Source organism: Astatotilapia calliptera, chromosome 15 (genome assembly GCF_900246225.1).
Source record: "Astatotilapia calliptera chromosome 15, fAstCal1.2, whole genome shotgun sequence".
NCBI lineage: Eukaryota > Metazoa > Chordata > Actinopteri > Cichliformes > Cichlidae > Astatotilapia > Astatotilapia calliptera.
In genome coordinates, this window is record NC_039316.1 from 31,924,988 (window position 1) to 31,985,935 (window position 60,948).

The 60,948-nt window shown below is 40.8% G+C and overlaps 3 protein-coding genes across 6 annotated transcripts; 1 reads left to right on the forward strand and 2 right to left on the reverse strand.

Annotated features, from left to right (window-relative positions):
* Positions 1-14,252: 14,252 nt before the first annotated feature.
* gja1b (gap junction protein alpha 1b) lies at positions 14,253-18,845 on the reverse strand. The gene is made up of 2 exons (XM_026142917.1): positions 18,748-18,845; positions 14,253-17,332 (listed from the first exon to the last, which is right to left on the reverse strand). The coding sequence occupies exon 2, from the start codon at positions 17,314-17,316 to the stop codon at positions 16,150-16,152; it is 1,167 nt and encodes a 388-aa protein (XP_025998702.1). The 5' UTR covers positions 17,317-17,332; positions 18,748-18,845; the 3' UTR covers positions 14,253-16,149.
* Positions 18,846-22,188: 3,343 nt separating this feature from the next.
* Positions 22,189-25,415, forward strand: LOC113007124 (gap junction Cx32.2 protein-like). 2 transcript variants are annotated; one of them, XM_026143548.1, is made up of 3 exons: positions 22,189-22,312; positions 23,125-23,208; positions 23,697-25,415. In XM_026143548.1, exon 3 carries the CDS (start codon positions 23,706-23,708, stop codon positions 24,474-24,476), a length of 771 nt encoding a protein of 256 aa, XP_025999333.1. In that variant the 5' UTR covers positions 22,189-22,312; positions 23,125-23,208; positions 23,697-23,705; the 3' UTR covers positions 24,477-25,415. The 2 variants fall into 2 exon arrangements, with proteins under 2 accessions (XP_025999333.1, XP_025999334.1); XM_026143549.1 differs by having other exon boundaries at positions 22,287-22,312; positions 23,110-23,208.
* A 980-nt stretch (positions 25,416-26,395) lies between these two features.
* Positions 26,396-59,157, reverse strand: mcm9 (minichromosome maintenance 9 homologous recombination repair factor). 3 transcript variants are annotated; one of them, XM_026142779.1, is made up of 15 exons: positions 59,052-59,157; positions 58,159-58,268; positions 55,985-56,150; positions 53,588-53,694; positions 50,506-50,712; positions 50,262-50,343; positions 49,770-49,970; positions 49,557-49,682; positions 48,356-48,475; positions 36,661-36,835; positions 33,433-33,635; positions 33,083-33,286; positions 32,222-32,304; positions 28,726-28,871; positions 26,396-28,286 (listed from the first exon to the last, which is right to left on the reverse strand). In XM_026142779.1, exons 1-15 carry the CDS (start codon positions 59,071-59,073, stop codon positions 26,768-26,770), a joined length of 3,471 nt encoding a protein of 1,156 aa, XP_025998564.1. In that variant the 5' UTR covers positions 59,074-59,157; the 3' UTR covers positions 26,396-26,767. The 3 variants fall into 3 exon arrangements, with proteins under 3 accessions (XP_025998564.1, XP_025998563.1, XP_025998565.1); XM_026142778.1 differs by having other exon boundaries at positions 58,159-58,348; XM_026142780.1 differs by lacking the exons at positions 58,159-58,268; positions 59,052-59,157 and adding an exon at positions 56,628-56,750.
* Positions 59,158-60,948: the final 1,791 nt, after the last annotated feature.

The window sequence follows — 60,948 nt, forward strand, 5'->3', positions numbered from 1 at the left end:
CTCTGTGCCTGTACCCGTCAGTGTTATGTTCACCCCGCCCTGTCTCGTTATGGTTATCTGTGTCACCTGTGTTCCCCGTGTGTTCCCACTCTCCTCGTTAACCCTCTGTGTATTTCTGTCTGCGTCTTCCTCTGTTCGGCGTCGCGTTCTCCCTCATGCCGTGTGTGGTTCTCCCCGTGTCTTCCGGTATATGTTACTTTAGCTTTTCCCAGTTTAGTGTAGTTTTGCATTGCTTTTGTATCATCGTTATTGTTTATCACCTGTCAGCAATAAAGCTGCATTTTGAGTTTATCCCCCGTGTCTGTGAGTTTGCAATTTGGGTCCTCATCCTGCCTGCCACACGGCCGAATCATGACAAGTAGTGTCAAATTTTTGCAAATTTGCCCTCCGCGAATCGCTACCTTATCGTGGTGGAGGGGTTTGTGTGTCCCAGGGATCCCAGGGGCTATGTTGTCTAGGGGCTTTTGCCTCCTGTTAGGGTCTCCCATGGCAAATTGGTCCTGGGTGAGGGACCAGACAAAGAGCAATTCAGAAGACCCCTATGAAAAGACCATCAAGGGAACAGTTCACCCTGCCCGGGATAGGGTTACCAGGGCCCCACCCTGGAGCCAGGCCCAGGGAGGGTGCCTGAGGGTGAGCGTCTGGTGGCTGGGCCTTAGTCCATGGGGCCCGGCCAGGCACAGCCCGAAAAAGGGACATGGGCTCATCTTCCGTAGGGGTCGGATGCAATGTGAGTCGGGCGGCAGCCAGGAGCAGAGGCCCTGGCAGACCAATTCCCGGCTACCAAGAGTGGCAATTGGGACATGGAATGTCACCTCTCTGGTGGGGAAGGAGTCTGAGCTAGTGCGTGAAGTTGAGAGATACTGGCTAGATACAGTCGGGCTCACCTCAACACATGGCCTGGGCTCTGGAACCAGTCTCTTGGAGAGGGGATGGACTCTGTCTTAGTCTGGAGTTGCCCCTGGTGAGAGGCGTCAGGCTGGGGTGGGTATTCTAATATCCCCTCGGCTTGCTGCTGGTATGTTGGGGTTTCTCCCAGTGGACAAGAGGGTTTGTTCCCTTCGCCTTCGGGTCAGGGAACGGGTCCTGACTGTCATTAGTGCTTATGCGCCAAGCGGCAGTTCAGAGTACCCAGCCCCTGAGTGGGGCACTGGAGGGACATGCTATGGGAGTATGGTGTGTCTGGTCTGTTGCTACAGGCCATTCAATCCTTATACAACCATCGCAAGAGCTTAGTCCACACAGCCAGCAATAAATCAGACACATTCCTGATGGACATTGGACTGCCCTTTCTCACTGATTCTGTTCATAATTTTTATGGACAGAGTTTCTAGGTGTAGCCAAGTGGCAGAAAGCCTATACTTGGGTGGTTTCAGAATCTTGTCTCTGCTTTTATTGGATAGTGTGGTTCTGTTGTTTCCATCAGGGAGTGGCTTCCAGCTTGCACTGGAGTGGTTTGCAATCAAGTGTGAAGCGGTGAGAATGAGAATCAGCACCTCCAAGTCTGACGCAGTAGTTCTCAGCCGGTACCCACTCCAGCACAGGGGTGAGTAACTGCCCAAATGGAGGGCAAAATCTCTGGGTCCTCTTCAGGACTGAGGCTAGAGGGGAGAAGACAATCTACAGATGCATTACTGCAGCTGCAGTAATGCGTTCCATGTACCAGTCCATTGTGGAGAGAGCAGAGCTTAGAAGCCAAGCTCTCGATTTACCAGCCAGTCTATGTCCCCACCCTCACCTATGGTCACAAGCTTTGGGTTGTGATCAAAAGAGCAAGCTAATACAAGTGGCGGAAATGAGCTTTCTCCGAAGGGTGGCTGGCCTCTTCCTTAGAGACAGGGTGAAGAGTTCAGCCATCCTCGAGGGACTCAGAGCAGAGCTACTACCCCTCCACATTAAAATGAGCCAGTTGTGGTAGTTTGTGCATCTGTCAAGGATGCCTCCTGGGCACCTCCTGGGTGAAGTGTTCGAGGACTTCCTATTCTACAGGTGCATGTCCCACTGAGAGGAGATCCTGGGGCAGACCAAGAACACACTGGAGAGATTTTATTTCTCTGCTGACATAGGAATGCCTTGGTGTCCCCTTAGACCAGCTTGAGGTGTCAGGGGAAAGCAAGGCTGGGTTTCTCTACTTAGGTTGCTGTCCCTGCAACCCAGCCCCCAGATAAGTCAAAGAAGATGGAAGACAAATACCTATGGAAATCCATAGGTATTTGTTTACTGACAGCTGGGGTTGTCTATAGGCCAATACAAGGCAAATTTGAGAGGGGTTTTCGACCTACACAAATGTGTAACATAACTATAATAATACAATTATATTATTATAATTATGTTTGGAACTGACCCAAACTTAATTTTTTTTCCATTTTCTCCATCTAGGCACTATCAGAGCAGATTCACTTCGATCTCCACCTCTACCTATACAGGGAGTGCAGAATTATTAGGCAAATGAGTATTTTGTCCACATCATCATCTTCATGCATGTTGTCTTACTCCAAGCTGTATTTGCTCGAAAGCCTACTACCAATTAAGCATATTAGGTGATGTGCATCTCTGTAATGAGAAGGGGTGTGGTCTAATGACATCAACACCCTATATCAGGTGTGCATAATTATTAGGCAACGTCCTTTCCTTTGGCAAAATGGGTCAAAAGAAGGACTTGACAGGCTCAGAAAAGTCAAAAATAGTGAGATATCTTGCAGAGGGATGCAGCAGTCTCAAAATTGCAAAGCTTCTGAAGCGTGATCATTGAACAATCAAGCGTTTCATTCAAAATAGTCAACAGGGTCGCAAGAAGCGCGTGGAAAAACCAAGGCGCAAAATAACTGCCCATGAACTGAGAAAAGTCAAGCGTGCAGCTGCCAAGATGCCACTTGCCACCAGTTTGGCCATATTTCAGAGCTGCAACACCACTGGAGTGCCCAAAAGCACAAGGTGTGCAATACTCAGAGACATGGCCAAGGTATGAAAGGCTGAAAGACGACCACCACTGAACAAGACACACAAGCTGAAACGTCAAGACTGGGCCAAGAAATATCTCAAGACTGGTTTTTCTAAGGTTTTATGGACTGATGAAATGAGAGCGAGTCTTGATGGGCCAGATGGATGGGCCCGTGGCTGGATTGGTAAAGGGCAGAGAGCTCCAGTCCGACTCAGACGCCAGCAAGGTGGAGGTGGAGTACTGGTTTGGGCTGGTATCATCAAAGATGAGCTTGTGGGGCCTTTTCGGGTTGAGGATGGAGTCAAGCTCAACTCCCAGTCCTACTGCCAGTTTCTGGAAGACACCTTCTTCAAGCAGTGGTACAGGAAGAAGTCTGCATCCTTCAAGAAAAACATGATTTTCATGCAGGACAATGCTCCATCACACGCGTCCAAGTACTCCACAGCGTGGTTGGCAAGAATATAAAAGAAGAAAAACTAATGACATGGCCTCCTTGTTCACCTGATCTGAACCCCATTGAGAACCTGTGGTCCATCATCAAATGTGAGATTTACAAGGAGGGAAAACAGTACACCTCTCTGAACAGTGTCTGGGAGGCTGTGGTTGCTGCTGCACGCAATGTTGATGGTGAACAGATCAAAACACTGACAGAATCCATGGATGGCAGGCTTTTGAGTGTCCTTGCAAAGAAAGGTGGCTATATTGGCCGCTGATTTGTTTTTGTTTTGTTTTTGAATGTCAGAAATGTATATTTGTGAATGTGGAGATGTTATATTGGTTTCACTGGTAAAAATAAATAATTGAAATGGGTATATATTTGTTTTTTTTTAAGTTGCCTAATAATTATGCACAGTAATAGTCACCTGCACACACAGATATCCCCCTAAAATAGCTAAAACTAAAAACAAACTAAAAACTACTTCCAAAAACATTCAGCTTTGATATTAATGAGTTTTTTGGGTTCATTGAGAACATGGTTGTTGTTCAATAATAAAATTATTCCTCAAAAATACAACTTGCCTAATAATTCTGCACTCCCTGTAGTTTAGCAGTGCTTCCCTGAGCTCACCTCCTCACACCTGAAGGTACTTGTTAATCGTGAGGGTTAGGAGATGGCTGTGGTGATCCAAAATCCATCCTGTTTGTTCACAGAACCCCTCTGTTCCTCAGCACAGCCAATAGTTTCTGCCTGCTCAGCTTGCCTTCTTCCCAGCCGCACTTTGAACAAAATATAAATAGAATACAACAGGAATAAATATCAAACAGGAGACATATATATGGTAAATGGTCTGTATTTGTATAGTGCTTTACTTGGTCCTAAGGACCCCAAAGCGCTTTACACTATACACAATCATCCACCCATTCACACACTGGTGATGACAAGCTACATTGTAGCCACAGCCACCCTGGGGTGCACTGAGAGAGGCGAGGCTGCCGGACACTGGCGCCACCGGGCCCTCTAACCACCACCAATAGGCAACGGGTGAAGTGTCTTGCCCAAGGACACAACGACCGAGATGTATGTATGTATATATATATATATATATATATATATATATATATATATATATATATATATATATATATATATATATATATATATATAAAACACCCAGCACGCCCCTGCGGGCGGTTTATCCTTCAAGCTCGGGTCCTCTACCAGAGGCCTGGGAGCTTGAGGGTCCTGCGCAGTATCTTAGCTGTTCCCAGGACTGTGCTCTTCTGGACAGAGATCTCCGATGTTATTCCCGGGATCTGCTGGAGCCACTCGCCTAGCTTGGGAGTCACCGCACCTAGTGCTCCTATTCATGTAGCCCCTTCCGCCGGGGTTACTTGCGTAGTGGCATTCCAACAACGCCCTGTTTTCGTCTCTTGCCCACCGATGCCTTCTTAGTAAAAGTAAAACAAGAAGGCATATATATATATATATATATATATATATATATATATATATATATATATATATATATATATATATATATATATATATATACATATACACTGTGGGGCAAAAAAGTATTTAGTCAGCCACCGATTGTGCAAGTTCCCCCACCTAAAATGATGACAGAGGTCAGTAATTTGCACCAGAGGTACACTTCAACTGTGAGAGACAGAATGTGAAAAAAAAAATCCATGAATCCACATGGTAGGATTTGTAAAGAATTTATTCGTAAATCAGGGTGGAAAATAAGTATTTGGTCAATAACAAAAATACAACTCAATACTTTGTAACATAACCTTTGTTGGCAATAACAGAGGTCAAATGTTTACTATAGGTCTTTACCAGGTTTGCACACACAGTAGCTGGTATTTTGGCCCATTCCTCCATGCAGATCTTCTCGAGAGCAGTGATGTTTTGGGGCTGTCGCCGAGCAACACGGACTTTCAACTCCCGCCACAGATTTTCTATGGGGTTGAGGTCTGGAGACTGGCTAGGCCACTCCAGGACTTTCAAATGCTTCTTACGGAGCCACTCCTTTGTTGCCCGGGCGGTGTGTTTTGGATCATTGTCATGTTGGAAGACCCAGCCTCGTTTCATCTTCAAAGTTCCCACTGATGGAAGGAGGTTTTGGCTCAAAATCTCACGATACATGGCCCCATTCATTCTGTCCTTAACACGGATCAGTCGTCCTGTCCCCTTGGCAGAAAAACAGCCCCATAGCATGATGTTTCCACCCCCATGCTTCACAGTAGGTATGGTGTTCTTGGGATGCAACTCAGTATTCTTCTTCCTCCAAACACGACGAGTTGAGTTTATACCAAAAAGTTCTACTTTGGTTTCATCTGACCACATGACATTCCCCCAATCCTCTGCTGTATCATCCATGTGCTCTCTGGCAAACTTCAGACGGGCCTGGACATGCACTGGCTTCAGCAGCGGAACACGTCTGGCACTGCGGGATTTGATTCCCTGCCGTTGTAGTGTGTTACTGATGGTGACCTTTGTTACTTTGGTCCCAGCTCTCTGCAGGTCATTCACCAGGTCCCCCCGTGTGGTTCTGGGATCTTTGCTCACCGTTCTCATGATCATTTTGACCCCACGGGATGAGATCTTGCGTGGAGCCCCAGATCGAGGGAGATTATCAGTGGTCTTGTATGTCTTCCATTTTCTGATGATTGCTCCCACAGTTGATTTTTTCACACCAAGCTGCTTGCCTATTGTAGATTCACTCTTCCCAGTCTGGTGCAGGTCTACAATACTTTTCCTGGTGTCCTTCGAAAGCTCTTTGGTCTTGGCCATGGCGGAGTTTGGAGTGTGACTGTTTGAGGCTGTGGACAGGTGTCTTTTATACAGATGATGAGTTCAAACAGGTGCCATTCATACAGGTAACGAGTGGGGGACAGAAAAGCTTCTTACAGAAGACGTTACAGGTCTGTGAGAGCCAGAGATTTTCCTTGTTTGAGGTGACCAAATACTTATTTTCCACCCTAATTTACGAATAAATTCTTTACAAATCCTACCATGTGAATTCATGGATTTTTTTTTCACATTCTGCCTCTCACAGTTGAAGTGTACCTCTGGTGCAAATTACTGACCTCTGTCATCATTTTAAGTGGGGGAACTTGCACAATCGGTGGCTGACTAAATACTTTTTTGCCCCACTGTATATATATATATAAAAACTTGCATCATGATATTGAGTCTGCTTTTTAGGTTCATTTACAATAAAGTTATTACATCCATCTTAGCTTTTCTTCATGCCTCCTTCTTTATGCCTCCCTGTTAACCCTCTCCAGGCAGACGTTGCAGATTTGCAACAGTTAAGACCTAACAACCTGATTACGCCACATACATATTTTATGAGTTTTTTTTTACTCAGAAGTACCACTGCAGGACTTGGTTGTGCATTAGCAACAAAAAACTTAATTCGGGCCTGAGAGGGTTAAAACAAGAATTGAATTTAAAATCCTTCTCCTCACAAGGTCTTAATAATCAGGCCCCATCTTATCTTAAAGAGCTATCATATCATTCCAATAAAGCAGTTTGCTCTCAGACTGCAAGCTTACTTGAGATTCCTAGGGTCTTTAAAAGTAGAAAGGGATGCAGATTCTTTAGCTTTGGTAAACATCTTATACAGCGCTTTTCTACTCTCCCAGAGCAGTCAAAGTGTTTTATACAACATGGCACATTTGCTCATTCACACAATTACTACGCTTTATGTTTGCTTACTTAACATGCAGACTGGGGGAGCCAGGGATCAAACTACTAACCTTCCAATCAGTAGATGACCTGCTCTACCTCCTGAGCAACAGCCACCCTTCTAAGCTTTTAAGCCCCACTTCTATGGAACTAGGCCACAGTTCGGATATCAAAATAAGATCAGAATACTTTACTAATCCCATAGGAAATTATGTGGTCACAGTTGCTCCAAGACATTAAGAACAGTAACTAACTAAACTAAATTACTAAACTAAACTAAACTAAATATCCCAGTATAGGGCAAAATGAAAAGCAATTTGGTTTCGAAAGATTTGCCTGGTACCTTTTATCAGCTTGCTTCTATTTGTGTGAGACTTAATGAACACCACCAAGAACCTCAGCATTTCCCAAGCCTGTCAGTCGAAGTAGGGACCCTGGGGGGGTAAACTCAAGAATGAATCTTCCCTACCTCAGCTAATGAGTCCTGCAACTCAGGAATTGAAAATTACTCTATTCTTCTATGTGCTTTTAATGATTCTGGGGCAAAACAAAACTTTTTGCATATAAATCTGCCTTAAGAGCTTAACATCCCTCTTACATCTTTTTCCTAAGATCTTGCTACAACCAACCATAATACAAAACAAGTCTTGCTTCTGCTCTTGGGTAACCATTGTGAGTACTTAACTCTGTTCATTTTTGATGCCCCCCACACCTGTTGTCCTTGCACACCCCTTGCTTCAAAAACATAATCACTGATTGGTCCAACAATAAATGTCTGGCAGAAGCCCCCATCTGCAAGATCTTCAACCCCCACTTTTGACAGAGCTTTGACAGCATTCTGAGGGAGACTGAGAACATTGAGCCTGAATGGTCTTAACATCCCTCTTACATCTTTTTCCTAAGATCTTGCTACAACCAACCATAATACAAACCCCATCTTGCTTCTGCTCTTGGGTAACTATACCCATCACCATTTTATATAACTATAAAATCACCAATACACGTTCACGCTGCCATATATTGAACACACCTTGATTATCCCCAGATCGTGGCACCTAGTTTTGAACCTTCCCCATCTATCATGATCTTGCTGAAGTTTTTGTAAGAATCTGACTTTCTCTCTCCCTCCACATGAACTGTGACTGTGCAAGAGACCTTCTCCCTGGCACCCCACAACCCAAAACCTGAAAGAGAAGCCATGGAGCTTCTCTTTCAGAAGCACGTTGTGTAGCTCATAAAGCTTCTCTTCATGAGCCATGGCTCATAAATCCATGATTCATAAGCCATGGCTCTTGTGTCCTAACTCAGTTGAAAATAAGGGCTGATCACAAGTGAAGGAATGTGCAGAGCTATTTCAGCTCCACAAACAGCCAATCTGCAGTTTGTGGCAATACCGCAGACCTTGTCAAACGCAAACAAAAGTAAATCATGACACATAATATGATGAGTTTATGATGAGGTGAGCTGAAAAGGAGGAGAGTACAGAAAGAGAAAATATGGAACTGTTGGCAACATGTAGCACTGTTCTTGAATTTTAGAACGTGACTTAATGTCTAGGCAAGGTGTGCGTGTGGTGATGTCTAACCAACGGGAATTCCCCACATCCCCAAAACTACAGAATCCCTTTAGTTCAAATGTACATTTTAAATAAGTTATGAAATAAATACATGCTGGAATAAATAGTTGCATGTGTTTAGCTTGGAGTAATATGTGTGTCACAATGTGTGTCACAAATGTGAGGGTAACCTAACCTGCTGGCTCACTGAGCAAGGGGCCAGGTGTCAGCTGGGATGTGCAACAGAGGTCACTTCTGACTGCTACTTTGGCATTTTTGGTATTGAGTCCTGGTTCATTAGAAAGGGATTAAATGGGCTTAACCCTGCTGGAAATGCCAAATCTGTGCAAAATAACCGGACACTTCCAGGCAAGGTGTATGTCCAATATAAAGAAAAGCACACATGAGCGGGGTGGCTATCCGACTGTCATGGTGACTATGTTGGACTTGGACTGCACACAGACCCTGGTCCACCAAACCCTTGTTCGGGCAGGGGCATTGTTGGAGGCAGAGTGGGTGGAGGTCAGGTGTGTGCCTTGGGTCATACACAAATGTCCCATAGTGTCGCTATAAAATATAAATAAAATATAAGGGTAGAATATATAGAGTCAAGGCAGCAGTTAGCTCGCACCTGACACATTAATTCTGGGGACAGACTGGCTGGGATTTCATAACCTGTTGGGGTAATATGTGGGGATGTTTTTGTGACCAATTGTGCAGTGTAGTGTCTGTGTTGCACTCAGTGGGGAGACGAGGTTGTCCAACCTTGACTCTGTGGAGGAGACAGCAGGGCCTTCTTGCGAGGCCCTGCCACCTCTAGCAATTTACTCTAAAGGAAATTTCCCACTAGAGCAATTTTGTGATGAAAAAGAGATACTGATTTGACCAGGGGACATTGTTCAGGTTTCACACACTAAAAGAAATGTACAAATTACTGGGCATTAAATCTTTTTAGACCAGTGACTACCACCCTCAGACTGAAGGGTTGCTGGAGCAGCTGAATAAGACTTTAAAATTCATAATTCGTACGTTAATTAACACAGACGAACGCAATTGGAACTGCTAATTAGATCCTACGTTGTTTGCAGTGTGGGAGGTTCCTCAGGCCACCATGGGATTTTCGCCCACCGAGTGACCGTTCAGCCGGAAGTCACAGGGGATGTTGGACCTAATTAAAGGAAACTGGAAGAAAGCTCCAAGCCCAGCTAAAAATGAAATTCAGTGCCTCCTGGACCTGAGAGCAAACCTGCACATGTTGGAGAGGTTGTCACAAGAGAATGTGCTCCAGGCCGAGGAACATCTGAACATCTGCACTGTGGTGCGGCCACAAGGTGGTTGGTGCCTGTCGTGGTGGTAACCCCCGAAACAAATGGTGGACACTAGAGGTGAAGGAAGCCAGTAGGCTGAAGAATGACAGGTACTGACAGGCCAAGTGGAATGCGGATCGGACAGTGGCTAAGGCCAAAACTTGAGAGTGAGAGGAGTTTAGAGAGGCCAAGGAAAAAGACTTTCAGACTGCCTCAAAGACATTTTGGCAAACCGTCGGGCAACTTGGGAGGGGGAAGTGGCGTTCTACCTGTACTGTGTATAGTGCAGGTGGAGCGCTGCTGACTTCAACTGAGGACCTCCTTAATCCCACTGGCACGTCTTCCGTGGTGGAAGCAGGGTCTGGGGACAAGGGGGATGACTCACCTAACTCTCGGGGTGAGGTCACTGAGGCAATTGGATGGATGTTGTAGGAATGTCTTGGTTGACACAACTCTACAATGTTGTGTTGAGATCAGAGGCAGTGCCTCTGGATTGGCAGACCGGGGTGGTGGCTCCTATCTTAAAGGGGGACTTGGGGGTGTGTTCCAACTATGGGGGAACACACTCCTCAGTCTCCCTGGGAAGGTCTATAGCAGAGTGCTGGAAAGGAGAGTGCATCTGTGAGTCGAACCTCGGATACAGGAGGAACAATGCAGTTTTCGTCCTGGTCATGGAACACTGGATCAGCTCTTTATCCTTTCAAGGCTACTTGAAGGTGCATAGGAGTTTGCCAAACCAGTCGACATGTGTTTTGGACATGTATAAGGCATGTGACCGTGTGCCTCAGAGTGTCCTGTGAGAGGTGCTTCAGGAGTATAGGGTGTCTGGGCCCTTGCTACGGGCAATTCAAACCATATACAACCTTTGCAAGACCTTGGTCCGCATACCCTGCAATTAGTCAGATTCATTTTCAGTGGGTGATGAACTAGGTCAAGGCTGCCATTTGTTCCCGATTTTGTTTAGAATTTTTATGGACGGAATTTAGGAGTAGCCAAGTGGTGGAAGGCTTTCACTTGGGTGGTCTCAGAATCTCAACTCTGCTTTTTGTAGATGATGTGGTTCTATTGGCTTCATCTAGTGATGGCCTCCAGCTCACACTGGAACAGTTTGCAGCCAAGTGTGAAGTGGTCGGAATGAGAATCAGCACCTCCATCGTCCTCAGCCGCAAACGGATGGAGTGCCCATTCCAGGTCAAGGACGAGTTCCTGCTTTAAATGGAGGAGATTAATTATCTCGGGTTCTTGTGACTAGTGACGGGAGAAGGGAGCAGAAGATCAATAGATCAATAGATGGATTGGGGCTGTGGCCACAGTGATGCAGACGCTGCACCGGTCCGTCGTGGTGAAGAGAGAGCTGAGTGTGAGAGCTCTTCATTTTCCAGTCAATTTACATCCCCACCCTCACCTGTGGTCACAAGGTGTGGGCCGTGACTGAAAGAACAAGATCGCAGATACAAGCGGCGGAAATGAGCCTCCTCCAAAGGGTGGCTGGCCTCTCCCTTAGAAACAAGGTGAGGAGTCCAGTCACCCAGGAGGGGCTCAGAGCAGAGTTGCTGCTCCTCCACATCGAAAGGAGCCAGTTGAGGTGGTTTGGGCATCTGTCAAGGATGTCTCCTGGGCGCCTCCTGGGTGAGGTGAGGAGGAGGACTCAGGGCAGACCCAGGACATGCTGTAAGGACTATATCTCTCTGCTGGCATGGGAACACATGGGAACTGGTGTTTCCACGGACAAGCTGAAGGAGGTCATCATCGGTGTCTGTAATAAAGCAACAACACATGTACCAAGCTGAGTATCTAATAAAGTGGCAACATGAGTATCTGAACAGATATGATTACGATTAAGTGCACTGCATTCTCTGTTGTGGCTATGGGTTGTTTATAACTCCTGAAGGTCTGTCTAATAATTTGACAATAAATTTTAAGTATGCTGGTATTAGATTTGTTGAAACTGACTGTGTGATTTGCTGTTATTTGCTAATTTCTGAGGCAGGATTGACGGACTGGTGATAGAGAAAGTGATTTTTTTAGAGCATAATATATTATTTCGGGGATTCCCTTCTATTACATAATGAACCTTATAGAATAATGTTGTTGTATTATGGAAGTTGGGCGTTTGCCATTTGTAGTGAGACTAGTTCTTAAACAGCACTTTTCTACTTTACCTAAGCACTTACATGCCTCATTCACACAAGCACTTTTTCCAAAGCGTTCCAGCAAACATTCTCTCTGATGTTAAAACTGAGAGTGGACCACTATTATTCCATTAGTCTTTTTGTTAACTTTGATGTGTGTGTGTTTTTTTAAGGTGTAACATACAGACAAGACTGTGAGAAATTTTGTGGAGGCACCCAGTGAAAAGTTTTTAGATAAGTATACTCAAGACTATCTGTTAAACAACTGCTCAGAATTATAAAATAGGTTTTGAGAATAAAGTCTTAAAAGAATGTGTGAAAGTACATTGTAAAAGTATTTTAATAATAATTAAATGTGTTGTGTGAGGCTTTAGATATTGCTTCTTCCTCAAGGACACTGAGGACTTACCATCGTTAAGCCCTGGAGTTTTGTTTTGTGACTTTTTTTGAAGAAACTGGAATTGGAAAAAATAAAAGAAGCTTTGGAAAAGGAAAATCTAAAACCAGTAAAAACCAGAGGTGGAGTTTAGTTAAAGAAGGCATGCTGAATGATGGTGTTGTGCACATGGGCGTTGGGCATTAAGTGTCTGGTATCTGATTTTCTGCATAACTTGTAGTTGTTCCCTAAATTTAATAAGAGCGATTCAGAGAGGTTTTTTTCAGTGTTTGAATGTTTGGCTGTGGCTCTGTTGCACTGGAGTTTTTACCAGCAATACACAAGGAGGTTATTCTTCTTTGAGCAACACAGACTGTTTTAATCTGCTGTTCTGAAGTAGTACTAGATGAAAGTAGCCATGTGACAGATTTTCAGGTGAGACAGAATTGGCTGTAGCAGAGGAATGCTCAGATTTTGCTCAGTTCAGGTAAAAATTTGTACATTTTGTCAAAAGTGAAGAAAAATGGTTCTGGCTCAGAAGGCTAAAGGAAAGAATAAAAAGTTCAGCATACCACTGACCCCATCACAAGACACACACACACACACACACACTTACACTTCTTTGCCTTTTTAACTTGAGTCACATGTGGTCTTCAAGCTGCACCTTAGCTCTCTGCACACATGTGGTTTGATTTAGTGCTGTGGAAAGATTAAATGGGAAAGTTGGAAATGTGAAAAAGAGCCATGTCCTTCCTATTATGAAATTTAACTCAATTTGTCAGAAACCAAAGGTACCCTTTAAGAATAACTACCTCTGGAGCCAAACAACTCTCATGGATCTGGATTATGACTTGGTTTAAGAGGTGATCAGAAAGTGTTGAAAGCATTAAGTGTAGACTATTCTACAAATGCCATCACAGTGACGTTATAAAACATCTAATCTTAAAATTGAAAATGTATGTCTGTTTATATTTGGTAGCGCAAGTCACATGTCACATTCTTTGTAATCTTGCCTCTGTACACCACAAAAGTGGATTTTAAATGAAACAATCAAGATGTATGTGAAGTGAAGATTTTGATCTATAATTAAAGGAGTTAAATTTTTATGCATAGTAATACATTTTAGCAATATATAATTCACCAAACAAGTGAAACAAACTACAAAAAACATAAGCATATATCCATCCATCCATTCGCTTCCGCTTATCCTTTTCAGGGTCGCGGGGGGCGCTGGAGCCTATCTCAGCTGTCAGCTGAGGCGGGGCACATTTTTTTATTCAAAAATAATAATTCAAGAACTTTAGCTAAGGAAAAAATATTAATTTTACTTGGCAAACCTTTTGACAGCTCTAGCAATAAGAGCTGTCAAAAATATAAATTAGTCACACTGTCTGACAATTGACCTGCTCATCTCCAGCTACATGCAGGACTTGCAATTGGCAAGTGTTATTTCTCTTTAAGCTTGTAAAACAAAAAATAAAGATAGAAAAAACTGAAACCTAACTTACCATAAAAGTAAACTGTAATGACATGTTGTACAATAAAGGGCTATTCTATACATGTCTAAATATGTCTGTTCTAAAAATGTTAAAGATGAAAAATATTTTTTGTAGAATAAACCTTGACTAACATAACATTAATCAACACCAAAAATTTTATGTGAGGTAAATAAGTATTTTTGAAAACATCTTAACATAGATGACATAATGTACTTTAACAGTTCTTTATTGGCAGGTGTTTAGTTCTAACAACAGCAATGGCTAATAATGGCCACATATTAAAAAAAAAATCAATCACTGCTTAAGAAAGAAAAATGTTTATTGGTTAAAGAAGTATTTAAAAACGTTTTATTTTACCGTCATATACTCACACTTTACAGCAGTGGACCCCACACATGAGCATTGTCTGAATACTTGCAAGCAGTAATGATTGCTTCTCTTCTGTCATTGAACAACATTACTGTACCTCACCGAGATATTTGGTGATTAAAAGTCTGATGTTATTGATTATAATAATGTCTGTGTTATAAAATAAATTAGTAACATGTTCATCATGTCATCAGAAAACCACATACTATGTGTATCATAATGCTTCTCAGTCTCCCATGTCTCAGTGCAACTCCTATTGTAGCCAAAATATCAGTTACATATGCAAATACTCCAAAACAATGACCAACTGGCAATTGAAGCAAAATCGCAGTAAAAGACATTCAAATTGAGATTTATCTTAGTGTTTGGTAGTTGTGGAGCTACACTGGCATATCTTTATTAGAAATGACTAAATATTAGTCCGCATCTATAAGCAGTCTTCTACAAACTCACATTTTGATTGCGACACAGTTAGCTTGATTTACATTCCTAAATATCTACTTCTCAAGCAGCAAATTAAATTGAGCTACACTAAGTTTGAAAAACAAAAAAAAATCGAATATGTAAAATGCAGAAAATCATTCGAGTGTCTTTGTTTCTCACAATAGGTTAAAAAAAAGGAACACATTTCAGCAAATGACTGACAGTAATAAAGCCTTTCTTAATAGAACAAACATATTTTGCTGAGTGACAGCAGCTTGCTACCATCATCCCTGCCACCCCTGTGCACACTTCAAAACATGATAAAAGCACTAAAACCTTACACTACACAAATTCAAAGTTTATCAGATAATAAACAATATTATCTGACATATTACCTGATAATAAACGGCAATAAACAGTTTGTGGGGGACTTGTTTGCTTTACTGAGTAGTAGTCAATTTTCTGTCTTAGTGGTAGTTCTCCTAAAGATCCTGGCAATAAATATTAATTTACAAAACATATAAACCCTTTACTGTTAGTCACTGTCAAAGAATTAACCAAGTTATTTATACAACAGCATTGAGCAATAACTTTGTGTTGTGACTAGGGCAACTGACAAATTAGAAGAAATCAACACATCTTTGGGTGAATGAAAATGAGAATGAAAGTAAAGAAACTGAACCAAACTGCACTGATTGGTTGTGGTACCACACTTCATAACTGCACTACAAAACTCAATTTTAAACAGTGTGTTTTTGTTATCCCAAATTCTCTATTGCATGACATTTATATCATTTGACAACATTAGGAAATTTAGATGCACAGGTATGAAGATTTGTGGCTCGCTGTCGTTTATCAGACAAATACAGTGTTCACTGATCTCGACTAAACATAAATGAAACTGAGTGTGTAGTAGCCACTTTACAAAACATTAATGCTGCAAAGCTACTAATGCTTCATACTATCGTATTTCATGAAAAAGGACATCATCAACTGGAAAAACATGAGGAACATTGAAAGAAACAAAAACAGTAAATCTTTTATGTAATATCAGTAAATTGAAACCAAAGCTGTCAACTTATGGGGCTGTGTTCTTGAACAGATTATTAATGTTGGTTGTGTTATACTCTTTCAAATCCCAATTCGTGTGGCTACAATATTCTCTTGAGGCTGGGTTAAAAGCACTAAAAAGTAAAACTCAGTCAGAAAATACTTGTACCTTTGATATTATTACATAATGGTTTTAATGTTTCTTGAACTGACTAAAAGTCTCTATATTGAAGACGGTGATTGAGATTAGTCACACCTCTCAAATAAACCTATGTGATAAAGTGTTTCCTGATGTTTCTGGCTTCAACCAGAAATTCTGTCAGCCAGAGAGAGGTGGAAAGAGACGAAACCGTGTTTTAAACATCCAGGTCATCTGGCCTGGCTCGGCTGCTCATTCTGCTGCTGGCCCTGCTACAAGGCCTGGCATCCATCAACCCTATCGGCTGCAGCTCGTGTCCTGCTGAGGAAGACAGTTTCTTATGCTCGTGGGTATCATCTGGGAAATCAAAGGCTTGTGCGTGGGAGTTTGAAATAGTGCTTCCTCCACCAGTCTGTCCAAGACGGTTCTGTTCTGTAGAGTAGTTAGCCCAGTTCTGCTCGTTGGCCTGCTTATTATAATTACGGCACGAGCCAGTTCCCCGCTCCCCTGTGGCAAGCTTGTAGCCAGGGGGGGACATTGGTGAGAGTGGGGCAGTTGGGGATGAGCAGCCATTATAGTAGGCATACTTCGTAGTAGAGAGTTCTTTAGGGGTAGGGCTTAAGGTGCCTCCGCTGGGGTAGAGTGTGGGTTGTTGTTTGCCTTTTACACGATCTTTGATCCTCTTAAAGAACACATAGAAAAGTTCAATGACATTGAGCAGCAATGACACCAGTGAGACCACCAACATGAAAATAATGAATACGGTCTTCTCTGTGGGACGAGACAAGAAACAGTCCACTCGGTGTGGACATGGGTTCCTCTCACAGGTGTAGACTGCACTCAGACTGAACCCATATATGTACCACTGAATAACCAGGAAGCCCACTTCAAACATAGACTTGAAAAAAATGCTCACTATATAGGTTCTAAGGAGGGCTCCTTTCATCTTGACTTTGCCATGTTCCTCAATACCATACTTTAGCTTTTTCATCTCAATTTTCTTTAAAGGTATGTCGACGTCACCTCCGTCATTTTGCACAGCTTTGAGATCCTCTTCTTTCCTGTTGAGTTTCTGCTCTTTCCTGTTCAGATAGAAGACATGAGCCAGGTATAGAAGTGTAGGTGTCGACACAAAAATAATCTGGAGAACCCAGAAGCGAACGTGGGAAATGGGGAAGGATTTATCGTAACAGACATTTTCACACCCAGGCTGCTGGGTGTTACACTTGAAGGCTGACTGCTCATCTCCCCAGGCCGATTCGACTGCAGTACCGAGCACCAGGATCCTGAATATGAAGAGCACCGACAGCCAGACCTTCCCACCAGCAGTAGAGTAAGCCTGAACTTTGTCCAGCAGACGACCCAGAGCACTCCAGTCACCCATGTTCAGGGAGTATTAGCTAGTGGGAAAAAAGAACAATGTTGAAGTGGTTGCAGTGTACAAACTGTGTTACACAAACAGTTATCAAAGTTAGGAGCAGGAACCCTGTTTTTAGGAAAGATCCCTAAGATTCTTGCCATTAGCTTTATTTTGGGTTATTTTTTCCACAACTATCCAAAAAACTAAATTGCGCTGAATAATACAAAGTCTGATGTCTCATCAGTACTCAAAATAATTTGGTATATTCAGTTTAATGTCGCCTTTGAAAGAGGTCATACTATTTTAAGACGTCACGGAATCGTTTTCAGCAGGCACACCAAAAAGTAGACTGTACTGTTAATTATACTACCAAATGATAAATCACATGCTTGTAACACATAATACACACACATTAAGACATGTTACTTCAGAGAGCAATGGCAGCGTTGGATATATGTTTGTAAGGCAACTTTTGCGGGGAAGTGTGAAACAGCAGCCTAATCCCCATGGTGCCTGTAGTAAGTAAGTAACTGCATGTGATCTCACTTATACATGTAAATGGTAAATGCACTGGTGCTTTCTATCTAATATTACACACATTCACACTCCAGTGGACATGTCTCACGCAGACTAGTGCAGCCAGGAGTTGAACCACCAGTCTTCAAATTAGTAGATGACCTGTTCTGTCTCCTTAGCTGACAAGTTATACACAATGCAATGTATTTCTGTGAACATTAATTGGAAATGTGAAAATTAACTTTAGTTTGGGAGTGTTTGGCCTTTATATTTAAATATAAGAAGTGCAAAATTTGAGCTACTAAGAATTTAAGGTAAATTAAGCTTTCATTGGTATTAGATAGGGAACACATCCCGCCACTTTCCACATGAATGAGTTTGTTTGAGTGAAATGATCAAGACAAAGCAGAACAATGGACTCCAACACAATGACCTACTCAGCAAACCACTCAAAAGTACTAAGAGTACTATGGTTTTCATTGAAAAGAAACAATGTTCAAGGGAAAAGAGAGTGAGCCCTAACTCTGAGTTTCCTGACTTCAGTGGCTTTTAAGCAAAGCAATAAATGCTACAAGAGAGGCAGAGAATTTGAAATATAAAAAGAACTTTCATTAAATTAAAATCGAAAAGAGGTCATTGGCCCACTACATAAATAAAAAAATCGAGATAGTAAAAACACACAAATAAATAAATAAATCTGGCTTTTATCAGCCATTGCTCCTTGTAGATGTAAACCAGGTTGTAGGTTTGATTTCTACAAAAACGAAAAAAGCTGACAAAGCATTCACCTTGGAGAAAGGGATACTCAAAGTTTCTAAGACAAGACGCATGTGGTCTAGAGCGCACCGGAGTTTATCCGAATATTTCTAAGAGCAACAGGCGGACAGCGTTTTCCTTCGGACGCGTTTTTTTTTTAAAGCCAAACTTTCTTTTACTTACCTGGAAAGTTACAGAGACAAAAAAGGTGGCCCGTTCCCCGCCACTTGGCAAAGTTAAAATCCAAGTTTGGCATCAGTAGGAAAACTGAGTCGAACTTGTCAAACTTCCCTTATAACGGTGCCGTCAGAGAAGTTACAGTCACCTGATCTCTACGTCAAGACCGAAGCCCCTGCTGCTGGGAGGGCAAAGAAAAAAAGACTCCTACAGAAACAGCCAATGTGTGGTGTTTCGGGCTTTATTGCTTCATAAGCACATGAGAACACGTACCATCACGTGGAACTAATGTTAAAACGCAGGGTTACAAATACAAAATACCTCGACCCAACAGATATACCTCCTGTGTGCAAACTACTTTGACATGTATTTGCGTCAGTACATCAGTAGGAGAATGTAACTATGTAGCTACAATTCTTCTTCACATTTCTCTGGCAGCTGGGAATACTTGCTACTGTGCAGATGATAGTTAAAAAAAAAGGTAAAGGGGTCCATGTGAAAAAGACAATAGGTAACGTACACACCTGCCTATCAGTTCAAAAAAAACACAAACACTTTAAAATAGGACCTTCTACTACTTATATACTCATATATACTTGGGCGGTTTCTGTTTCACTGTGTATAATATAGTGCTCATATTGCCAATAAAGCCCGTTTTTTAGGCCTTACACAGGGTCCTGGTTATGCTTCACCGAGCACTCAAACTGAAATTCCTCATTTAATTTTTAGTAACTTTCCATTAAACCATTCTGGGCTCCCATAACACACTTGATTGGTACACAGCACCATCTAGTGATGAAAATAAAATAATGCAGGTGTTGTATCAAATAGAATAGTGTGTGGTGCTCCACACCAATTGTGCAGGAACAAAATATAAATAGAATACAACAGGAATATATATATATATATACATACATATATACATATATATACATACATATATATATACATACATACATATACATATACATACATATATACATATACATATATATATATATATATATATGTATATATATATATATATATATATACATATATATATATACATATATATATATATATATATATGGGTGACTGGAGTGCTCAGAGATCTCTACTCATCTCTGTGAGATGTTAGACGGATCAGCTGCTAACTGAGATTTCTTTGCTTATTTTTGCCATGTTAGATTCAAGAGGATTTGGATTTCTGTTGTCTTCCTGCTGAATTACAACTTCCAAAGAATTCTACTGTTTTTCTATGGATTATAACTTTGAGAAGATTTCCACTGTATTCTTGCTCGATTGAATCCACTGGACTATTATTATCAACATGAACCAGAGATAAGTGCATCTTCAGGCCTGGATAGATTGTTCTCTCCTCAACCTCTCTCATCTCAAGGACCACAACAAATGAGAATGGAGAATTCAAGTGCTTTGATTATTTTATTATTTTTGATTTGGCTTTTGCTTTTCTCCTACTAAATGGTCTAATAAAACAATACTGCATTCAACAAGTCTAAATTGTGGACATTCCTATTTTAATCTCTTGTGAAGGAGTAACAGTAAAAACCTGCATATTATAAGATCACTCAAAGGGATTCTTACAGGTTACAAGATCCTTGGGGTCTCCCATTAATTTAGTGTCCAGGCTACCAAGTTAAACCCAGTTAGTTACCAAGTACACATATTTAGAGGAGAGCTGCTGATAACAGGTGTGGCTAAAGATTTTCTACACCAGTCTTTGACTGGGTTATGTTGTTGAACCAAAGGAAAGTGTGGGGAATCAAAAATAAATAGTGATGTACTCACAGTGGTTTCCTGAGAGATGAAGTGAGATGGGTTTGATGTGAAGTATGATGTTGGTGAGATCTTGGCCGTTCAGAGTCTCGGGGAGAGAAACCAAGGGTGTGCCTAATTGCTTAGCTAGATTAGAATCCAAAAAAAACGTTGCTCTACCCTGGAGTTGACTAATGCCTGGAGTTAATATTTTACAATGGATCGTAACAGGAATCAATAATCAAGGTAGGGATGAGTTCATTTATAACAATCACCCTATTTCCAGCCACTATCCTCCTGCTCTGCTCCTCAAGTGTCAAATGAAACACTTTAAAGAGCAGCACTGCTCAACACTTCATTTGAAACAGTTATTCATTCCAGTGAGAGATATCTCATTGGAATTAATAAATGCCTGTGCCCACTGCAGCGCTCTGCCTCTCATGCAAAATCAGAGGCACAAGTTTTGCAAAGCCATTCAAAGATCATCATACACAAAGTTATAAAACCCAGTTTGTTTTCTCCACCTCACCAGAGAAAGTTTCGAGTTAAAGTCAGAACTTTCTCAGTGGGCTCTGGCAGAGAAAGCTGAGGTGGAGAAGTAGTTGAATTAGACAGAGCTGACTCCACCGCCAGTCACAGGAGCTTTGATTGGCAGGTGCAGTCTTCTGTGAATTGCAGAGAGAGTAGGAACGCTGAGAGGAGGTCCACCATTTACTTTCTAAAAGCAAAGAGTGACTGTTTCAAACTGACAGCTGGACTAACCAGCTGGCATTTTTTTTCCCAGTAAGTGAAATCTGTGTTTTCAAGGCTAATGTATGTCCTTAGCTAGGTAGCTAAAATGAGCCATTGGCTGTTGGAAAAAGTTCGTGATATGAATATGAATGAAGCTGCCCTTACTAAAGAAATCACTCCATTGTCCTTAAATGTTAATAAAGTCATGGGTTAGATATTAAAGCAGCAAGAAGTTTAGAGACCTGCAGCAGGCAGCTGAAGATGAGGCAGAAACAGAAAAGTCACTGGAACTGCTAAGTGTCCAACTAACTTTACTGTAATAGTAATAATTATTTAGCTGAACTTTACTTCAGCCTTCTGCGTAGAGCTGATCATTACATATGTGCAAACAGAAGCGTGTTTCTGTCTCTCTCCACACAAGCATTAACACCAACACTAACATTTATAAAATGGTGCACTACGATCTCCTGTTAACGGCCGATGTAATGCAGCTTTAATGGAAAATGAATTACTGAATGGACTGAAAATGTTCTCACTGTATTCTTCACTCAAAAACTGCCCATAGTATCAGATCCAGTTTACTAAAATCTCAGTTTGCTGATAACTCACAAAAAGAAACAGGATTCATGAAAAAATATTGCAAAAACTAATATTTATGTGCTGTAACCAAATGGTGACATTTGACATGATAAAGCAAAAGTTATGTTTAAGTTTTCCAGTTTGTTTCAATTATTCAGGCTAAAAACCAGGTTAAATTATTCTTAATGAGGTATTGTTAAAATATACTGCACAGCTTACATCCTTTTAGCGAAATAATATGAATATGATACATTACCATGTCGTTAATAATTATAATTGCTGTTGGTTAGCCACTCCAAACTGGATGAAAATGGTGAAGCTGTCCCTGTCATTATAATTGGGTGACAGTAGTGACATCAGTAAAGAGTGTGGGTGGGACAGTCAGGCAGAGCAGGGAGGAATCTGATGATTTAGCAAGATTAGCCTGAATTATAACAAGGAAGTGAGAATAATCTGAGTTACAACCCAAGAACTGACTGGACTAGAGAGGACTCTTAGCGAGGTAGGAAAGTTTTCAAAACAAGAAGAGTCAATTTTGTATAAATAAAACTTAATCTTTGTTTGTATTATGAAAACAGAATTTAATTCTCTGATTATATTTGACAGTGTTCAGGAATTTAATTTTAACCGGATTTCACACATACACACAATCGGATACTGTCGATGTAATTCAGAATCGAAAACCTTTATAACATCCTTCTTTACTCCTTTACATTAGTTTGGTTACTATCAGCAAAGAAATATCTGCGGCAGTAAATTAAATTTCACTGTCTCTTGGTGGAACAGGAGAAAGCATATGATTGGGTGCCAAAAGAGGAACATGACATGAGGAAGTCAGGAGTAGCAGAGAAGCATGTGATAGTGATACAGGATATGTATGAAGAGTGGGGTTGGATTACATCTGGGATCGGCTCTAAGCCCTTTTTTTCTGCAGTGATAAAGGACAGATTAACTGATGAGGTGTGGTAGGAGTCTCTGTGAACTATACAGGTAACAGACATCATTATGAGGGTAGGGAGCAGGTGGAAAAGAGCCTGGAGGAGTGGTGGTATGCTCTGGGAGAGAGGACGAATAAAATTCAGTAGAAACAAGACAGAATATATGTATGTAAATGAGAGGACGACAGAAAGGTGAACATGTAAGGAGGAGAAATAGTGTGGGTAGCTGAATTTACATGCCTGGGTTCAGCCGTCCAAAACAACAGACAGTGAGCAAGAGAGGAAGCCAGGCAGGCTAGAGTGGGTCGAGTCTTCTCCATTCTGCCTATTTGCCAGTTTCAAAATTTGTAATTTGTTTCAGCTTTTGTGATTACAGGTGGAGATAGCTTCCAACAGGAGGACTTTGGCTTCAGGACAACCTTGAAGGCAGCATATTCTTTTCATTTGAATTGCACAAAAAGTAATCATTTATTTAAAAATTATGTTCTAAGTAGTACTTAAAAATAATTATACATTTAATTACGTTTTACAAATTATGTATGTGTATATACAGAGACACATGTATATATAAATATTGTATTATATATGTAATATTATATGTTTAAAGTGTGCCAATTACTCCCTTGTTCAAGTTTTAGCTAATGAGAATTGAGAAGCCTAAATTCAGAAAAATATACGTGGTAATGTAGAAGTCATGGGTTGTATTATAAAGTGGAGGTTGAATGATCAATAAGCAGTATTCATAATTGTATTACTATAATAATACATGTAACTCCTGAATGATCCATCATTGTTCAGCATACATTTGATTGAAATTTGTATGAATATATCACCTTAAATAATCCACCCAGTTTCAAATATGACTATATATTGCTCGTCTTTTTCTCGAGATGGACTTTTGTCACACAACTGCATATTCATTGTTGTGTTTTGTTTTCTCTCTTAAAGGCTGCTATTATGGGGGAGTGGTCCTTTCTGTCTGATTTGTTAGACAAGGTGCAGTTTCACTCCACCTTCTTGGGAAAGGTCTGGATGAGTGTTCTTTTTCTCTTCAGGATCTTCATTCTGGCAGCTGGTGTCGATAAAATATGGGGAGACGAACAATCAAACATGAAGTGTAATATCCTAACGCCTGGATGCAAGAATTCTTGCTATGATCACACCTTTCCTTTGTCTCATACACGCTTCTGGGTGCTCCAGATTCTCACTGTCTCCACGCCAACGCTTATCTATCTGGGCCACGTCTTACTAGTGATTCGTAAAGAGAACAAACGGAGAAGACGCCTGGAGGAAAAAAGGAAAAAGCAGGAGATGATTAAAGCCCCCAAGTATTCAAATGAACATGGCAAAGTGCACCTCAAAGGCGCCTTGCTGGTCAGCTACACGTTTCAATTGCTGTTCAAGATTTTGCTTGAAGTAGCATTCATTGTAGGACAGTACTACCTCTATGGCTTCATACTTATGCCAAATAAGGTTTCTTGTTTCAAGGACCCATGTAAGACAGAGGTACACTGCTTCATTAGTCGCTCCACAGAGAAAAGCGTCTTTATTATCTTCATGTTAGCAATGGCTGGGTTTTCTGTCATTTTAAACATTGTGGAGATATTTTACCTGATGATCTCAAAGATAAAGGAGAGGAAAAGAAGGACCAGCAGCTCCATTCCACCAGAGGGATTCAATCTCAACAACCCAAATCCCAATTCAACTGAGAGAGTTACATGGTGTTGAAAGACAGTGAGCTGACGTAAACATTGACATAGGTCACTATCGTTAGTTACAACATCACTCAACATCTTCATTTGAATTTTACATCTTATTTCAGGTTTAAAATAAATCACCCACATCGGTTAAATTGTACATAGACAGCCAACGAGGTTAAATGCAGAAACTACTGAAAATGAGATGTGCTCGTATTCAAAGTTATAAACTGCCGGTATTAAACGCTCACATACTGATCCATCTATCTTTAAAAGTACTAGTAGTTACTAGTAGTTAGGGGTTATCATGGCTAAGCAAGCACACACCTGACATGTACACTACATTCCCATGTTGCGCATCAATTTTCAACCGGAAAACCAGAAACGTAACCTTCTCTTGAACATGATCTACAAATGTCATTTGCAAAAATGTTGGGATTCTAATATCTGTTATTTGGTCATTTACTTCAACTTTCATCTAACAGCGAAAAACAAAATAAAGTGTCCAAGAGCACCTCAATCATGAACAAAATTAAACAGGTTCTAGATTATAATTCTCTCTGGATTTTGTGTTGTTCTCTAATTCTCCCGTATTTAACTTGTTGTGTAGAGGTACGGGGAAATAACTATAAAAATACACTAAATTCGCTTTTCATATTACAAAAAAAGGACAATTGGTATTACACATAAAGTTCAATATCCTCTTCATACAAACTTATTTTTACAGTCGAAATTATTAAAAGTTCATGACAGGGATGAGAGGGGTCATTAAATGACAAGAGGTGTTTTCAATGTGACAAGTCATCACTGTTATATATTGTTGTTAATGTGTATTACATATACTCAGGAAGAAGCTACATAACTACATGACTGAGCTATAAATATGTGAAGGGAGTGGGAGTAAATGCTCCATTTTGTATATATGTATTCATGTACTCTAAATAAACCATCAATCAATCAAACACTGAAATGCTATGTGTCCAGTTGGTCCTGGTATTGGAAATGGTGCACATTTTAAAAATACAAGTCAGCAAAGTTCAGGAGCAGCATACTGTTAGCCAGTTCTGAATCTTGGCTCCCGTGTATGAGCACTGACCCATGTAGTAAGCCTTAATTATACAGTGTTGATGGGATAGCTAAAGGGCGCAATGGCAGAGTAGTCATTCCTCTTATATTTCTTTGAAGTATGCTTGATGATCGGTGTCTGGGTCGCTTACACAGTTTGTCCTTTGTAATATAACGTCTCGGTGAACCAGTCTGCGTAGTCACATAAACTCCATGCTCATTGTGTGATGATAAATTTTTTGCAGACGTGAACCCAAGTTGATCCTAGCTAACTTGCAGAAAGTATAATCAAGGCCTTATCTCTTGTTGCAGGTGCCTAGTTAAACATTACCAAATATTCTCTGAATAACATTTTTTTTTTAAATTGATTGCAGTTTACATTATATGTTTGAAAATATGTGTTCCAGAACACATATTTTCACATAATAGGCTAAAACAATGCTAACAAAAAGCTGAAAAAATATATACATAATTTTTTAGGTTTTAGGCGATCGTGGCTAAAGAGTTGGGAGTTCGCCTTGTAATCGGAAGGTTGCCGGTTCGAGCCCCGGCTTGGACAGTCTCGGTCGTTGTGTCCTTGGGCAAGACACTTCACCCGTTGCCTACTGGTGGTGGTCAGAGGGCCCGGTGGCGCCAGTGTCCGGCAGCCTCGCCTCTGTCAGTGTGCCCCAGGGTGGCTGTGGCTACAATGTAGCTTGCCATCACCAGTGTGTGAATGTGTGCGTGAATGGGTGGATGACTGGATATGTAAAGCGCTTTGGGGTCCTTAGGGACTAGTAAAGCGCTATATAAATACAGGCCATTTACCATTTACCATTTACTTAAAACTGAATATAAATAAAGGCCTTTAAGAAAAATATTAACAAAACACATGGATGTGTCTCACATTATGTTTATTTTATTTGCTGTACATAAAGATCTCGGTGAGCAACTCACTTTTAACAGGTGTTAAATGTGTTACACGTAGGTGTAATACAGAACAAGCAACTAACAAAAAAAAAAGTTGTATTGAGCACATGTAAGGAAGGATATCTTACTATTATGAACACAGTACTTTTTCATTGTACAGGAGTAGAAAAAAAAAATAAAAAAATCACACTGCAGCTAGCTGGTGAAAACTGTGTGACTAGACACTATGCTAAAGAGCTAAACTCAAGTTTATATCCCAGGAAACTTTTCTGTCAAACTTATTCATTTCCTACAACCAGATTATGTTTTCTTCAGGAAAAAAGTTCTTTATCCACAAATGTTGTGATTTCAGACTTTGGCTTTTTTCAAAACCTCTTGGTCCCAGTCAGTGTCAAGAACATCATTATTTAACTCGGCAGACTCAAACAGAGACAATCCTGAGAATAGGCCTTTGGAACCACTACTATTACTATCCTGAGGACTCGTAAAACACTTTCTCTTTAGACTGGCAGTCCTTTGACAGTTAACTGAATCCCTAGTTACCATTTTTACAGTGTTGTTTTCAGTATGACTGAATTTGGTCTGTTTTACTTTGCACTCGGACATTGTTGTACTCGTTGACTTCATCCCTAGTTCACATTTCTTTGCTGGTGTGTAATCTGTTGCTGGGGGTATGGTTTGGCACTTCTTGCCTATGTGGTTGGCGATGTTTAGAATTTTGTGGACTTTTGAATTAGCTCTCAAACAATCAGCATCACCTTTTCTAAGCGTACTCTTTTCCATTTTTGTTTGAGCTGTTGTGGGTTCACTTGTCCAGATAGATGAGAATCCTGAGAGTTTAATTTCTGAGCTTGAGGAAGTTATACTGGTCTTCATCTGTTCTGATTGTAATGTAGTTTGATTAGTGATGCAAGCACTTGATTTTGAAAGTGGGGTGGAAGTAAATACATCTCTGTCATCACCAGTGCTGACTCTGGTTCTCTGACACAGGTGTGCGTCATTATGACTAATTGGTTTCTTTGTGTTAACGCTCACTGTCATTTGCTTTTCTGGACTGGCATTATTGTTATGGTTGTCAACTGAAGTTCTCATCTTACTTGGTTTGAACATGAATCTTGACAACTTTCCACGCAAGTCTATGTGTGTTTCAGCTTCGACTGCCATTTTCTCCCTTGGAACAGCGCTGCTCTTCCTACTTTCAGTCAGGTGCAATTTGTCCTCCTTTACATAGCTGTCTTTGTCAGTGGACAGGTTTGTCTCTAGTACATTTTCACTTTCATCCCCAAACACCAGCCTTTCTCTGTGTCCTTTTCCAACCTCTTTGTGAAATCGCTGATGTTTCAGGTCCAGTTGCCCAATGCCTTTATCTCCCATATTCTTAGAGTCCATTGTGCTTCTAGAAACCTTTTGAAAATGATATCCCAATGGCTCTGGATGTGCTTCATGCTTCTTTCTCTCATATTTCAGTATCTCCTCTTGGCTTTTAGAGATTTCTTCTGTAACGCTTTCATTTTTCTTACCTTGTATGTTTTGTTCTGAAACAGAGGTAATATTTCCAAAAACAACTGGAGCAACGGTCCTTCTCGAAGTCAACTTTTCAGATCGACAGCTTGATTGTATGGTTACTTTACACACGTCTGTTCCACTTGAAATAGTTTTTGTATTTTCTTGAGGTGTAGTTATGGGTGAGGTCCTATCATTTGGGGACAGTGACAGAGAGGTGTGGAACCAGTTCGAGTCACTCCTCACTGTATTACCACTTTCCAAATTGCTAGTGTGTGTTTTGGAGTTTGCGTCACTGAGTAGATGCTTCAGTTTAGTAGTTGATGAATCACATTCAGGAGACTCTGATGTCTGGCTTTTTGACCTTAAGAGAAAAACAGCCTGCAGTTAAAATGATGATAGCTCCAAACACTCATGTGCACAAAGTTGAATCCATAAATAAACATTTCAAATCTGCTCCCAATTTGAACTCCACTGGCTACATTCATCACAAAGAATCATGTCATTAAGTGTCAAAGAATAATTATCTTATGTGTTTTTGTATACGTTTTATACAAGTAAAGACAGAAAATGGGGCCTAAAAGACTATAGATTATCAGTGGACGTCAAATCATTAGGTCATGATTTTGATGTCATGGGGGATTTCTTTGCAGAAAAGAGACAGTTACTAGCAGCACTGCTTATGCATTCAAATGTTGTGTAGCAGGAGGTAATAATCTAACATTGGGATTATCTTTGAAAGTTAACAAATTAAAAAAAAAACAACAACAACAAAAAACAAAACAAAACACCAATTTACTCACCTGGATAGTCTGTCTCGCTCCTTCTTAAGGAACAGTGGGAGGTTCAGTCCTTCGAGCAGTATCTGACACTGAGTTTGATACTGCTCAACAGGGTCAGCAGGAAATGAGGTGAATAAAGTATTCACATTTCCCTGCAGAGCGCCACCCTAAAAGAAGAACGTAATATGCAGTTACAGACTGACACAGCAGCGTGATGACAACACACCACAAAGTGAATGATATCAACCAGCTGGAAAACAAAGGAGACTAGAAGTGAGAATGTCATCTGTAAACTCATTTTACATTGTGGTCCACATACAGCCCACTTTACTTTTAAGTGGGCCAGAATGCTGAAAATTAGTATATCAAAAAGAAGTGTGACTTCATCACTCATTTACAACAAGTGAATGCTGCTGTAACTTATGAAAGCTCTGTCAGCACTCACTCTTAGATAGTGATAACTTTTCACTCGTTTAATTGTTTATCCATTTCTTGATTACTTTGGTGTAGTATGAATAGCTGTGAGAGTCTTTATAAGCACTTCACCAAAATTTATGGAAATACAATTCAAAGTTTATGTCCTCCTCTACATTTTCAGAGATGTCCAGTGGGCCAGATTGGAGTCTTGCCAGACCAATGCTGCAATTAAAGTGGGAGCTTCAACACAATATACAACGAACAGATTGCTTGCAGTATTGTATACAACTTTAGGCTAAAGCATCAAGTCTAAGCTTCAATGTGAGTAGATTTGCAGCAAGTAAAACTGTTTTAGACACGGTTATGTTAGGATTCTGTTTCAGTAAAGGCAATGAAAACCAAAAAATTAGGCAAGAAATGATCAGATGTGGAATTTATTTTTTCAAACTTAACAGCTGGTTTCATTCAAAAAAATTGCACAGACTTTAGTATCCTACCTTTAGTAAACACCGCTGCTAATTATTTTAGTATAATGATCATAGTACATACAAGTGGTGTGAAAACGTGTTTGCCCTGACTGAGCATAAATGCCAGGATCAGTACTACAGTCAACCGATAACAACAATTTTTTCTGGCAAAACTTCTCCTGTTTCTCCTAAGAAGTATAAAAGAGGGCTATGGTATCCGACCCTAGAAAACCACCAAGTCATTGGTCCAGGTATGTGGATGACACCTGGGTGAAAATCAAATTTCAGGATGTGCAACAATTCACGGATCACATTAACTCGCTGGAAAACCACATCAAATTCACCAGGGAGGATATGAAAAGTTGCTGGTTAGCCTTCTTAGACTGTGAGATCGCCATCAGTAATGGGGGACATTTAAAAGTTGATGTGTACTGTAAACATACGCATACGGATAGGGCTGTGCGATATGACCAAAATCTCATATCCCAATATAAGACATCTACCGTCCGATAACGATATAAATCACAAAAATTTTACATTTTCTGTAAATTATGTGAATCTCGGGCAGCTCGACTTGCGTGAAGTGTTTCCAGCTGGGCGTCGTGTACCTGGACTCGAGTGTTTAACCGATGCATGAAACGATACATTTTTAGACATAAGTTGTAATGGCCGCCGTTTTCCTTGTGAGTATTTATTACACGACGTGCTGCCGGGAAAAGCCTGTTCTAACGTTTGAGTCTAAGGTTTATTTTTTAGCACCTGACGGCTCTTTTTTGCTTCTCATCCGTAAATAATCTGCTCTTTCGCGTGATTCAGTTTATTTTGAAAAGTCTCAATAGGATCTTGAGCTTTATTGTGAAAGGTTTATGTGGAAAATAAACAAGTGGACACGCGATGGTGTTACCGTCGTTGTTGCTAACGACAATGCATAAAAACAGGCGCTTGTCCGTCTGTAGTGTGGTTATATTAAATATAAGAGAAAGAGAGAACTTTAAGAAATTAATATAGCCACTACAGTGACCATCAAAACGATGAAAAAATATTGCCATAAACGGTTTATTTTGCGACACCACAAAACAAATGATTGCGTAAAATGAAACGATAGACATTTTTATATCGTCATCCGATATATATCGTTATATCGAACAGCCCTACATACAGATTAGTATTTAAGGTTTGACTCTCATCTTCCACTGGAGCATAAACTTGGAGTCATCAGGACACTACAACACAGAGCGAACGCCAACCCCACTGACACAATGGCCAGGGAAGCAGAAGAACATCACATCAAAAAGGCCCTGAGTAAATGTGGTTATCCTACACAGCAAATTCAAAAGTGTTAAATGTTTGGTGTTAATAGTCTTCTTGCAAAAGTAGAGTTAATTTTACTCTAAGTAGAGTCACATTCTTTTAATGTAACTCTGAGGTGTAAAATGATAGTAGTTAAAATCGAGTGTTAAAAATGAGTGTTTCTCTGTCAAATCTGGAGGTGTTACAATGGAAACATTAACTCTTGACCTCTTAACTCTGAACTCCTAGAGGGGCTATGACACCAACAGAGTAAATTCACAGACTCCGCCCCCAGCACCATAGGCTCCAATCGAAGCTGAAGTGAAGCCGTTTCAGAACATTTTGCTCTACATATTTGAGTTGTTTGCCATACTTGGTAAGTCATTTTTTCAAAGATTGTTTCAATTAATATTATGAGCTTTTACTTCTGTAGCTCTTTGGAGTTGAGACAAAGCTGTGTGAAAGGCATTAGCCATGTTGCTCGGTGATAGCATAATATTCTGTTTTAGCTAGCTGAAAGGTATTGTTTGCGGGCAAATACCACAGCCTTGAAAAAAAGCTTGCATGTGAATTTTCAGTCAAACTTTTGGTCAAATACACCTAAAACAATGTCTAGAATGTGAAACGTTGGTATAATGGTGCTACTTGAAGCCTGAAAACGATCGCCCATAAAAAAAAAACGAGCAAACAGCAGTAGCAGACGTCCTGACTGGATTCTACGTTAGCATTTAGATCCCTCCAGAGTTTTGTGCACACGGTTTAGGTAAAAATGAAAAAGGTTGAGGTTTTACATTTAGTTCAGTATTACCTGTTGTCTGTGTCCTTGTCTTTTGGGAAAATACTTTACACAAGTAATGGCTCAAAGAGGATTCCTTTTTTTTTTACTGTGCTGCAATTGTTTACTGGATTATTTGTGCCATTAATTAGTGTCAACTAATTTTTATTCAATCTCCACATAGGATATGCTTGTGAAGATGTCCCTCTCCACTTCTGTTTTTCTTTTCCTTCCTCTTTCTTTCTCTCTTTCCTATCCCTCACTCATGTCTGTCCCGTCTGTAACAACTGAAAATAAAATAAAATAAATAATAAAAACAAAGGTCGATCAAATGGACCAATACAGCAATGCCACGATGATCCATTTGGCAAAATAAATCCATTGGGTATCCTTGTTGGTCTTCAGACAACAATTCTGACGGCTAAAGAACCAAATGGGACAGGCAAAAAAAAAAAAAAAACCTTTTGGGATTTCCTGCTAAAATAAATACAATGAATACAAAACCCTTTAAATTGAAAGAGCCTCATAGACAGGTTTTAATTTTCAAAGTAACAAATAAAAGCCTTACCTGCATAGAGCACTCCATAACAGAAACAGCAATGACAGCGTCTTCTATGGTAACTGTCTCTCTGTACATGAGCTTGGCATGGGCTGTAAAATTAACAAAAAAAGTTTTCTGCCACTGCTGCCGTTCCACTTTTTTCAGATTTGTATATGCAACAAGCTTTATTGTTATTACATATCATCAGCAACTTCATAGTTAACAAAACTTTAGTTTAAAATCATTTTGCTTTTAAATCATCATATGATGAATGTTTAGTAACTAATTACAATATTTGATTAAACAAAAAAAAAAAAAATCTCCACTTGCTCCTGTGAATGGTCTTTAACCTTCAAGATCTAGTCCTCTAACTGAATCGAATTGATTTTAGAAATCAGTGACAATACCCAGCCCTAAGGCAAAGCATGCTGTGCAAAGACACCCCTGAGACAATCAAGCACATAACAGCAGGGTGCAAGATTCTAGCAAACAGGGCATACGTGGAACGCCATAACAAAGAACATGAACACCTGAGCAGAGTTTGAGAAGTCAGAAGGCCAAAATGTGATGCAGTTCCTAGGGTGGTTGAGAAAGGCTAAGCTAAGTCATGTGGACTTCCACATACAAATGGACGGCTACAAACCAAACATACTAGTGATGGACAAGCAGAGGAAGGAGGCTACAGGGATAGATATAGTTATACTAAAGTGGCAGCAACAACAGGAAGAAAGAACACAAAAACAAAAAACATCTTGTATGCCTTTCGGTGCTGCAAGAGCAGCGTGTAAAATATTATCAGAAGACTCGTTTTAGACCTGACCACAATCAATGACTTGACTTATGAATAAATATGACCAAACTAGTCTGAAGTCAAACTTCTCATCTTACCTTCAGCCAGCCTGCTCAGACTCTCCAATGTGCGTATAGTTGTGCGGGCAGCACTGCTGCTATCACGCCGTCTTTGTAGCTGGTAGTAGCGTGTCAGTATACAGTTGGCTTCTTCTGACATCACTGGTTTTAAATGCTTAATCAGGCTGAAATAAGCTTTCATTTTCTCCATAGACCACAGACTCGAACACTGATCAGGTAGTCCTTAAGAAAAAAAGAGAAGGGGCATTTTTACCACGTTCTCCCCATTGAAGGGTATGTGAGAGAACAATAATAATCAATTATTTATAACAACAGACTTTATTGTTTTAGTCATATTTCACTTCCAAACTCAAAAACATGTCTTCTACCTCTGTCCTCCATAATGAAAGAGGAGATGATGTGGTCCCACTCTGCATTTCTGGTATCCAGCAGAACTAAAACCAGGTCAAAACGACTTAGCAAAGGACTGGCCAGAGCTACGTTCACAGACAGTGGCTCGTTGGGATCATACTGGCCTTTAGGGTTGGTAGCTGCCAGAATGGTAGTTCTGGTATTCAGTTTACACACCATGCTGCAGAAAGAGAGAGCAGTGGATCACATAGAAAAAAAAACGAGAAAAAAAAACAGATGAGTAAACACTTTTTTTTTTAAAATTAAAATGATCCATTTAAATAATCCAGTATGTGGATTAGGAGATTTATTAGTTTATCAAGGTTCATTTTGTATTAGATTCCCCTTGTGTTTTCTACCCCTGTGTTAAGTTTCCCTCGTCCTTTATGCGTTTCATGTCTGCATGTCTTTTGTCGTGAAATTCATGTTGTCATGTCTGCGTTTCATTATGTTTCCTGTTTTATTTTGAAGAGGTCCTATGTTCTACGTTCAATGGGTTTAGTTTTACTCCTCCCCTGTGACGTCATTATGTTCATGTGTGTCAGCTGTTTCCCCATGTGTTCCCACTTCCCTCATAGCTGTGTGTTATTCTCCCTGTCTTCCATGAGTTTGTTGTTGTTAGTTTCCCAGTTTAGTTTTGTTCTTTGTTTCACCTCCACGCTTGCAATAAAGCTGTGTTTTTGAGTTCACGTTTGCCTCGGTAAGGTTTGCGTTTGGGTCATTTTCCTGCCTGCACACAGCCGTTTTGTGACAATGTATAAAAAAAAAAAAAAGCTGTATAATATTACTGTCAGAGTTTGAGTACAGTATTGTCGTGTGAAATAAGTGTAAATAAAAAAGGAGGGGAAAGGAAAGAGTTGTTAAGATCTCAGTGCTACTTAGGAGATGTTTACAAACTTACAAGGTGAGTAAATGTTTAAACAATAGGAAGGAGAGGAATGTAGAAGACTGTAAATGAGACCCATGAGCTGAGCTGTTGTTTGGGAAAGTGGAGTGAGTTGGTCCTGAGGCCCCGTTGACGAGAACCAGAAAAAACAAACCAAACAAAAAAACTGTCGGCTGGATTAAATGATGTTCTATCCAAACTGGCAGCTCACATGTAGCTCTTCAGCAAAATGAGCCAATAGGATAAAGAAAAGAGAAGATTCTGTTGAATACCAATGAGCATGCCTTTAGTAGACTAGGTCATAAACAAGGTCTTAACAAAATGAGCCACTTGGCACAAGTAGAACAAGAAAAAAAGGAAACCCTGCTAAACACCCATGAGTGGACGAGGTCATAAACACAAAACGAGCCACTGATAACCGTGACTAGATGCCAGAACCTTATGAACATACTTAAAAGTGGACATTGTTAAAGGAGAGTTTGCATAGATATTATAATGACTAAAATTACTTCAGTAGGAGAATTAATTAATGCCCAATGCAGATTATATTTGGTAGTAGTGTAGAATATTTGAGAACAGAAAAATGAGGTCATTTTTTATAAATCGTTAAAATAAACAATACTAAACAAAAAAAAGTTTCAACAATAGCAAAATCAAGACAATAAGACTCCAATGATAATAAACGACATTATCAAAAGTAAGTAAATATTAATAAGGCAAAGGTCTACAACTGAAACGTCATATTTGGTCAGTCTTAACCTGCTGGTCAGCAATTTTGAATTTAGAGTGTATTCCCCCAAAACCTGCATCTCCTTAGAGACTGTGTCTGCCCCAAAACCAACAAAAAACACTTTGAGAGTCTTTTGCTGATATACGGCATTGAAAAAAGAAAAAAAAAAAAAAGTCATTTTAAGAGTATTCCCTGAAACCCCTCTCAGCTGACACTTTGAGTAATCTTTGAGTTGTTTTTGACCAGGATATAGCCTTCAATGTGCATATTAAATGATTTCATCTACTTTCACAATATCTCTAAATGAGAAACATCCTATCTCAAAGTGATGCTGAAAAACTAGTTCATGCATTTATTATTTTTAGGTAGGACTAATGCATTTTGTTATTAAGAAGATGTCCTAAAACTCTACAACTAAAAACCATCAGTTGATCCAAAATTCAATTTATTTTAATTCAATTCAATGTTATTTATATAGCCCCAAATCACAACTCAAGGCATTTTAAATTGTAAGGTATATCCTATAATAAGAATGCTGCAGTAAGAGTACTGACAGGGACTAGAAAGAGAGAGAAGATTTCTCCTATATTGGCTTCCCTTCGTTGGCTCCCTGTTAAATCCAGAATTGAATTTGAAATCCTGCTCCTCACATACAAGGACTTAAATAATCAGGCCTCATCTTATCTCAATGACCTGATAGTACCATATCACCCCATTAGAGCACTTTGCTCTCACACTGCAGGCTTACTTCTTGTTCCTAGAGTATTTAAAAGTAGAATGGGAGGCAGAGCCTTCAGTTTTCAGGCCCCTCTTCTATGAAACCAGCTCCCAGTTTGGATTCAGCTAGGGTTAGGGAGAACCTAAACAGGTTCTCTTCCTCCACACACTCCTCATTCATAAAGTGCTTTACAAAACCAAACATTACAGCTAACAGGTGCACTGTTTGAGTGCAGCTAGCCAAACAGCGTAGAGCCACTTGCTGCTAAAGAGACAAAGAATGAAAGTGGACACTCTATCCTTGGTTTCTTAGAATAAAACTCATTGTTGCTGTCAAGGGCAGTACTGGAGTGAGCCCTTTAATCTGATTTTTAGTTTTAGTGTCCTTATTTTCCTCTGACTTGTAATTTCTGTCAGTAGTTAACTAACATAAACTAATGTGTGTCAATTAGCCTCAACCAACCAACCACATGTTCGGTACTGACAGAAGCTGGCGCTAAACATGTTTTTAAAACCTTAAGCACTTATTTCCTAAATCAAGCTTAACAGACAGTGCTATATTTCCATTATGTAAATTAGTTTTTCATGTTCTCTTTAATTCATGATTTGACAGTTATTTTTCCCCACAGGGCCAGGCAGGTTTCCTGTGATAAATGAAATCATTATTTAAGTTATGTTTGTCTAGTATTAAAATTTGTTTGCTGATTGGAAACATTCAAGTGTGACAAAGATGAAAAAACAAAAACAAAGAAAGAAAACCAGGAGGGGGACAAAGAGTTTCCCACAGCACTGTATACGATCGTGGTCATTCTGTGTTTGAAATTCCTAACTTCTGGTGATGTGAATTTATATGTAAATGCATGAGAGTCCTACCCAGCTTTAGCAACACTAATAGATTGTTGCTCCATAGCTTCATGGATGCTGATGCGATCCTGCTCCTTGATGCTGTTGAATTCATCAATGCAGCACAAACCACCATCTGCCAAGACCAGGGCTCCTGCTTCCAGGTGCCAGTCACCTCCATCCTTCACAGCTGCTACTGTCAGTCCTTTGGAAACACATTCACTTTATGAAGTAATACATTGGTATTATATGTAAAAATTAGGGGTGCAACGATATTCGTATCGATATTGAACCGTTCGATACAGTGCTTTCGGTTCGGTACGCATATGTATCGAACAATACAACATTTGTAATTTATTTTATCAACTTTCCTTCTGACGATGCTGTCTGTGTTGAGCGCTCAGTGAATCTGCGTTCGACTACTCCGCCTAGGCTGCACTGTCAAGCGCAGATCCACTGAGCGCTCAACACAGACAGCATAGTCAGGAGGAAGAGCGCAGGGCAAGCTAGCGAGACAGAAGTTAAGCTCTCCTTGCAAGATGGACCTCCCCCACCCTCATTCAGATCTGGCGTTTGGAATTATTTTGGTTTTCATGTGACGTATGACCCTGAAGGTAAGCGAGTCATGGACTAAAGTAAAACAGTATGTTGGATGTGCCATGCAATGCTTAATTACATTGATGTGAACTAGTGTGTTAGCGCAGTTAGCTCGTTAACGTGTTGGCCGTCTAGCCCCATGCACGGGGCGATCGGCGGTAGCTCGTTAACGGAGATTTGCCGTGTTGTGGCATTAAGGTCATTTCAACGAGATTAACCTGAAAGCACTAGTGGGAACACAACGAATATGACTGCACATTTACGCCGACATCATCCTAGTGCAAAGACAAAAACAACAAGCATGCTACTAACTTTAGCCAAGTCATTTAGACAGCTGCTAGTACGTGATTCTCCTTATGCTGCTGAGAATATAGCCCAGAAGAAGCGGATAGTATAGCTTTTATTTTGGAAAGAGACATTTCTCTGTAATAAACTCTCTTTTCCAAAGATGAGTGATTCCTCAATCAGATACAGGGCTTGCAAAATCGCTAGCCCGACGTCCCGGAGCTAGCGATCTTTCCAGTCGGGCTACAAAAATCTCTCTGCCCTGCCCGTCGGGCTATTGTAGGAAAAATATATGTCAATGCTTTTGCATTCTTTCAGAAATGTAGCTGGGTAATTATGTCATTGGCATCGGTGAGCCACTGTCAATATGTGACATATTGAAATCGCGTTTGAATTTGCGCTTGTTTTTTTGCTTTCACTTTGCAATGACAGCACTGATCTGTGAGTGATGATAATTTGTGCACCAATTCCTCTGACATCGTCTTATTAATCGTTAGCTTACTATGCAAACATGACAAGTGAAATCTCCCGCTGCAAGCTTAAACATGTGAGAGGTTGATCGCGCAGAGAATCGCTGAACTTATGTGAGTCCATGTGTAAAAGCAGCAGGATATATATTTTAGTTCTGCTGAGCCAAATAAGACAGGTCGGGGTGAAGAAGTAACAGCCAAAGAAAAGCTTACCACAAAACGGAGAAGTTATGACAAATGAGACTATAAGGCAAAAAGAAAGTGCAGCTTTATGGTTTCATGGACAAAAGAATTTCTGTGGCTGCGATATGATGAGCTAAATAACCAGGGGTGCACATAAGTGGTCCGCAGGTGCGCATTCGCTGTCAAAATAAAAAACGCGCACAAGGGTTAGGGTTAAATTTAAAAACTGTACTTTTGAGTTAAAATATATATTTATAATTTTAATAAATGACAAATTAAAAAGGCATGAACATTTTTTTGTATCGAAAAAATATCGAACCGTGACACCAAAGTATCAAACCGAACCGTGAATTTTGTGTATCGTTGCACCCCTAGTAAAAATATATAGTTAATCACATGTCCGAGTCACCCTTCATTTCTTGACATTGCTTCCAACAAGGCAGATTTTATTGTATTTTTTTTTTTTTTTAAATCATCATGAGCGATACTTCTCGGGCCTTTCAAAGTTTTGGGGTAAATTGGATGTGTTTTAGCTCATTTTCAGTCCAGTCCATGTATCAGAGGAATATTTTATTGTTTGTTAAGCCACTTAACACAAAAACATGTAAAGTAATGAATCACTGTTGTGTCTACTCAAAGAAACAACACAGTTTGAAAAGCAAAAAGTAGTATTTTTGCATCAACAAGGTGATTCCAAAAGAGCTGTTAGCCCAAAACCTGGTATATTTTGTATACTTTATTAATCCCCTGTTGGGATATTACTCTCTGCATTTAACCCTCAGTGAAGCCGTGAACAGCCAATCAAGCGCCCAGGGAGCGGTGTGTAGGGACGGTACCTTGCTCAGGGGCACCTCAGGGTAGCCGTTCGGTGGATTTGAACCCCCGACCTTCCGATCATGGAGCGAACTCTACGTACTGAGCTATCTCCACCCCAATATTTCGAAAAGGTTTCAATGTGTCTTAAACAATGTGAGAAAGGGGACAAGTAGAGGACAAAAGTGGCAGACCTAAAAAACTGCTTACAACAGATGAACAGCATCTGAAAGTTGTTACAAACACACATGACAAAGAAGTCAAGCTATACATGACCATAAATTAAGTTATGTGTAATAATGGGCCCCATCTATGAACTCGGGTTAGGGTTAGCTCATAAAACTACTTTTTACACCTCTGTCTGAAATCTTGCAGGGGAGTATCTGGTCATGGCGATATTTTGTTTTTTCACCTTCTGAGAAGTGGAATCTTGCAAATACAACACCTTTGTATAGGCCATCAGTTGAGACAGAGCCAGATAATATTAACTCACAAGTGTTAAGTGACAGGATTGTTTTCTAATCTGACAGATTTTAGCTGGTGCCATGTCTTCCCATTCCTTTTTGCACCTATTTTTCTTCATATGCTCAATACTTTTCCCTACCTTTCATTTTTCGTTAATACACATTGGTTATGTGCCCAATAATTTTATATAACTGTAATTGGAATAGGTTTCAGTAAACAAAAAAAAAAAAAAAAAAACCTGTCTCAGTGTCCAAATATATATGGACCTAACTAATCATAACAAGGATATGAATACACATGGGTGTATTCATATCCTTATGGGGACATCTCATTGACATAGTGCTTTCCCTAGCCGCTTAACCTAACCCTAACCATCAAAACACTAAAGGTCAAAGAAAAGACACACACAGTGTGTCAAAGAAAAGTGAGACACAGTGTGAAATCCCAGTAACTCTAGGCTCCCTCCACAGAATTGCATGGCAGCATTTGTTTGAACAAACAGATTTAAATACTAACAATATGTTGTCATATTGTGATTTATTAACCACATGAGTGTGGAAATTATGTTTTTTATTATGAAAAAGAAAAACCAAAATGATAAAACTTTATCTTTGGAGGCTGAATCTCCTCCAGAGGGTGTTGGGAGACCTAAAGGGCGTACTTTACCATACTTTGACGGAGATCACAGTGTTTCGAGAGGATTAAAGAAATGGCGGTGATGGACAAGGTTAACAATACATGAGAAGGTATGCACAGGGGGATGGCGACAGAAAGAAGAGGAACCAAAGGGAAACAGGATGGTGCAGCCGATCCCTAGGACCGTGCACCGAAGTTTCAAAGAAAAACAAACTAAGCCAGAACTTCTAAATACCCTAACCAGCTGTGCCAGGGGTCTGTGTCTGACATACTCCCTGAAATGAACTGAAAAGACATTTTTAATAAAAAGAATTGTTTCCTTCAAGGTCATATTGTGCCCCTCCCCAGGTTACACAAACTGTTTGGGTGATATCAAATGAATAGATTGAAACCATTGCTTTCTTTTTTAATAGTGGTTAGGATGAGAGAATTGCAGGAAATTATGACCCGACCCAGAGAATATAACCCGAATTTTAAACTTTTTTGGGAGGGCTGGGAACGGACCATGGGGGAACCTCAAGGAGGAAGTCCCATTCTGGGACGTATAAAGACCTACACCTAACCTCTTTGTTTAAAAGAACCCTCAGAGTCTGTGAGATTTTTAGAAGATAACCCTACTCAGGCTGTATGACCCTAAGCCTAACCTTTTTGGGGACCTGATAAAGTTTATGACAAACCCTGAGGAGAAATAAGCCTGCTCTGGGATGTTTAAAATCTAAAATTTAACATCTTTATTTAGTCAACCCTCAGGCTTTAAAAGACATTTGTGAGACCCCTAGAGGAAGTAACCCTTATTGGGCCACATTAAAACTCTAGGAGATATTGTATTCCTCTAATTCGGTGGGACAGAGAAGAAAAGGAGAAGCTTAGGGATCATAAAGCCTAGTTAAATAAGAGAAACTATAAATGGCACATAAGCAATCTGCTTTCCTTGTTTTTGGGCCTTCCGCTGACCGACAGGGCCAGACTCCTGGTTTTATTAGGGTGAGTGCCTTCCCCCAAACATTTCCTTGTGATTGAGATCGCTGTCAATATGGTGTGCATTCATATTGTAAAGCTAGACAGGTGAAGAGAAGTGGTATTGTTTTTTCCGAGGGTGCTTGAATGCATCACAGTGATATCTCCTGGGGGGGGGGGGGTCCCTTTCTACTTGGTTTTTATATTGATTACTTATTTATCATAATTTTAGTGATTTTTTTTGTCATATGGATTTTTATTTAGTTATTAATGTTCTCTATTTAGGTATAAATAAGTGAATCTTGGTTTCAGTTCAGACCTCGGGTTGTCCCCCTTGGTCGGCAACAGTCCTAAGACTCCCTCACGGACCCCACTCCCCTAACCAGTGACTAATTAGTGTCTCGGTTTTAGTTTTAGTTCTTTTTTATCCCCCCCCCCCCTTATTTTCCTTTTTTCAGATTTATTTTGATATTTTGATTAGTTTTGTTACTGAACAGTCTCATTTTATTCACACAGATGAGATATCTAAGTAACACCCCGAGTAGAATGCATGACAAGGTAGGAGTGACACCACACAGTTTTAGGATTTTTGTTTTTGGTACCTGAGAGGAGCATGTTGCATGGGAGCACAATAGGCGTTCCCATGTGACTTAATGGTAACCTATCCTGGGAGAGGCCCACAGGATTGGGCGTCTCTCAGGAAATGATTTAATCCCTCGTTCTCTCCTGGCCCCAGTAGCATGTATCCCTCTGAGGAAGCAGGAGATCCGCAAAATGTCAGAAACGCGAGACCAGACCAGTGGGAGAAATTTTGGGTGGATTAGATCGAATGTAGCGGTGGATTTAGATGTGGATAATGATATTCTGCCTGCTTCTCTGTGTTCTCCCTCTGCATGCTCTGTGGGTGCCGCGGGTTGTGACCCCCCCCCGGGCCGCTCCTGCTGCGATGCTCCTTCAGGCCCTTTTTCGTCTCCTCCCATAGGCGAGCGAATGAACATGGAAGCTCCACCCGTGGAGGACGCGTCCGCAGCGAATCAGCAAAAATGGTTAAAAATCAAAACTATTACTCAAACAGGTGAAGAGGAAGTCGGTGAAATGATAATCGAGGTCTCGCAACAACATGACCAGGCGGCCAATATGAGCAGTGACTCGCTGGACCGCACAGATCCCGACCATTTGAAATGAAATGTAAATTTCCACCTGAGTGAGGACGGCAGGGAAGGTGACGGGTCTGCTGACGATTTTAAAGCCTTAAGGCCAAAAAATGCAAGCGATGGAGCACCTCCAGGTAGATTTGACACGGGACGAGGAGATGACCGGGCGAGGTGTCGGAGCGGGGAATGGCGGGGTCGCGTGGCACACACCTACATACCATCGGGCGCGAGCAAGCCTCAAGTTACAGGATTGGAAAATTAAAGCAAACAAGCCTATGGTGTTTGGGGAGAAACTCCACTCCCCCACCAGATTTAACTTGGTCTTCCTCTTCTAATATTTTAAATTTATCAAGACTCTTTACTCCGTCTGCAGCACAAATAAGCTTATTAGAAAAGGGCCTGACTTTCATTCCAGCGCCATAAAAATTTTCACGTGAGGAGTTTCGCCGGGACCTACATTGGTACCATAGAAGACCGAAACTACAAGACTTTTTTGAAACCGACAACTTCCACAGGGATCCCTTCGTCCTACCATCTGTGTGGGAACTGGAGTGGGGGGCGTTGAGCGAGTCGCTCAAAGAGCTAATAAAAAAAGATATTCGGTTGTTCCACTCGTTAAGGCCGCAGGTGGGGAGGGAGGGTAGTCTTATGGTGGAGGAAGAACGGGCGCTTAGAGAATTAAAAGTTAATCAGAACATCGTGATTAAACCGGCGGATAAAGGCTCAAAAATTGTAATTATGGACAAGCAGCAGTACAGACTGGAAGCCCAGAGACAACTGGGAAATGAGAAATATTACAAATGCATTTCAAATTCAATCCAGCCCGAGGTGCAGCAGCAAATTAGGAGGATTGTCCACTCACTACATCACAAGAGTTATTTCCACAAAACAGCGCGACTATTTCTTAGGTCCTGATGATCCCCACCCACGCTTATCCTATTCTGAGATCCCACCTGGAAGACCTATAGTCTCCGATTGCAGTGGTGCAATACATAACATCTCTCAGTACACTGAGAGCCCTCTCTAATAAACATCCAAGTTATCTTAAGGACACCTATCTTTTTTTTTTAAATTCACAATAGATATAGACAGTCTGTACACTAATATCAATACATAGACAGGACAGAGTCGTAAGTAACATCTTTCAGCGGTACCCGGATGCTGTGCGCCCTGACGCGGCAATTCTCTGGCTTTTGGAGATTTGTCTTGTCAATAATGATTTCCAATTCGACAATAGGTTTCATTTGCAGATGGAAGGAACGGCTATGGGCCAGAGATATGCACCGTCCTACACAAACATATATATGAGCGAGTGGGAGACAGAAAGGCGCTGGCCAAGTGCTCATTACAACCGGTGTTTTATTTGTACTTTATAGATGACATCATAGGCGCATGGGGTCACAGGGAGGATACGTTCCAACAGTTCGTACACATCTTGAACACACATCACCCGTCTATAAAACTTAAGCAGGAGCACAGCGACTCTGAAATCAATTTCTTGGACACCACGGTCTTTTTTGAGGATGAGAAGGATGGCAAGAGGTTGCATGCAAAAGTTTATTTAAAACCCACCGACACGCATGCGCTCCTCCATAAATTATCACCCGCCACACACATTTCGAGAAATAGTGAAATCTCAAATATTGAGATTTTACAGAATAAGCAGTAAGGAGGTGGATTTTCGCAATGCTACTTCCACATTGTTTAGGAGTTTGAGGAAGAGGGGGGACTCACGCTCTTTTTTTTGAGGAAGATACACAGGGAGACGCTCTCGGGACTTCGTACGCCTAACGCATGGACACGGGGTGATTTTCGGGAGGGGCGGGGTGGCGCAGGAGAGCGAGTTGATGCTCGGCGGATGGATACTGAACTTGGGACTCCTTTTAATTAAAACACCATCGAGGACATAACGGGAGGGGAGAGACTTTTGCCCTTTGTTAGTACTTTCCACAAGAAGTACACGCCATTTCTCAGCAGTATCCACCAAAATCTTTGTGAAATGCGGACCTGGGGGTATGCATTCGAAGCGCGGATGATCAGAGGCTTAAGGAAAAACCAAAGCTTGGGTGACCTTTTGGTTAGAGCTAAATTGGAGGGGAGGGTAAACGAACCACCTGACACATTGTTGCAGTTTTTGGTACAGAAGCACATCATAAGTAATCTGTACAGTGGAGCCTCTTAGGCGATTAGAGGGAAATTCTCTCTAGAGATACAAAAAATGTAATTTATGCCATTCAATGTAACAGGTGTGGGACGATATATGTGGGAGAAACTGCGGTTCATTTGAGAGCGCGGCTGCAACAACATCTATATGCCATTCATGCAGCGGAGTCGCGTACTTTAGTGGCCACCCACTTTAAAGAGCATGCAGTGGGGGCTCTGATTATCATGGGCTTGCAGGCAAATCCGCGATGGTCAGTCGGTCAGCGGAGAAGAATGGAGAGGGGTTGGATAGACAGATTCAACACTTATGCTCCATTGGGCCTGAATGTACAGTGGGGCAAAAAAGTATTTAGTCAGCCACCGATTGTGCAAGTTCCCCCACCTAAAATGATGACAGAGGTCAGTAATTTGCACCAGAGGTACACTTCAACTGTGAGAGACAGAATGTGAAAAAAAAAAATCCATGAATCCACATGGTAGGATTTGTAAAGAATTTATTCGTAAATCAGGGTGGAAAATAAGTATTTGGTCAATAACAAAAATACAACTCAATACTTTGTAACATAACCTTTGTTGGCAATAACAGAGGTCAAATGTTTACTATAGGTCTTTACCAGGTTTGCACACACAGTAGCTGGTATTTTGGCCCATTCCTCCATGCAGATCTTCTCGAGAGCAGTGATGTTTTGGGGCTGTCGCCGAGCAACACGGACTTTCAACTCCCGCCACAGATTTTCTATGGGGTTGAGGTCTGGAGACTGGCTAGGCCACTCCAGGACTTTCAAATGCTTCTTACGGAGCCACTCCTTTGTTGCCCGGGCGGTGTGTTTTGGATCATTGTCATGTTGGAAGACCCAGCCTCGTTTCATCTTCAAAGTTCTCACTGATGGAAGGAGGTTTTGGCTCAAAATCTCACGATACATGGCCCCATTCATTCTGTCCTTAACACGGATTAGTCGTCCTGTCCCCTTGGCAGAAAAACAGCCCCATAGCATGATGTTTCCACCCCCATGCTTCACAGTAGGTATGGTGTTCTTGGGATGCAACTCAGTATTCTTCTTCCTCCAAACACGACGAGTTGAGTTTATACCAAAAAGTTGTACTTTGGTTTCATCTGACCACATGACATTCTCCCAATCCTCTGCTGTATCGTCCATGTGCTCTCTGGCAAACTTCAGACGGGCCTGGACATGCACTGGCTTCAGCAGCGGAACACGTCTGGCACTGCGGGATTTGATTCCCTGCCGTTGTAGTGTGTTACTGATGGTGACCTTTGTTACTTTGGTCCCAGCTCTCTGCAGGTCATTCACCAGGTCCCCCCGTGTGGTTCTGGGATCTTTGCTCACCGTTCTCATGATCATTTTGACCCCACGGGATGAGATCTTGCGTGGAGCCCCAGATCAAGGGAGATTATCAGTGGTCTTGTATGTCTTCCATTTTCTGATGATTGCTCCCACAGTTGATTTTTTCACACCAAGCTGCTTGCCTATTGTAGATTCACTCTTCCCAGTCTGGTGCAGGTCTACAATACTTTTCCTGGTGTCCTTCGAATGCTCTTTGGTCTTGGCCATGGCGGAGTTTGGAGTCTGACTGTTTGAGGCTGTGGACAGGTGTCTTTTATACATATGATGAGTTCAAACAGGTGCCATTCATACAGGTAACGAGTGGGGGACAGAAAAGCTTCTTACAGAAGACGTTACAGGTCTGTGAGAGCCAGAGATTTTCCTTGTTTGAGGTGACCAAATACTTATTTTCCACCCTAATTTACGAATAAATTCTTTACATGTGAGTGTGAATGGTTGTCTGTCCCTGTGTGTTAGCCCTGCGACAGACTGGCGACCTGTCCAGGGTGTACCCCGCCTTTCGCCCTATGACAGCTGGGATAGGCTCCAGCGCCCCCCGCGACCCTGAAAAGGATAAGCGGAAGCGAATGGATGGATGGATGGATATACAGTATGGGTGAAAGGGGTTGCTTTTTAGTTGTCTCTTGTATTGGTTGCCTGAGGTATTGTGATTATGATATATAATGAATATGTGACACTAATGAATCCATCAGGACCCAGAGGGGGAGGGATGGGAGATGGAGTGGATGACCTGCTGTGATACTCCAGGAGCCAAGATTGGAGGACCTGCCCGTATATTGGTGGTTTGTCTGTTCTTAATCTTTGTTCTGACCTAAATAAAGGCATAGGTTACATCCATGTGATGTATGGTTAATAGACTAAGAGTGTGAAATAAACAAAGGAAGCTTCAAAAAAAGAAAACTGACTGAAGGCCTACTGTTTCGGTGCCACAGGAGCAGAGATGAGGAGATGTGAAAAACCACCACAAGTGCTTCATGTGAGAAAGTGAAATAAACACCAAGAGAGCCCTGAACAGACTTATTTCATGTGTATGAATCTACCAAAAAAAAAACAAATTAATTAAAAGGTTAAGGATGTGAGAGCTGTTGTGAGAAATCCTAGTAAACACAGGCTCCCTCCACAGAAACTGCATGGCATTTGGCTGACAAATAGAGTTTAAATACTAACAGTATGTTGTTATATTCGGTGATTTACTAATCACATGAGTTTGGAAATTGCAATTTTTAATGAAAAAAAATAAAAATAAAAATAAAAAACTAAAATCAAGAAGTTCAAGAAATCTGTGGCTGAATCGCCTCCAGAGAGTGTTGGGGGGGAAAAAAAAGGGGGGGGGGGGGGAACAATATCAGTAATACACAAGAATGGTATGCACAAAAGATGACGAAGAAGAGGAGGAGAATGGTGGTAGAAGGAAGAAGAGGAACCAAGGGGTAACAGGATGCTACAGCCAAACCCTTAGACCGTGCACCGAAGTTTTAAAGAAATACAAACTGAGCCACAATTTCTAAACACCTAACCATAACCTAACTGTAACCCTGACACTAAAACCACATTTTGAGTCTCAAAATTCTCTTCAAACTTGTGGGGACCAGGATTTTGGTCCCCACAACGACTGTTGGTCCCCACAAGTATGTCTAAACAGGTACAAACACACACACAAAAGAATTATTATTTTTTTCACCTGTTTACTGAAACATTCCAATTATAGTTATAATGGACATGGACAGTGTAGACTCTCAGCTTTCATTTGAGGGTATCCACATTCGAATTGGATTGATCATTTAGGAGCTTCTGCTCCTTAACATGTGCCACCTTCTTTTTATAAGGGATCACAAGTAATTGGACACTGGACTGAAAAAAAATTCCCTTCTTTCATGAGAAAGAAAGAAAGCACTGGTGAACTTCAGTAACGCAAAAAGACCTGGATGAAGACCCATGACTGTGTGAAAAATTGATGACACCCTAAACCTAATACCTGGTTGGGCCACCCTCAGCAACAACACCTTTTTAAAAAAAATAATAACAATAAAATTAAATTAAAAAAACAGCCCTGTGGAGGAATTTTGGCCAACTCGTCTTTGCAGAATTCAGCCACATTGGAAGGTTTTCGCACATGAACCACCTTTTTAAGATCATGCCACAGGATCTCAGTCGGATTCGGGTCAGGACTTTGACTAGGCCACTCCAAAGTCTGCATTTTGTTGTTCTTAAACCATTCAGAGGTGAACTTGCTGGTGTGTTTTGGATCATTCCATTTGTGGATAATGGCTCTCACTGTGGTTCGCTGGAGTCCCTAGGCTTTAGACATGGCTTTATAACTTACTTCATTTCTCACTTATTCCTGAGTTTCCGTGGATCGCAACATGATGTCTGGCTTTTGAGGATATTTTGACCTACTCCACTTTGTCAGGCAGGCTCTATTTAAGTGATTTCTTGATTGAGAACAGCTGTGGCAGTAATCAGGCCTGGGTGTGGCTAGAGAAACTGAACTCAGTTTTCCGAGATGTGATACAATATTTTTTTCCCCTTAATAATAAGAAGCGGCATTTTGTGTCTCCTTTGTGTGTGTATATATAGTTTCTTTTGTTTGTTTGGGTTTTTTGTTTTTTTGTTTTTTAAAGGGAAAAGCAGGACCTACCTGCACTTGTTGAGCCAATTCCAGCTGTGAGTACAGAACGACACATAATCTTGGCAGCATATTTCAGGAACTGAGACTTCCCTGTACCTGGGTCACCAACCAGCAACATATGACACTCGCCTAGAAGGAGCAAATCATGAATACACACATTTCACAGAGGGCCATTTGTAAAACACAAAAAACAACATAGAGGCACTGATTTGTCAGAGTTTACATTCTGTCACAAGACAGTCACAATTTTAATTTTCATGAAGCTATTTAAAGGGCCCGAAAAAGCAACATGGGTCTGTCCTCCTGTGGGCTGACCATCTCTGTGGCCCCTCCTGTGGGTGGTGAGCCCACAGGTGGCCTCAAAATCTCATCATTGCTTTTTGAGGATGATGTGATTCTCTTGACTTCATCAGGTGAGGAACTTCAAGCTCACACTGGAGCAGTATGCAGCCAAGTGTGAAGCGGCGAGAATGCGAGTTAGCAACTCCAAGTCTAAGTTCTCAGTCGGCAAAGGGTGGAGTGCTGATTCCAGGACACGGATGAGTTATTGCCCCAAGTGGAGGAGTTCAAGTATCTGTTGTTCACGAGTGAGAGGACAGGGGAGTGCGAGAGTGACAGACTGATTGGAGAGGTGTCTGCAGTGATACGGATGCTATGCCAATCGGTTGTAGACAAGAGAGACCTGAGCATAAAACGAAAGTGGTCCATTTACCAGTCAACCTATGTTCCTACACTCTTGTTGCAAGCTCTGGGGAGTGACCAAAAAGAATGAGGTTCCAGACACAAGCAGTAGAAATGAGTTTACTGCAAAGCGTACCGGGGCTCTCCCCTGGAGGTAGGGTGAGGGACTCAAAAGGAGGTGGTTCTTCTGACATCTGACTAGGATACCTCATGGACTTCTCCTAGGTGAAGTATTCCGGTTGTCTTACCAGGAGAAGGCCCAGGAGGAGGAGGTGGCTGGGGTAAGGGAAGTTTCAGTTTTTCTGCTCCAGCCACGACCAGAACCCAGATGAGCAGCAGAAATTTGATTGATGGTTGGTTCAAAAGAAAATGAACTGCAAAGGGCCAGATTCCACTTCAAAGGCACAGCTTAGAAATGTTTTGGGTTTTTTTTTAAGTTTATTTACTGGTTTGTAGGAGTCATTCTTTGCAGATACTTAAGAATATTAATATGTATTATTTAAAAATTTAAAAAAGAAAAATTGCATACCCCTAATTTTGGTCCCAGAAGAATCTATTCTCTGAACTCCCCCAGCCAAGACCATGGCCACTGCCAGTTTAATTACATACATGCCAAAAACCTGTGGACACAGGCTCAATAAGATATGGTTCCTACCTACAAATAAGAGAGAGGGAAACAAAATAAATGGATATAGAGCAAGATACACAAATATAATAGTCTTACACAGTAAATTATACATACCAGCTATAGGATTATGTTTGTAGCTATTCCAGAATTCTTCAAATTCTTCCTGAGCATCCTTTACAAGCTGTCCAGCAGCAGCCTGCTGGTTGTTTACCTCTATATTGTTAGCTTTGAGGACCAACTCCACATCACAAAGTGCACCATCATAAAAGGTTTTCCAGCGCAGACACGTCACTCCATAAACAGTGACATCATCTCCTGGGAGCATACAGTCCAAAAGCCAATACATGAGATTAATTATTAAAATTTTATTTTCAGTTCTGATTTTGGCAAAGTAATCATAATACAACTACCTTTGTTGCATCGTTTTTCACTACAAACATCTATTAAGAGTTAGAAAACATACATTTCCAGCACTGATGTGGATTTCCAGTGACAAACTTATGTTTGCTTTGCTACTCATTTTAAACTCAACTTGCCTTGAGCCACAAACTGTAAGCTATCAGGAGAAGCGTATCTGGACAGTTCTTACACATTAATGTTTCTTACCAGATTTACAACTGTCGACGAGGTCATTCTCCAGAACTACCAGTAAAGAACGAGGAATACTGCCCACTGAAAGTTTCTGCACCTGTTGTAAGATGGGTACAATTCGATAAAAATGACATTTTACGCACTCAGCATGTGAAGTTTTAACAACATAACTTAACGCTTTAACTATGTTTAGAAATTTTTAAAATCAATACATAAATTAATTAAATAAAATCAAGAAGCTCATGTTTAAAAGCCTAACCTGCTCTTGAATTTTGATCTCCTGGTAATCCCTGCAAGCAGCAGGTTCAGATCCTTCAGACAGACAAGTGAATTTATATGAGTTACAGCTATCGGGGTTAGGGCAGGCTACGGGTGGGACAAACGTGTAGAATTGCTCAAATTCTGCCTGCACTGTGAAAACATGACGACACTTTGTGCACATGTAATCACGCTCATATTCCAGAACCTACGAGAGGAGGAAAAAGACACGGCTGTCAGTAAAACTCAAAGAAACCAAAGTGGATCTGCGTAAGGCTCTGCTCCTTGTCCAAACACCACCTCAAAGTTTACAAAGTGACTTTTTGTGTCTCGTTGAATTTTTAACTTGCATTCAATTTTTTAATCGAATAACTGTTTCAACAGTTAAGCTTAACTGTAGAAGGCTTGTTTGACATTAAGAAACATTTACACATAACTAACAATGGTCATGAATAAGAATAAAAACTGGAAGTTGTCTGTAGGGAGGTGTGGTTTTGGCTAAGCTGCAGAGGAGGCATGGAGCAGTGGGTTTAGGGTGGGACGTCAGGGGAGGCTAACCCACACAGCTGTTCTCAATCACTTTTTTTTTTTTTTTTTGCCTGTCCCGTTTGGCTCTTTTGCCATCAGAATTATTGTCTAAAGGCAAAGAAAGATGCCCAACGGATTTACTTTACCAAATTGACCATCCCAGCCTTGCCGTAATGGTCCATTTGATTCACCTTTTAGTGTTTATTTTATTTTCACTTGCTGAATACAGGACAAATTTGATTGGGGGAAAGAAGGGGAGAAAGAAAGAGGGAAAGAGAAACAGCTGAGAAGAGGGACGACGGGGGAGAAGGGCAAAAACCAAAAACCAACAGAATGGGCAGAAAAAAAATTGTAAAAAAATGCATATATCAATCACCTGGATCACCTGTTGAGAAAGAAAAAAGAAAACAAGCAGAAGAGAACAAGAGTAATAGAATAAACAGCATCACAATGATATATGGGAATATGACAGTAAATACTAAATATTAAACATTATTGTGCAGCACGTAAGATCAACAGAACACAGTGTGCTTTGAGGTAGGAGCCAAAAAGGGTGTAGTTTGTGGGTGTGATCACCCGTGTGTACACCTGTGAGCATGGACGCGCTTGTTTTTTTTTTAAAAAGGTTCCTTCATGTAATGATCTGCTAGAGGGTGTGGGGGGGCCACAGCCCCGTCCTCCAGGGCATGAAGCAGGTATGGAGGAGATCAAAACTCCAGACATCCAGAGGCCCCCAGAACACAAGAGACCATGGAAGACCGACAGAGGGGCAGCCGCGCCACTGTCCCAGAAGGAGCTGAGGAGAGTCCCAGATGAGGGCTCACTCAGCAGCCGCGGAGCAGAAGCCAGGGGGGGTTGCAGTGACGCGCCCGTGAGCTCCGCCGGCAGCCAGCCGTGCCTGAGTGACCGAGCCCCAGGCCGATAGGCCGGGGGCACCCCACCCCCGAAGTGGCCCGAGCGAGCCCCAGGCTCCAGGCCCCGATAAGCGGCCGCCAAGGAGTGAGCCGGTGTGTACCTGGACGCCCATCCCCGGACACAAAGAACCACCAACGCACCGACACCTGAGGGAGTCCGCCACTGGCAGGGGAAGTGGTGGTGGGGGGAGATAGGCCTCCAAACCTTGGAGGGCCTGAGATGTCCCCCAGAGAGGTGGCGTCTGATACCCAACCTGACATATAGGCACAGACATACAGGCACACAGAGATACAAACATCCATTCCCACCCTCATGCTCTCATATGCACTTACTCCACACTCAACCAACGTGGAGACAGACATAAAGAGACGCTGTACACACGATCACACTCCCCAAGCGTACTCTACGAACCGGGTCTAGGTACCCTTGCCCCTGGAGGGGGGAACTGCACCCAGACCCAGGTGGTGTTACCCTTTTCCCTGCGGTGGGGAGAGGCAGACCGCCCCGACTCCGCAACAGCAGGGAGGCCCCACACTCCAGACCGCAGTCGGACGGCCAACTCCTCCTCCTAGCCCCCCCGCTCCAGCAGGCCGCAGAGAACGGGGGTGTTCTCAATCACCTGATCATGCCTTCCCCATTTCAGTAGGATGCCGGGACCTGACGGGAGGACAGCTGGGAAGTTGTACAAACCAAAAAGTGTGCTGTATGTATAATATCAATCGACTTGCAATGCTGTGTGCTTCGGGTCTTTTTGTCACAATGATGCCGAAACCCAGTCATGGGATGATGGACCACAACCTATTCGGCTGGTGGAAGTGCTGGCGAAGATGGTGGTGGAGCTAGCCGCTATGCATCAGTAGCAGGCTGCAGTGCATCATCTGCAGAGCAGCACCTGATGGTTCATCTAACCCTTTTCCCCTCTACAGACACCATCCTCCACTCACCGGGAGCCGCTGGGGCAGGAGTGTTGAGTGCGGGGGGGGGGGCCAGGACACGTCTGCTGGGAGCGCCCACAGACGTGTGAGATAGATGTTCCATTTTGCTGGCCCTCCAACACCCTCCTTCGGTCTAAGAGGTACGTACAGCATAACGGTAAGGTGCGAAGGGGGTACATGCCAGTCTATGGTGGATATGGGTTGCACGCACACCCTGGTCTACCAAATCCTTGGTGGACACTGACCCCCTGTTAGGGCAGTGTGTGGGGATGCATTCACAACCAGTAATGATGTGTAGTGTCTGCATTGCACTAAGCGGTGACGTGGGGTCATCGAACACTGACTCTGGCCTGGAGGAGACGGCAGGGCCTTCTTGTGATGCCTCATCAGCTAAAGAAATTCCCTCCATGGAAGACTTCCCACTAAAGCAGTCTTATGATGACACTATATGCTAGGTCTTTGACCAAGTGATAAAAAAAATGATGGTCACATGTTGCACCCTGACCTACCCAAAAAAGACGGGTTGTATCAACTGGGTCCTTTCACAAATATTTAATTCAAATATTGACACGATGTGTGGGCGTCTAAATCTCTACTCCACTATTAACTGGTGGCTTATATGTATACTGCTCATGTTTTTTGCAGTGTTGGAAGCAGCATTCCATTTAATTGAATAGCACATGTACATATATGAAATGCTGTTACCTTGGCAATACTGGTACGTATTACAGTACCAGTTACAGACAAAAAGTGTCCTACATCTCTAGTCCTAGGAATTGTATCTCTTGTCAGCTCTGGGCACACTGGCAGACCTGGACACAGGAGAAAAAAAAAGTTATGTGAAGTGACTCAAACAAGCAACAGTGAAGAGCAGCAACGCTCGAAAACCCTCAAATGTGGCTGTATTACAACAATTCTGCAAAGATGAGTGGGCCAAAATTCATCTACAGTGGTGTAAAAGACTCATTACCAGTCGACACAAATGCCTGATTGTAGTTGTTGTTGCTAAGGGGGGTGACCCCGAAACGGTCACAGTAGATGGCTGTTTCCCTGAGCCTGGTTCCACAGACAAGGGGCCTGAAAGCTGAAGGCTCTAACTCCCATACTGCTTTTAAACTGGACATGAAACGCTACAAGTATAAAGGGTAATTTACACCCTGGAGCACTGCACTGAAAAACTGATACTGATGTAACACTGTCTGTGAAGCTGGATTTAAGAGAGAAATGCTGATAGAACATGTTTAGTGCCATCTTGTGTCAGTACAAAACATGACGTGACCAGCTTGGTTGGTTGTGGTCAATAGACTTTAGTCTAACATTACTTTATGTTAGCTAACTAGTGACAGAGCCGATAACTCAGGTGGCTCCTTATTTTTAGTCTTATTTTCTACTAAGAGGGGGTCAATTTTGTACTACCATTGGCTGTAGCAATGAGTTTTATCTTAGGAAACCAAGGATCTACTGTCCACTTTCACTGCTTGTCTCTTAAGCAGTCAATAGTTCTTTGTTGTTTGGCTAGCTGCACTAAAATGGGAGAATATAGCTGTTAGCCGTAATGTTCAGATTTATAAAACTAGGTACACCATATAGGAGATGCAAAAACTAAGTGCAAGCACATAAACACTAGATCAGGCGTCTCCAACTCCAGTCCTCGAGAGATACTGGCCGGCAGCTTTTATATGCATCCTTGTTCCGACACACCTGAATCAAATGAATGGCTCGTTACCAGGCCTTTACCAAACTTGATGGCATGCTGAAGAGGTAATTCAGCCATTCGATTGATTCAGCTGTGTTGGAGTAGGGATGCATCTAAAAGCTGCAGACAGTAGCTCTCAAGGACTGGAGTTGGACACCCCTGCATTAGATATATACATAATTCCAGTTTTGGTTATTTGGACAGCTTTACTGATATAACTGTGGGGACTTGGACTTAGAGCTTAAGGCAACAACTAACGTACAGCTGCACGCTGAAATCTGGGAACTAAGGTTAAAAACATTTTGAGTGTCATTCTCTAATATATTTTTCTTTGTGACGGCATAACCATGTTTCCAATAGTTGGAATTCTGTTTCCAAGTTGGGATTCTGTGTAAAATTTTGATCTCTGCCAAGAAGGTTATATTTTCAGTACCATTTGCTCCATGTGTGCCTCTGTGAATACAACAGCTCAAAAGGTTTTGAATGAATTCGAATAAAAGTTTGCAGGAGTACAGAGTGGGGTCATTGCGTTAAAATGTAGCTTGCATTTACCAGCGTCTTCAAGGTCAATTATTAGTCGAAAAAGTAATGTGCCGAATAAAGATTTGAAATAACTGACCTCTCCTTCACAGTCAAACTGATCTAAATGTCAAAGTGATAATAAGCCTATATTGGACTCTCAGATTCTTACTGCCACTGTTTGCATTGACAACATATAAACTATTAGAAAATGATATTTGGGGATTCAAGGTCAAATAGGGTCAAACTGGCAATATTTAGAAAATCACATGAGAATTCTAAATATCACATTATAGTTTTCAACTAAATACATCACATTTGACCTCACCTTTACATTTCAGAAACAAAAGGAACATATACAAACTAAAATTGGAAGTTAATACTCCCCAGAGAGATTGAGCTACCAAGGCAGAGGTTTGTACTCAGAGTGCTTCTTGTTTTTAATATAACATTAACATGAAATATTTTATATTAATATAAACTTTAATTTAATTTGAATGCACCTGCTAAACTATCAAACTGGGAAATTGTATTGTTATCTTTATTAAAATGTACACATCTGATTAAGCACTCAAACTCTTTATGCAGACAAAGAAAGGCAACTATTCCTAGTTAATTAAAATAACAGTTTATCCAGTTAAATATTTTAAAAATCAGACTGATATAAAGGCTTTTTCTTAGCTTCCTGAAAAATACAATAACAAACTTGGTCACCATCTTTAAAAAAAAAAAAAACTGCTTTTGAAACTATGTGCTGCTTTCATAGAGAGTGACCGGATCTATAGCATAGATTTATAACTCAGTTTATTTAGGCTTGACAGCATTTTGGTTGACATAGACACACAATCCAAATTGAGAGCTGTAACTAGTATAACTGCATGACTAACCTGTGATGCGAGCATGAAGAGTGCGGACCAATCTCTGGTCTTGTTTTCTTTGCCCTTCATTATGTTTGAGTGAGCCGTCGTCTGTTACCGCTTTGGCTTTTCTGTTTAATACTTTATCAAATATAGCCAGGATATCAGTGGGATATGCATTGAAATAGTCCCCAATCTGTGGGAAGACAGTACAATAACCATGACATTAGTGCAAATCCACATTAAATAATGAAGTGTAAGTACGTCAAAATAATAAATGAGTGTTTGGATAAGAAATACTTAGAGGCTAAATATTCAAGAAAGAAAAACAATGTTTCAAAATGAACTGCTCACTGGATTCCAATTTAGAAAATTCCTTTTTAATAGTTTAACTGCATCTGTTAAAAATATATAAATAAACATTTTAAGAAAATTTTTCTTAAAATGCAAAAATTAAAAAAACCCAAGTACAGACATGTCAGCTAAGCCATAAAATAAGATACTTTTTGTCTTTTTACCAGATGGAGCATCATTGTTGAGAAACAAATCTGATCATGTGGGCCTGATCATTTTGTTAACATATTACTGTTCGTTCTATTAAAGACGAAAGGATGAGATCGCAGGTACGAGTGGCGTAAATGAGATTTCTCTGAGGGTTGGATGGATCCTTTACCGATACGGTGAGGAGTTCAGTCATTGGGGAGGGGCTCAGAGTACAGCCACTGCTCCTCCACATTAAAAGGAGCCACATGAGGCAGTTGCCTCCTGGGTAAGCTGTTCCAGCTGGACATGTCCTACCAGAGGAAGGTAGGACAGGGAGAGGGAGGTTTGGGCTTCCCTGTTTGGCCTGCTGACTTCAAATAAGCAGAAGAAAATGAATAGATGATTTATCGTTTTGTTACTCAAGCTGTCTGCCCTAATCTTAGTATATCACGTTTGCAATTTATTTTAATAATCTGGTGCCAAAAAGCAGCACTCCCCGCCACCCCAAAATAAGTTTTTTTTGTTTGTTTTTTTAAACTATGCTATCAGTTTTCAATTGATTGCAATATCCTCTAACTATACATAGTAAAATATCTTTGTATAGTCAATTGAAAATTAATTAATTTTAACATATTTAATTTCACTTTGGTCCACTGTAAAACCATATCTCCTTTATTAAGATATGGGATAGTAGCATTTAATGTTTAAATTTATCCAGTTTAAACAGCAATATAATAATTAACTAATAAGTAACCACTCTGTGCCCTAAGTCCCAAAAGGATTAATCTCTTGTCTCATGTTCGACGGTGTTCCTAGGGATGATTTTTGTGTATAAAAAGATTAATGAACTGAAGAAGACCCCTTTTATATGAGCGTTCACAGAGGCTAACCCAGAAAGCCCGGCTTAACAGAAAAAAAAGTATCCCCACCGTCAATATACCCTAACTAAGACAAATAAAACTTTGATGTGAAACATTTAAAAGTGACAAATATGCAGAAAAGGAAGAAATCAGGAAGCAAATAGTTTTTCCACATGCCATTTGTTGATGGCATGATGAACTATACTCACAAATAGTGTTTTCTGGCAGAGTTCCTAAGCACATGCTGACAGTGCAGGGCCACCTGATGGCCTAAAGATCACAAGCTTCCAGACTTGTCACACAAAGACTTCTCCTGCTCCTCAGAATTATTTGATATTATGTACTGTATTATAAGGAGATATAAAAAGTCTATATTCCATAATTTGTAGACATAGTGTTTGGCGGATGAATGGTGAAACCCTGCCCATGTTTATTTCTGAGAAACATTAGCTCTCCAAGCTCTTTTCAAACCTAATCATGTTACTGACCTGTTGCCAATGAATCAAATTAGTTGCAAAATGTTTCTATGATTGCTTCACTTTAGTATCATTTACTTTTCCAGCCTTTTTTTCTACAGTTCCCAACTTAAAATGTTAAATTTGGTCAGTTTAAACATTTGATATGTTTTTGAGGTGCTTTTGTGAATAAATGTGGGTTTGAGATTTAGAAATCATTGCCTTCTGTGTTATTTAAACTTTACACTCCAATGTCCATCATTTTAGGAACCGGGATTATAATAATACTATTCTGAGTTTAACCATGACACATGACTTTTTTTTTTTCTTTTTTTAAACAGACATACAAATCTCAAGGAGCTTACTTTATCTATATCCCAAACACAGAAACCTGTGTTAACATTACCTCCATATTGGCCTCAAACAATGTCATGGCATTAACCACTAGAGGGCGATGAGTGTCTTCATTATCTTCAGTCTCTTCAATAAGTTGAAGAATGTCATTGTGATGATGATCTGTCAGATAGGTTTCAAACACCCGATCAATCAGTGCCTCCTGTTCCGGGCTTATCAACATGATGCAACAATTTGAATCCCTGCAAGAACATAAACAATGAAACTGACGTTTATAAAGACTAATGTTACAAACACGTTGTGTGCTGGTCTTAAACATCATTTTAAATATTCCATATCCATGTGCATTCACAGTTAAAGATCTCTCTTTATGCGTGCTCAGCAGTCAAACAAAGATGTTAAGCTGCTGGCTAGCTGCACACAAAAGACATGGAATACAAACGTGGACAGGTCTATTGGCAGCAGAGTGGCCCACTCTCAATATTAATATTAATATTAAAAACCCGTAACGTTAGAAAATATGATTAGGTTAAACACATAATTGCAACACAGCTATTGCACATTTAAAGAAGCCGTGTGGGAGAGAGGAAACAAATAAAATTCAAATGCAATACTGCTCTATTAGAAGTTATCACCTTTGTTCTAACTGCCTAAAACTGCGCGACAAAGCAACAAATAATGTTCCCATGTCTTCCCGGTGCTCATCAGGCAAAGACAGAGATTTTAACTATAGACACTCCTACTGTCTACCCGAGAGTTACAAAAGGCACTTCTTTGTAATTGGATTAGTACACGTCAGTCACATTGATTTCAAACAAAAATACCACTTTACATGTCATCTATTAGCGTAAACACCCTGCATACTAAAAGTTGTATAACAAGTTTCTCCCGCTGATAATTACGTTCATATCCTGTCTCGCTGTAATAATGTAAAGGCTCACATACCGTTTGTCAGACACACGAACATTTTCTAATAAGAAACCCACTTGTACAGCCACAGCGACTTGTGCTGCGCGGGCTTACAGCTGTCTTCTTCTACGTCTAAACTGGCTTCTGCTTCTTCTTCTTGTTTGTAAACGGTTGGCAAACAACAAAAGAGTTTGTCATTGCCGCCAACTGGTATGGAGTGTGTATCGGCACATTCTCATGCAGGAGCTTGGAACGGTGTGTATGGAGGGCTACAAGTGCCAAAAGGATATAAATAAATAATTACACAGTTAATTTAATATTTCATTTATTAATAATGAAGGTAGAAAATAATAATTCATTAAATATTGATTTATTTCATTTGAAACATTAAATAAATGTGTTTATTTGTAATTTCCATAAAATATTGACATATTTAGTTCAAACATTTTGACACTCCTGGCGCTGATGCAGTGTTCATGAATTTCAACCTTGCTCATCAAAGTAACAAGGCGGGGTCAATGCCGATTTGTTTAGTGGGCATTTCTCAATACCCAAAGCTCATTTGGACTTAATGGAACCCAGACTGTCAGTAATCTTTTAAAATACTACTGTTTTTGTGTCAGCAAATACACTTCTGATATTTTTTTTCTAGGCAACAATTTTGTGATGTAAACTTCAACCATCTGGGCAATCAGTCGAAATGAACCCTATATGCAAAAGTGCTTTGATATTTTCGGAGATGTTGTTCCCGATGTTTCTTCCCACTAGTCTAACAGCCAGCTTTATGGTTGGAGCAGACAACACCCAGGTCCCTGCACACAAACCCTTGCTGACCCTCACCTCTTGAAGACTAAACAGGGATTACAAGGAACTCAGAAACATAGACTGCTAATGAACCTTAAATCGTGATCATAATGCATAACAATCACAAAAACACAAGAAACTCAAAATGCTGCGACCAAGACAAAGAACCATGAGAAAGTGTGCAACATATTGAGAGATGTTCTGCTTGTTCCTAAATTAAAATCAGAATAAGAATAACCTTATGTGTTAGGTTTGTATTTTACTTTTTCATAATCTACCCCCAAGTCAAAAACATACAAAAAAGTACACTTTACATAGAAGTTATAATGTATTATATACATAATTGTACCCGTCCAGTGGTTAATTTCATAACCACGTGGCAGCAGGGATTTCACAGCACAAGCCTAACCCCAAGACTCTCTAATTCCCTCCCTGGTCACCCCTACATCACAGCCTAATGTGAGTAAGAATGATCAGAGTGCTAAAACAGAGCTTTTCTTTATTTCCTCATAATGAAGCATTTTTATTCAGAAACAAAGATAAATCAAAATAAGTTTGATCAATATATAAATGAGAAATTTAGGTTGAGTAGTGAAAATGATTGTCTGTGAAAACTAATATCTAAGCAATGAGTTTATCATACACATAATCCTAAATTAGAGAAATAATGTTAACTGTTACACAGAGCCTGGTGTAGCCCCATTTTTCTTGTGGTAAAGAAAGATGGGTTTTGTTAGGATTAAATAAAGCTGTTTTTAATTATTTTTATACATTGCTATGTGCTCATTAAAGAGTTGGCACTCCATGAAATGAGGGTCAAAAGCTTAATTCAGCTCTATGACTGAATTGAATTATCATGACTGTCATGTAGAAGTGCAGAGGTTTTTGCAAAACATTGTCACAGACAGCCAGGGGCCAGCACGAGAGGTTCGGATCCAAAAGCAGACACCATGAGCTCAGCTGCATTTTACACAAGTGATTTATTAAAGGGTGACAGTGAAAAACAAAACACCCTAATCCTCAGTGAACTAACCTAGTTCAGTTCAATTCAATACTTTATTGTCCCGCCAGGGGGAAATTACACTCAACAAAAATATAAACGCAACACCTTTGTTACTGCTCCCATTCC

What these genes read in the sequence shown, in the direction of transcription:
- LOC113007124 (XM_026143548.1), top strand. Translation starts at nt 23,706, where the DNA reads ATGGGGGAGTGGTCCTTTCTGTCTGATTTGTTAGACAAGGTGCAGTTT.
- mcm9 (XM_026142778.1), bottom strand. Translation starts at nt 58,329, where the DNA reads ATGTTGATAAGCCCGGAACAGGAGGCACTGATTGATCGGGTGTTTGAA. An exon ending in TACGTACCAGTATTGCCAAG is followed by an intron (nt 50,713 to 53,587) that starts GTAACAGCATTT and finishes CTCCTCTCGTAG; the next exon opens with GTTCTGGAATATGAGCGTGA. An exon ending in ATTAGTGTTGCTAAAGCTGG is followed by an intron (nt 33,636 to 36,660) that starts GTAGGACTCTCA and finishes CTCTTTCTGCAG; the next exon opens with CATGGTGTGTAAACTGAATA.
- gja1b (XM_026142917.1), bottom strand. Translation starts at nt 17,316, where the DNA reads ATGGGTGACTGGAGTGCTCTGGGTCGTCTGCTGGACAAAGTTCAGGCT.